Source organism: Spea bombifrons, chromosome 7, assembly GCF_027358695.1.
Source record: "Spea bombifrons isolate aSpeBom1 chromosome 7, aSpeBom1.2.pri, whole genome shotgun sequence".
NCBI lineage: Eukaryota > Metazoa > Chordata > Amphibia > Anura > Pelobatidae > Spea > Spea bombifrons.
In genome coordinates this window covers 43,581,678-43,651,752 of record NC_071093.1, presented here as the reverse complement: position 1 = coordinate 43,651,752, position 70,075 = coordinate 43,581,678, and the positions used below count along the sequence as shown (strand labels likewise).

Here is a 70,075-nt window from a genome sequence, read left to right as displayed (position 1 = left end):
GAAGGCATCGCACTACCTCTACCTACCAGGACAAAAAAGTCCAGATCCACTGCTGGGGTGCAGGGCTCATACGAAGTGCAAAGCCTGTGATCCAAAAATCAAAATCAAATCCTCGCTGTGCTCAAAGAAATCGTGATGTGGAAGCCCAATAAATAAATAAATAAGGTGCTCAGCCATCCTTCTTTGGCCAAAATCAAAAAAATGTGTCCGCTGTCAAGCCCATAAAGGTCAAGTAAAGGGAAGTGCTCCAGTAACGAGGCCTTCAGTGCGTCATCGTGTTTCACATCCACAGGTGGAAAGAGCAGACCATGGAAAGCAACCCAGCATACTACAAGCTGGGGCTCAAATACATACCTCAGGCTCCATGCTAACTCAGCCCTAAGGCCAGAGGATCTAGCTTTTCCCCCTCCTGCCCTCAGGATACCACACTTGATCTTGGCCAAAGACAGCTTTTTTTTTCTTCAATCTCTTTTTACACTTCTTATTTTACACCAAGAAAGCTCAGGACCCCAGCTTTCTTTAATATTCACCTAAGTCAGAAAGCTGTGTGCAATGGGTCCCTTCAAGCCCTGCTAGCCTTTAATCACCCCAGCCAGGAAAATGCAGCCTACCTGAACAGTTACTAGGCCCAGCTTTACCACAGGTGCCCAGGCAGAAAGCATGGATGAAGAGCTGAACACAGCAATCCCTCAGAGGGCCCTACTGGTATCAATGAGCTCAACCCAAGCTCCAGAAACCATAAACATGCAGCACAGCCTCTCTAAACTTCATCCTTACTAGGAGTCATCAGCCAGAGGTGATGAATCCAGTTTTCATCTTGAGGCTTGGGGTAGTACGAGAAACGACATTATATAAGTTATGGTGGGTAAAAGTGATGGAAAATCCTTCCACAAAAATTTAGGGGTATGTAGAAGTATTATTAAACACTCATCTACAGACACCAGACAAGCCAGAAGGCTTGTTTTTCTCTCAGAAATCTCATGGTGCTGCCACAACCACAAGGGATTCTGGGTAGGCATATGCAAAGTGTGATAATTGTTAACCTTATTGCATGTGAAACAGCTGTCCATGAGCGGGGATCTGGCTATTGCACCTCCTCTTACCCAAGTTTTGTCTAAAGGCTGTCCTGTACAGCGGGCAATTACTTTCAATGGTTCCATGTATAAAGTGGATATAGAGGCAAAAGGTGATAATTGTTGACCTTATTTGCATGCGCCTACCCAGAATCCCTTGTGGTTGTGGCAGCACCATGAGATTTTTAATGGAAAAACAAACCTTCTGGCTTGTCTGCTGTCTGTAGATGAGTGTTTAATAATACTTCTACTACCCCCTTAAATTTAAGTGGAAGGGGTTTCCATCACCTTTACCCACCATAACTTATGTAATGGTATTTTATGGTTTCAAATGAAAGCACGTGCCTGGATCCCTCCACCTGAAATAAATAAATAAATAATAAAATTAAAAAAATAACTAAAAAGATGTATAATCCGTGTGGGTTCAGCCAACTTGGAAGACAGAACTTAATCAAACACTTAATATGGTAAAAATGGCTTAAAAAAGAACAAAAGCATTCAGTATTTATGTTTAGGGTACTGACAGAGTGATATATATCATCCTAAAAATAGGAGAAATTACTGGTTTTTTTTCATTTTTAGGTGGAATTCAGTGTATTAAATCAGAGCCATTTAACTAGTTTTGCTACAATGTGACATGTGAGTAAGTCGCATAAAATGAGCGTGTTGATTTATGGTTTAGTAATCACCGCGTTGGAAACAAATCGTTGCGGGATTAGGTGCGAGTGAACGCAGTTACCGTATATGCGACAGATCATTATACATTAACGAGCCGCAACAAATTAGCTTTCTTATTCAAATTTCTAAAACATGCACCTTTCACCACCGCTATCCTGCTCAGTTACAGCTTTCTAAGAGGTATGGAGCTGATTACGTTACTGGATAAAGCCATTATTTATTATTTGTTTTGTGTTTTAATGTTCCTTTTAAAGAACTGTCAGATGTTTCATGCTTGGTTTAAAGAATCAGTAATTAAAATACGCTTTTTTTTATTTGTTTTTTTTGTTTACTTTTTTTACACTTTTTTTTTTTTAACTTACAGGGGAACTTTTTTATTTTATTTTTTTTTCATCTTGTTCCTTGTGCTGGAAACCCATTATTTTCTTTTGCGGTTTCACCTAATGAGAACTGCACCATCTGATCAATTTTCTGTCCTAACGTCTTTCCCTTCCCCAAACTTTCAAAATGGCTGCCTGAACATTTCAATCAGTGTAACAGCAGCGCACTATGTGACATCAGTCAATCGGAGATATGTGGCAAACAGTGGCAAACCACGCATTGGTCTATTTAATTGCTTGTCCTTATGTTCTCTTCCTTCTCCCTCCTCTGCCTTTGCATACACCGCCTTCGCCAATCACCAACTATCAGGAGCTTAACGATAGGGGAGCGATCACTTAACGGAGATAATTCATTCTGCGGATTCTGGGAACAGAAAGTTGGGATGGCTGCTCTTGTTATAGATGGGTCTCTAATACATATATATGGCATAAGGAGGACTTTGCAGAAAAGGAGACCTAACTAAAATATAAAAGGACCTCTCAGCTATCATAGGCATTGAAGTATTTATGTTTATTGTGCAACTCAGCACAAAAGGGTTTTTTCTTAGCATGAAGGCTATTAAAGGACAAGATGGCAGCTTCCGGCAACTTAGCCTTGTTCAGAGATGTATACATTTTTTTCCAAACCTAGAATGGCTCAAAAGAGAATACATTTTTAGATATTGCTATTCCAATGATTTATCTATTGCTGGCCATTTATGCAATATTATTATTTTCAATTATGCCCCAAAGAGTCAAGTGGCCAATGCCCTCGTACCTATAAATTCCCCATTGAATGACATGACGTGGAGTCATTGTTACCCAACTCCGCTGCCCCAGGTTATTGTGTCACTCCGGCACCTGTAGCAGAACAAAGCGTAGCATTCTGAACATTGCACGGCTCTAAGGCAAATCAGCGGTAGAAACTTGGCAATTCTCCGAATCGGTTTTTTGGATGACGCCATTATTAGAACTGAAGAATTGACTTTAAGCGAAGGCGTCCACCGCATGCCCAACAGCCTCTTCAATCATTTTTTTTTTGGTTTAAGCAACAAAGAAAAAAGAGATGTCAAATCGGCGTGGACCAAAAACACTAAATCTTTTTTAATAAATTTGCTAATTTGCACCTTTTTAACACACCATTTTTAACCAAATAACTTTTTTAATTGTAAAAATAAACATGCATATCTTAAGTTTTTTTTGTATAATTTTTTTGTATTTTTTTTTCTTTAAAATTCATGGAATTTATTATTTTTGCTTCATATAGCTAGAAAACAAAATTCATTTTTTGAAGAAAAAAAAAAAATTGTGGTTCTCACATTGACTTAAACAAAGAATTGTACCTGACCCAATGAAATGAGTATTATAAATGAATGCTTAATAAATAAATAAATAAATCAATCAATCAATCAATCAATCAATCAATCAATCAAAAAATCAGATTTAAAATTGTTTCAAAAACTCCACTGAGAGGTGAAACTTCTGCTTGTATCACGGTACTAAGCACAATGTGCAATTAGCTTTCTTCTTACTCGGTCTTCGAATAAATCTTCTGAATATCAATTAGGAGTTTACATGCGGACGACAACACACCCCACAATATGTGTTAACTCTTGGACCATTAGCCTACTTTAGCGTGGCTTTAAGGTGGCTTTGACTGATTTGTGGTTTCCTAAATCCTAAATGCAGCAGTTTAATCCAACTGGTCTATGCACGCCGGGCTTATTTTGGTCGTTAGAAAAGCCCCTGGCTATTACTGTTCTACTAATTTAGCTCTGGCTCTGAACTTCATGACCACTGGAAAGACCACATTTCAAGATCCTGCTAAATCCTGTATCAAAAACACCTGAAGCTAAGTTACTAAATTGCCCAAAAGAGTTGCTGTCCTATCCTGGATGAATGGGACCATTTGTGGTATGGATCTAATATTAATTTAATGAACTAGTTAATTAATTAACTCCTTCGGCTCTCATCCCTCCTCTCCCAGAATAGTGGACCTTGTAGAAGGTGCCTAAGATGTAATCATATGAATTGGTTGTTTTTATACTTCGTAACATTTTGTTCTGCGTATACATTTATCAACAGCTAATTATTTACATTCAACATGGACATAGAAATGTACTAGAATTACCAAAATGACTTAACATGACAATAAAGTGATAAAGATGTTTTACATTTAACATTTACATGACATTGATATTTAGCACAACTAGGGTGTGTAAGAGACTCATTCCATGACCAAGACAATGAACGAAAGTAGTTGTCATTACTCCTTTCATTACATAACCTATGGTGGGTAAAAGTGGCGGAAAATCCTTCCTCTTAAAGAAGTATTATTAAACGCTCATCTACAGACACCAGACAAGCCAGAAGGGTTGTTTTTCCCTCAGAAATCTCATGGTGCACAGGGGATTCTGGGTAGGCGCATGCAAATAAGGTCAACAATAATCACCTTTTGCCTCTATATCCACTTTATTCATGGATCCCTTGAAAGTAATCGCCCGCTGTACAGGACAGCCTTTAGACAAAACTCAGGAAAGAGATACAGTAGCCAGATCACTGCACATGGACAGCTGCGTTTTTTTTCTGTGGGGGACCGCCCTGATACCACCAGAAGGCCTGGGCCCAGCAGCCCCCCTTGAACTTCAGTGGGGGACCACCCAGATCCCACCAGAAGCCAAGGCCCACCAATCCCTCTTGAGCTTCTGTGGGGGGCTGGCTGGATGCTGCCAAAAAGTCAGGGCCCAGCAGTTCTCCCTTGAACTTCTGTGGGGGACCACCCAGATCCTACCAGAAGGCTAGAGCCCAGCAGAGACTTCTCATGGCTTACTTTGTCAAATAACAATAATGCCTGGCTGTTTCAGCCTTAACAAGACTCATCAGTACAAGGTCATACAACGGACCCAATACTTGAGGTTTGGGGAGTACGAGAAATACCATTACATAAGTTATGGTGAGTAAAGGTGATGGAAAATCCTTCCTCTAAATTTATGTGTATGTAGAAGCATTATTAAACACTCATCTACAGACACCAGAAGGCTTGTTTTTCCCTTTAGAAATCCTATGGTGCTGCCGCAACCACAAGGGATTCTGGGTAGGAGCATGCAAATAAGGTCAACAATAAACAGCTGTCCATGAGCGGTGATCTGGTTACTGCACCTCTTTCCCAAGTTTTGACTAAAGGCTGTCCTGTACAGCGAGGATTTACTTTCAAGGGATCCGTGTATAAAGTGGATATAGAGGCAAAAGGTGATCACTGTTTTCCTTTTTTTGCATGCACCTACCCAGAATCCCTTGAGGCTGTGGCAGCACCATAAGATTTCTGAGGGAAAAACGAACCATCTGGCTGGTTTGTGTAACAGCTCTGCTTGAGTGAATAGGAATTAATTAAGAGACAAAGTCATAGGCTCAGGAAACGGATGTTTGGGCTCAGGAAACGGATGTTTGGGGCTCAGGGCTTTAGATCATAACCCAAGTTTCTTTGTTTCAGGTCGAGATCAGTGCTGGAGGGGACAGAGGGGGGGACCTAAGGGCCGGCATTAGTGTAGAATTTAAACTGAGTTACTGCTAGCTCTGGTGGCACTCACCCTAGCCAGTGGTGCGCCCACCACGCAGGGGATGTTACTTTAGTGGTAGTGTCAGGGACCCCAGCCAGCCATCAAGATCGCATCGGTTATCATGCTTAGTTTAAGCTAACAAGTTTAATAAGTTCCGTCACATAATTAGCGGATCACGTTGTTGAAAAACTTCTCTATACCTCTGGCTCATTATTGTAATACAGTTGGATGATCTTATTGGCATTGCGCCTGTCATGTGGACTTCATTTGTCAGGGATTTGAATAATCTACGAGAACTCAGGTTCTGCCAGGTATATACGTCTGGCAGATGTAAAGCATGCCACACACACCCATATAAGAGATTCCAAAACAACTTCCAACCAGGATACGGGCATGCCTCCAACTCAATGGCTAAAGAAGGCAATTAAGGATAACTGAAATGTTTGTCATTGTAATTAAAGAGGAAATCATCTCATTATGGAGCAAACGCTTCTTGGGATTCTCTTGAGATGGCAGCATCTGTTTTATATTCTTTATTATGACCAAGAAGATGTGGACAGTCCACATACCTGCTGAAGTGCGCCATATAAACCTTGTCCATATGATAAATAGTCTGGAAGACCAATCGCAGATAACAGACTCATACATACAGTTAGTTAAGTTGAAAAAACCCGTATGGCTCATCATGTCCAACCATTCCACAAACCCATATTAGTTGATCCAGAAGAAGGCAAAACCAAAAACTCCCAACCGAGACATTAATGTCTTCTCAAAGGGAAAACAAATCCTTTCTTGAAGCCAAAGGTGTTGGACTCCCATCTTATCTACTAATCTTATCTACTTTTACTCGTGGAACTCATAGCCTAGACAAACGTGCTTTTAATGTCCAGGGGCACTCCTAGCTTAAGAGCCCGAAGCAAAAATAGTAATAGAGCATCGTCTGTAATGTACTGAAGAGAATAATTACACGTGATGTAAGAATGTAAGAGTTGTGTATAACTATCAAGCTGCCCATTAAGCCAGCTGCCTAATCTGCCATTAAAGGTGCCAGAGGTGGCTATTGTATTTCCATTGGTTAAAAAAGTCTATAAGAAGATTCACTGGCAAGTTTATGGTAAGAGGGGCTGGCAAAAGTGTTCCAGTTGGTTGCAGAACTATCTCAGAGAAATGGAAAGTCAAGTGACTGTCCCGATTGTTCTATATTTCTAAAACGAGAGAGTCCAAGTGATTATGGTTGGTGTTGCTACGTAAGATGACTAAGCAGTTGACCGGTTCTAAACTAGTTTACTGTTTAATAAACTGGTTTGGGAAGTAAGATTCATAGATCTACAACTCACAAGCAAATGCACCCAGTACACCCGGGGCAAGATTAAGCCAGAAAAGCGGACCAACCATTTAACCCTTGCCAGGTGTAATCTATTCATAGGTACCTTATTCTATATGTGTATGAATAGTGCACCCCCCATAACTTCTCCATACATTGCGAACCAAATCATAAAAGTAACTTACACTGAATAATGTTCTAAAATGTATCTACGAAATGTAATTGACACCTTTGGCAAACAAATGCAATTTATATATATATATATATATTTAATAATATAAATTATTATTATTATTTCATATATTTCATTGTTAATGAAATATTGTGTTTCTAGTACGGTTGAATACCCAAACATTTCCCAAATGCAACTTGTGGAACTCCAACTTTAAAGCATATCAGCCGTCTGGATATGAGATTACTCTTTATTTTGCAATGCTGGTCTAGCTAAGTGAGTTACCATTTGTTTGCGTCGTCTCTCCTATGACCAGTTCAGGATTGCTCTAATGGGGTGATTTGTTTTGAATGGACATCCTCGGCAACGTCCTTCTGGTTATGGATGTTCAAGATGACCAAATCATGGCAGGCTCTGTCTGGCTTAAGAAGCAGGCATTTGTGCCAAACTGATTTACCCCCCAGAATCCCCTAAAAGATGCTGCAAAGATTCACCGCTAGATGGCTAAAGCCTGCACTTGACCTTTGATCTTATAAACACGGATATAACATGATTTAAGATTACGTCCCCATTCCATTTGTTTTAGACCCTACTTTTTCGATGTAGCATGTATATATGTTTAAACTTAAGTGTTGCTGAAGATATTTTGCAAATACCTCCATTACTATTTGTAACTAAGTACAAAAAAATAGTTTGAATAGTTTAAAAAAAAATATATTCTATTTTTTTAAACTATTCTTGCGTCTGTTCCTTATCCTAAGGCAAGATCATCTCCGAAGACAGCAGATAAGTTAAATTTCTTGATGCCACCCAAGCCTGCAGGCCAACGCTTTATGTTCTGAGAATGAGCTGTTAGGGATTTCACCAAAACCACGATCCATTCTGTAACATTTCATCTGCTGTGTTCTCTTGAACAAAAATAAGCACCGCATTAACATAGCCAGAAATAATGTATCCCCTGAAAACAGATTTAGGAATTTAAAGTCACTGTGGGATATGCATACGGCTATCCCGAGGAGCAGCAATAGGCAACCTGGAATTGGCAGTTGGGCAGTCTCTGCCACCATCATGTATTTAACTTTTTCGATTCACTCTTTAAAAAGCTCTGGAAAAAGTGTAAAAGACAGTTAAGGGGCGAAGCTGATCTTTTTTCTTCCACCAGTTTAGAACATACCAAGGTTGCCAGCCGGTACCTCTCCAGCTAACGTGTTGCAACAACTTCAGAGATGTCTCCTCCATTGTACTAAAACAAAGCATTTGAAGGCAGATTAGAACAATTCGCCCAATCTAGTCTGCTGGATCTAGTCTTTTTTGGGAAAATTCTGATTACGAAACAGCAACCTGTTGGCTATCCTAGATTTATAGATATCCATACTAAGCCTATTGTACTGCAATAGAGGGAATGATGTGAAACCTGAAGAGGTATCTGATGTTACGTGGAAGACAAAATAATTTAGTTTAAAAGGAACGTGGTAGCCGATCTTGTTGTAAAGAATTATAAGTTAAAAAGTTTCGTAACATTATTTGAGTTAATTAATTAAATGAGGGATGTGCAATTTTATCACAAAAACAAAAGAACCCTGATAGGTCAAGCAATGGGAAGATCTGGAAGTAGAGCCACGGTGAGGCGGGTGTACAGGATGCAGTGCACCCAGGTGCTCTGAGTAGCCCGGACAATAGAGGAAGAAACAGACTAAGAAAGAAGACAGGAGTACAAGAAGAGATATAAGAAGAAGCAAAGTGGTGGCAAAGGAGACAGGAGAAGCAAGGGAGACATTGAGAGAGTCAGAATGTAAGCGAGAAAGTAGATAAGAGTGAGAGAGCATGACAGAGTGAATGAGAGTGGGAGAAGGGATGAGAAAGAGTGAGAGAGTGTGAGAGCATGATAGAGTGAAAGTGTGAGTAAAAGTGAATGAGAGTGAAAAAGCCACAAAATGTAAAGGAAAATGATGATGATGGTGTTGGGATGGGAGTTATAATGCACCACTGTCAATGACTGGCTCAGTATATATTGATAGAAGTCACTCTGTACCACCACCAGTGTCTGGCTCATTATATATTGATGGGAGTTATAATGTACCACTGTCATCCTCAGTATATATTGATGGGAGATATGCTGTAGTACCCTCAGTGTCTGGCTTACTATTTAATGATGAGAGATATGGTTTACCATCCTCAGTGTCTGGCTTGCTATTTAATGATGAGAGCTGTGCTGTATCGCTGCCATTGTTAGTTATGCAGTACAACCATCTGTGTCTGACTCAATATATAGTAATAGGATTTATGCTGTACCACATACATTATATCAGGCTCCAGCGATGCATTGCCCCCATTACCTCCGCTCTCTCCTTGTCAGAGTCTGCACTGCCTTAAAAGGCATATCCATGTGCTTAGTGTCTTAAAGGTGCACGTAACCTTAATAGAGACTATGGGTCCTGTGCTGAGTCAGCTGAGCCTCCATATTGTAAATGGGCCAGTTGACGTGATCAAAGATCTCCCCTGTAACCAGATAATTGAGCAGCGGGATACTGGGGAGCCTGAACACTCAACAGCATGATCTGCCCCTGCCCGATTTGGCTGCCATCTCCTCATTTTACTGCCGCCATCCTGAACCTGCTGCCATAGGGCTTTTTGTAAAGTCAGAGCGCCGGATGTCACTGACACATTCAGTGTAATGCGGCTTGAGGAGGGAACTATGTTACTGATAACCCGTTGGGACACAAAAAATTTCATTTACAAGCTGTTTGGGCACACAGATGCCACTGACAAGCTGTTTGGAGGCAAAGATGGTGCTGACAAGCTGTTTGGGTACAAAGATGGTATTGAAAAGCTGTTTGGGAACAAAGATGGCACAGACAAACTGTTTGGAGACGAAGATGGCCCTGACAAGCTATTTTGAAGGCAAATATGGCACTGACAAGTTGTTTGGACACAAATGTGACACATTCAAGCTGCTTGGGGACAGATATGGTACAGACAACCTGTTTGGACACAAGAAATGTCATTTACAAGCTGTTTGGGGACACAAATGGCACTGACAAGCTGGTCGGGGATCAATATGGCACCGACAAACTGTTTGGAGGTAAAGATAGCGCTTACCAGCTGTTTGGGCACAAATGTGGCATTATAAACTCTTTGGGGACAAAGATGGCCCTGACAAGCTGTTAAAGCACAAAGATGGCACCAACAAACTGTTGGGCAAAAATGTGGCACAGAGAAGCTGCATGAGGACAAAGATGGTGCTACCAAGCTGCTTGGAGGCAAATATGGCAAAGACAAGCTGTTTGAAGAGAAAGATGACACCAATATGCTGTTTGGGGGCAAAGATGCCACATACAACCTTGAATCCTTTATTAGTTTTAAAAAATAAAGTAGTATAACATTTAGTTGTTATAGATTATTTAAATAACAATGGAGAAGGTGTGAAGAAACATTCACACCCTTTCATGCATTTGAGCCAGTGTACCAGAAGTATAACATTCTACCATAATCCACATAACAAGCACGCAAGTCACATATCAGAATGGCAGAAAGGGGATTAATGTTTGGAGAATGTGGCCAAGCGAGAGCGTAGTATAACTGTCATAGTACCAAAATACAATAACTCTAAGCTTATTGTGTGTGAGATACATTGATATCTAAAAACACATTGCCTTAAAGCATGGGCGTTACTGCCTAAAGCGCAAGTTAATCCACTGGCATGAGTTCATTTCTATACTACATTCATCTCAGTATCACTTGCATTATCTCAGTATATATACCGTATTGGCTCGGATATAGGCCGCCCCCGTATATAGGCCGCACCCTAAAAGTTTGGTGCTTTTTTAAAGAAAAAGTTTTTTTCTTTAAAAAAGCACCAAAAAAACATGCTGCCACTCTGTCCCCCCCCCCGAGATATGCTACCACTGTCCTCCCTCCCCGAGATACGCTGCCACTGTCCTCCCTCCCCGAGATATACTGCCACTGTCCTCCCTCCCCGAGATATGCTACCACTGTCCTCCCTCCCCGAGATATGCTACCACTGTCCTCCCTCCCCGAGATATGCTACCACTGTCCTCCCTCCCCAAGATATGCTACCACTGTCCTCCTCTGCCCCTCCCCGGACTAACCGGAGCAGACTGCCGGGTGTCTTGCGGGGCCGGCGGGGGACATCTACGCAATACAACTTCCGGTGCGCATGTCCTGGGCGTCGGGCGCTAGACCCCGAATATAGGCCGCACCCCCACTTAAAAGACTTAAAGTCGGGGAAAAAAGTGCGGCCTATATTCGAGCTACGGTATATATATATATATATATATGTATATATATATATATATATATATATATATATATATATATATATAAATATATAGTTAATACTGATTTTTTAATGTTTTTTTTAACAAATATTGTCCAGACTTTGGGAGAACTCAAAAACAAGGGTTATTGTGGAGCAAAACTTAAAAGGCAAAGAAATAGAAGGGGCAGAAAACCCAGAGGGAACAACAGAGAGCAGGAACAAAACAGTAGAGGCCACAACCAAAACAGGAGGTTGTTGAGTGTCTTTCATTTAAATTTACCCCTAACATTTTATATATTTTTTATATAAGAGAAACATTTCAGAATTCCTTAAATGTTTTATTGAAGAATGGGGAATCAAAATTATTATTTTTTTATTGTTTTTCAATGATGAGACACAAAAGTATTTTGTTGTGGCAACAACAAAGCACCTTAACCTCAGGATTGTCGTGACAATAGAAAGTAAGAGGAAGAAGTTTTGTTTCTACAAAGAAAAGAAGAAAAGAACAACATTACAGCTTTAACATTTAGAAATAATCCCTCACTTGTCACGTTGCCAGTGATCAATTGTTTAGGGGCAAAAAGCCTTTTTCCTGAAACCCTAAGGAGGAAATTCCTTATTTATTGGTAATTATCCAAAAACAAGATTTATGTAGAGATATGACTGGATAAGGCAAGGAGTTTTTGCACCCCCTCCCCCAAACCCCCATAATTAAGAAACACACACATACTAACATGTAAACATACTCTAACACTCAATCACTATACACTCACTATACCTTACATATACATACACATACTATCTCCCTCCTCTCTCCTACACCACTCACACCGCACACTAACACACACTGCTCCCAGTAAACATTCATGCATGCTAATACCATGAGTGCACGCATGCTAACACCATATACTAACAAATGCATTCTCTAACATCAAATAACATATACTCACGCTAACACATACACACGCACACACACTAGTACCATACACTAACACACACCATACTAATGCCAACAGCATACACTAACACACAATCTAAAACCATACAGTAAAGCACACATGCTAACATACATGATAACACTGTGCGCTTACACATGCTAACACCATACACGTACACACACACATTCACTCTAACGCTACACACTTAAATATACATACATACATACACATACTTTCTCCCATCATCAGTGCACCTGACACAGCTTACATAGCACTCCCTCCCCTCTTGTCCTACTACTGCAGAGTCATGTAACACATGCGTGACTTTGTTGGGTGCCTCTGTTATCAAAGAATCTTGGGGCCGTGCACCTGCCTTAGTGCACTCGTACTAAATTGAGAGTTTCAGCATTCCAAATTGTATTGCACAACTTTGTACTTATATGCTGATCGATAGATACATATATCTAAATAATTTACATATGCCCAACATGTCAGATGGCCAGACAGGGACACTGGCTGACATTGCCCCATGCTCACCCAATCTGCAGCTCCATCCAATCAGGTACTACAGTGTGCGGCCACCAGCTGGATTTGCCCAGGCACACACTGCGGGAATATAAAAACGTAGACTGTGGCCTCTCATATCCAGCCACACCGATGTGATTGGCAGCTGCTGACATCGTCCGCACCAGTCCGGACCCGGCACCAGAGGCATGGCCGTCAACCTTACCCAAAGATGCTTTGTGTCACTCAATTGCAGAATGTTGCTTTGTGGCCATGTGGGAGCTGCAATGGAGGGCTGCGGTGCTTAGTTTAATAATATTAACTTTAGTTTTTTAGGGGGCGAGTTATATATGTTTAATATACAAATAATGAGTTTGAGAAGCTTCCCTGTATCTGGTTATCTTGGAATTGATACATTCCGTGCAGATTAAACACTTCATTACATACACTATGGAAAGTTATATCAGTTCCCTCTTGGCTGTATATATTTCCGTTAACACGCCATTGAATTTAGTCATTGCTCGAGGTGCAGTGCATGCTTTCTACTTGATCTTTACTTCTGTATAAACCGGTATTTCCAGTAAAGCATGCATATCATTTCCCTGCTATTAATATACAGTGATAAATAAATTGTTTTATAAATGCTGCTATTAGATGGGCACTTAATGCGAGATGATCCCTGTGTATAATGATAACAATGAATATGTATCAACATGTATAGTCAATTAATCATACTTTTATGCAGAGATGCTTCCAACGAACAATGCATTAAACGGGATACTGTGATTATAACCTTAGTGCCGTTTCTAATTTATGCCAGGTACATACTTTTGGGAGGGTTTAATCTCCACTAGGGCCATCTAAAGGAATATGAACATATTGTGCTGTTTTATTTTTTAACAATTTGGCATCTGGTCAACCTGCCCCCATGTCCTAATTGGCGCATCTTTGAGATTGGCCAATTCAATTTACCCAATCAAATCATATATTTTGATGGGATACTAGACAATCAAAATATTTAAATCCAATCAGGAGAGAGGAGGTCACTGCAAGCACCGTCCTTTTGCTCTCAAGTGAATTGAAGGTAATATGGGAGCACTGGAGGGTTGGGAGTGGACGTCACCGCCAGTGCCTCCATATTGCCCCAGTTGGTGCTTTCTGTGACATCCTCTTCAACATTTGGAGGATCGAGGAGGATGTCACCATAAGCGCCGCCATTTTGGGGGAAGTTCCTGAAAAGAGAAGACAGAAGATGCAGAAGTAGTTGGCAGAAGCATTAGTGGTCGGCAGAAAAGGTATGGAGACATTCAGAGAGCATGAGAGTGAGAACATGAGAGCGTGTGAATGAATGTGAGCCCATTAATTTGGGGTGAAAATTCAGAGCTCTTTGCATCATTTTCATTCAAAGTTGAAAACCACATACTGGTAAATTCACAAATTTAGATTAGAGCTCCATTTGAATGCAGGAGCATATCCAAGGGGCATATAAATACCTTGATTTGAAATCGCGCACATATCTTTACTTGAACTGCATGTTTTGTGTTTTGGAAATATATAGGTTACAAAATAACATTAGTGCATAGCTTTTTGTCTGCTTGAAAGTAAGGGAAAAATGCATCACTAGAAATGATTTAAAACAATTATTTCCTTCTAGGTTCCCCCTGAAAAAACATAGTGTGCTGTTTTCTTTTTTGAAGTCGATCACATTTGGGACATCTTAGTTTTTTTACTTAAAATTTTGGCATCTGGCCATCCTGCCTCTATGTCCTTCTTGGAACATCTTTGAAGTTGGCCAATTGAATTTACCCCATCAAATCATATATTTTGATACTATACAATCCAAGTATTTCAATCCAATTGGGGAGAGATTATTACTGCAATCGCTGTCATTTTGCCCTCTAGTGAATTGAGGGTAATATGGGGGCACTGGAGGGTCGGGAGAGGGTGTCATATTGCCCTCAGTTGGTGCTTTCTGTGACATCCTCTTCCTAGTTTGGAGCATCGGGGACAATGTCACTGTAAATGCCACCATTTTGGGGGAACTTCCTGAAAAGAGAAGATAGGAGATGCGGAAGAAGATGTGGAAGTACTCACCAGAGTCATAAGTGGTCAGCAGAGAAGGTATGGAAACATTTAGAGAGCGTGAAAGAGAGTGAGAACATGAGAGAGTGTGAATGAATGTGGGCCCAAGAATTTTGGATGGCCTCCTTTTCGGTAATGTTGCAATTCATACAATCCGAATTCACATGTCCAGTAAACAGGACATCATAACTATGAGTGCATCACATAACAATTTGGATTTACAGAAACAAAAGACAATGGGGTCCTAAAGCAAATTTATAATCTACAATCAGGGCCGAGGGTGAAGACCAACAGACGCCAAATTATGTAAGTGAGACTGACAGCTGGATAGGAGAGGCTGCAAATCACGTCTGTATGCTCATGCGGCATGCGGCTGGGCATATCCAGCTGGTGGCCGCACACTAAACAAATTATTACATGACACAACGATTATTATTTGGGATGGAGAGAGTGAGACTACATATGAAAACCACATACTGGTAAGTTCACAAATCTAGGAGCATGCCCAAAGGGGCATAGAAAGACATTGATTTGAAATTTCACACATATCTTTACTTGCACTGCATGCTTTGGAAATATTTTAGGTTACAAAATAAAATTACTGCATAGCTTTTTTTCCTGCTAGAAAGTAAGAAAAAAAAAATAAATGCGTCACTAGAAATGATTTAAAACAATTATTACCTTCTAGGCTCCCCGTCTTTAACCGTAAGATGTGTGCTTTTTTTTTTTTTTACCAACGGATCAGGTTTGTTGCACATTGGGGGATCTAAGGGAGCTTGTAGGGTCACCCCTCAAAAAATAAACACAATTGTAAAAAATATATATATTTAATGATAAATAAAAGTATGATTTCTATTAAATAAAAATAAATAAATAAATAAATAAATGAAAAGGATTTTGTATACAGTTTTTAGGAATTTAGGAGTGAATCTCAATCAAATCCATTGTGTTTAGCATAATAAATTGAGGTCCTCCAGGGACACCAACACGCCACAATATCAAGTATCCTCTAATTTACATAAAATTACACAATTAACGTTGTGCATCAGTGAGCAATGTCTTTGTGTATTATCCTGAAAGCACGTTGCAATTGTCACCCATTGTAGAATGTCACTGATGGATTATCTAATTAAATATAATAAATAAATAAATAAAATATATATATATATATATATATATATATATTATATAAATATACATATATTTATAGGACATGATAACGGTGGAAGGTAGGGGTATATATATGTGTATACAGAGTAATAATTTTATTTTTATATTTAGTGTGGGTGGAGCTCTATTTTTTTAAGCGGATTGTTAGGAGAAACACCATTAAAAATTCTGCCTAAATTGGTTAAATGTAATATTACCCTGTTATTTTTATTATTATTATTTGTATTATTATTATTTATTATTTTATATAGCGCCATCATATTCCACAGCGCTATACAATTGGGTCCCTAAACCACCAAAACGATTGGGCAATGCCTGGTTGAATTACTGCAGACTGTGAACCAATCCCTGATTGCGTAAATAAAAAAGAATACCCCGGTGGAGCAGAAGAAGCTGAACGGCTTGATTTGTACAAAACTTTATTTGTATCTCATTGGTATACAAACATATCAATGATAGCTTGTGGGTATAAACGGTTAACACAATAACATAAACCACAATTAACGCTAATCGCAGGAAGGACACTCTATTTCCATCACGTTGATAATTATATGATCGCCTCGCTCTGCATCTCATAGTTCAATTATAACCTCGTGTGACAATTAAATGCCTTGATGCCTGAATATGTACGAATTCAGTCACTCCGTGTATTCAACCCTTTTCTAAGTAAACACAGCATGAACATACCCGGGAACTCTCGTAACCATGGTTCTCGAGGTTTTTGCCCCAATCTCAGGGTGAAGGGGCGGATTCTCAGGGGTCACCCATTGTAGAATGTCACTGATGGATTATCTTATTAAGTATAATATATATATATATTAGTATTTTACTTGGGGCATTTTAACACTTTTTATTTAACCATTTTAGTGCCAGTCTGTCCTAAAAATTTCATTTTTTTCATTTTTAACAAACCCATTTAATCCGAACACAGTATTTCAGTATTTTTTTTTCTGGGTACGTAAAATGACTGAAACAACTTGTGATTTGTATTTAGAAACGCCCCCCGAGTACAGGAATACCCCGTATACATGTGTAGGGCATGTCTCTTTGGCACTGCGGGTCCAGGTCTCATCTGAGACACGCAGACGCCCCATATTTCATTTTAACCCCCTAAAACTATATATGTTCAAATAAACTGGAACATGCGCATTACATTTTTTTCACCAAGAGCTTCAGACCACTTGTATTGGCCACCACTGGCTCGATCTCTCCCAAGTTCTGCTGTTGCAGAGGGAAAGTTCCAGATCTTCTCACTGTCTGAAAAAGAAGCAAGAAAGTGCCACCTCTGTTTATATACCTGCTTGATACACAGTTGTAAACATGACCAATGAATGAGAGGGACACAAACCATTCCTACATAGGCCAGCAGTCATATCCCCCTTACCCATTGGTTTAGGGGGGCCCATAACGGTGCTTGATTGCGTAAGAGGGCGATCAGCCCCATGCTTTTGTAGCCAGGGAATAGCCATCCCCCTAGACCTGGGCCTGGATATGTCACAGCTGATGGGTTGTTGCCATAGCAACACAAAAAATGCTTCTTGAGATGAAAATAATCAAGGTTCCTATGATTAGCGTGCTAAATAGCTCAATCAACTCATTGCCAAGGTGAAACAGCACGTTCAATAAATTTCTATAATAAATATAATAGGAAGAAGCAATGCAGTCGCATGTGGAATTACATTAAATGTATAAACAATATACCGTATTGGCTCGGATATAGGCCGCCCCCGTATATAGACCGCACCCTAAAAGTTTGGTGCTTTTTTAAAGAAAAAGTTTTTTTCTTTAAAAAAGCACCAAAAAAACATGCTGCCACTCTGTCCCCCCCCGCCCCCCCGAGATATGCTGCCACTGTCCTCCCTCCCCGAGATATGCTACCACTGCCCCCCCCGAGATATGCTGCCACATTATATTTTAATAATATATATATATACCGTATTGGCTCGGATATAGGCCGCCCCCGTATATAGGCCGCACCCTAAAAGTTTGGAGCTTTTTTAAAGAAAAAGTTTTTTTCTTTAAAAAAAGCACCAAAAAACATCCTGCCACTCTGTCCCCCCCGAGATATGCTGCCACTCTGTCCTCCCCCCCTCCCCGAGATACGCTGCCACTCTGTCCTCCCCTCCTCCCCGAGATACGCTGCCACTCTGTCCTCCCCCCCTCCCCGAGATATGCTGCCACTCTGTCCCCCCCCGAGATACGCTGCCACTCTGTCCTCCCCGCGATATGCTGCCACTCTGCCCCCCCCCGACTTACCAGAGCAGACTCCCGGGTGTCTTACGGGGCCGGAGGGGGACATCTATGCACATCGTGTATACAACTCCCGGTACCGGCACTCAGCGGAAGTGCCCGCACCGGAAGTTGTATACGCGTATTGCGTAGATGTCTTCCGCCGGCCCTGCAAGACACCCGGGAGTCTGCTCTGGTAAGTCGGGGGGGTTAGAATGCATCGTGCGCACGTGCGAACGTCCGTGCGATGCGCTTAGACAACCTCCCGTGCCGGTACTCCCCCCCGTGGGAAGTGCTGGCACGGGAGGCTGTCTGAGCGTATCAGACAGTAGGATACAGGTCCCCTGCACCGCTGCGGGGGATCTGTATCCTAACCCCGCTGCCTGCCCGGCGCCCGGGACTGCATGTCCCGGGCGTCGGGCGCTAGACCCCGAATATAGGCCGCACCCCCACTTTAAAGACTTAAAGTGGGGGAAAAAAGTGCGGCCTATATTCGGGCCAGTACGGTATATATTATTATTTTTTTTTTTGTATGCCCAGGTAAAAACTTGAAATAATAGGTATGAGCCCCTTTGAGTGTAACTCTACGAAACAAGATGAAGACAGATCATAAACTTTAAACTACGATATACGAGAAAAGACCAGGATGGATGTTCTATTTTATGGTTCTGTATAATGTGCTTTATATAAACTGATGTGTTGATAATTAGAATATTTTATACAACATTTAAAACAAATAATAATAATCATGTTGCAATATTTTAATGCCCCTGGTTGTTACAAATACATAATTAATTCATGTCAAGACAGGAATATGAATTTATAAATTTCAAAATTGGAACAAAAATGGTTTTTTTGATATTACGGTACATTTTTTATTTCACCCAAAATGGTCGACATTTCGCACAGGCCCGTTACACCGACTCATCTGGTTCTAGCTAGGTACAGAAGAATACTTTAGGCCATAGTGTGCACTTCAGTGTCACCTGTGTCCTTGTGCATGCAAGGAATGTGGTGACACAGAGCTGCCGCTCAGTGGGTTGGGTTTTTTGACTTCTGTCCAAAATAGCTGCCAGCATAAATCACTGCTTACCTTGAATGTAAATTCAGGCTATAAGTACCAGCTAACCTGCATACATCATACCTTTATTCTTATTTTGGTTCCTAAGGACAGAAGAACAGGTGTAAAAAACTGACACCTGCAGTAAGTGTTTTTTAAATTATTTTTATTTAACGCAGTTCAGTCAGATTTAGCCTGGCATAAACATTTACCAAATCAAAGTATTACTAACTAACTATATTTTCTTAGTTATTTATTTAAAAAAATATGTATATATTATTTATTTTAATATTTTACCAACAAAAATAAAGTCAAATTTCTAGCATGCGGGAAAAAAAAACTTGCTTAATGTAAATATTGATTGCAGGTAAATAGAGTATTTTCTTATTTGTTTAATGGAGCCTTCTTTTTGCAAAATATAATTTATTTTTTTTGGATATGTACGATATATATTTTTTTAAATGGATGCAAGATTCTGCGTTATTTTGCAAATTCGAGATGAATTTAAAAAAAAAAGGAAAGCAATGTATTCTAAATAAATAATTGCATTGCTGAAGTCAACGTAGGATTTCCATTGGATTAAAATGTTTTGGTAATTTCAGGATTACTTAAGTATTTTGCTTGAGATTTTGAATCTTTTTCTTTACGCTTTAAGGAATTTAATGTCTTGTCGTGTAGACAATTGGATGCCAACATTTAATATATAAAAAGCATATTCTATGTGTAAATAGACCTATTATATTTATATATATATATATATATGTATATATATATATATATATATATATATATATATATATATATATATATATATATATATATATATATTAGAGTAGAGGTTGTAGCCGTATTAGTCCAGTGGTGTCAATATCAAATAACAGATGGAATCTTGTGATAATACTTTTTTATATATAATATAAATATATAATATTATATATAATATAAATGATAATTTTTTATCATTCCAAAATTCTGTTAGTCCAATAAAAAAGGTATTATGACAAGATACTTATTCCATCTGTTATTTGATATATATATATATATATATATATATATATATATATACTGGTATTTTATACAATTAAATTAATGCTGTTTGATGATTAACATAACTGGAAATATATTCACTATAAATATAAATTCAGTTTAAAATTTTAATCACCTTTTTTTTATAACAGAGAAGGAACCAAAGCCTCTGCCGGACAACTAAGTGTCTGGAGCGATGGGGAGGACAGAGACATTGTCTCTCCTGCTGATAGCAGGGTTCCTGGTTTCAGGTAAGGTTTTTTTAATGGTACACACGACCAGCTTAGGGTTATCATCAGCAAACCATTTTTGCCGTTTAATATAGTGGAACCCGTACGTAAGTATGGCTGCGGTTAAAAAGGGGCACACATATGTTGCTTATGGTCCATCATGGGTTATTTTGTTGATTGTAGAGGTGATTGGCTGCACCAGGCATCATTTGTCACAAATTTCACTACAAAGATTTGATAGAATCCAAGAAATATGGATTTATTTTATGAGAATGGATCAAAATAGATGATTTGTAGCGGATTTCTTCATAATAGGCTTACTTTGCAAAGTGTATGCTGATGTGTTGTGAAACGCGTTACTCAAAAACGAAAAAACAAAAAAAATGTCAAAGTATTTTGTGTCTAATTTTCTAGGACCCCCCATCACTTTACTGACACTCCTGGTAGAAAAAGAAAGGGGTCCTCAAACTCATGTTAATCACAATTAATCAAATGCCTAAAACTAAAAAACTGTGGATAGAAGGGTAGGCACCAACATTGTTCATGGTGGACATTTACTGGGGTCTGTGGCGGACAATTAATTTAATGCTGTTCTATGGACCTTCACACACCTTGCCACAGACACTGGTGCCTTTGTACGCACACTTTACCTATTCCTGTATGGATATCACAGTATTATTAAACAAATACTGTCTGGGTCTAAGCCTATGATTTCTGAAAGTACATTTCTTTGAAATATTTGGGTTCCTATGTCATTAATTAATTACCATTAATTTTCTGTAATTCTGTAATGTTGTTTAACTAACAGACGCCAAAGTACATATAAATGTATTATTTTAATCGCCTGTTTTAGATATTAACTCCTTTTATATATATATATCTTTTAAGGTCCCCTAGTGGATGCGCAGTCAGTAAGTATGATCTTATACTTCATTTCTTAAGACACATTCCCTCTCTTTATTCTCTTTTCAAAGAATGCTTTATGAGGCCTCCAAAGTATTATTTGTTCAAATTGTCACATTCTGTAAATTGCTTGTATGTTTTTAGCTACTTAAAAATAATAAGAAAAAATAAATATTCTCGATATGCCTGAGGCTGAAATTATTGACGCCAAACTAAAGGAATTTTCTTCCACCCAACCCAAATATGCAAGAACACATTCTTTTTTTTTATTATCTTGAATCATATGAATGTTACCCGGTTCTAGTTGACTCTGGTCCAGTTTTCAAATATGATTTCGGGCTGACCGGGACCGATGGGATAAACTAAAGGGCTTATTATATCTGTAGACCCTATGGATGAAAGCGACGGAGACAGTAGTTCTAATACTCCGTAGAATAGTGTATTATCTAGAAAAAAGGCTCCTGGTGTAGATGTTACTCCTGGAATGATAAAAAAGAGATACCTTTCTATAAGCCAAGCCATTATTTTCTAATTTGCAACTATTTCTGGTGGGATCTAATACATTTGCACCATATTAATTACCTTTGTTTTAGATATCAATGGTTCTTCCATCCTAATACAATTAGAGATACATTATTCCATTATTCCAACGAATAAAAAAAAAAAGATATTAACCCTTTGTTCTAAATGTAGGTACATTCTGGCAAAAGAAACTATTTAAAAAAAAATAAAAAAAAAAATAGATGTACCCCCTTAGAGAAGACATACCACCGTTTGATGATAGCCCACACTAAAATGATAGTATTTAGAAATATATATAAAAAAAACTTTCAAAATGTAAGTAAAACAACATTTCACCTATACATTTGCTGTGTTTCATTCGGCACAGAATACAAAGTCGAACAAGGTAGCCAGCGTAATGTATGGGTGAAATTGTAAGCACTATACATTTTATATAACATCTATAATATACTAAGTTACTGGTAGATGCTAGCATGTCTAGCTGGCAAGATGAATTATATATTTTTTGTTTTATATATATTTTTTTTAGGACGTTACAACAATTGGTTTGACCACTACTTTTGCCACAACAACAGAAGCATCGTTGGTAGTCACAGCAATTTCTGTGAGTGCTATTTTAATTTTTAATTTAATTTATTTGTTGATTAGTTCTGTAGCTATTCAATATTCTTTTAAATGCTTGCCCAACCTGAACGTATTTCTTTGTTGGTAACTAGGCTCTTACTGGCTACCTAGTATAGAAATGAATAACAATTGGATGAATACTTGCAAAAACATAATATTCAGGGATATACTGTTTAAGTAATGGGAAAAAACAACTTCTTGATCCAAGGAGAGATCTGACGGCCATTCTGGGGTCAAGAAGGATCCCCCCCCCCCACCGAGTTTGTGAAGAGCCACAACTGGGTTTTTTTTACCTTCTTTTGGATCAACAGTAAGAAATAAACAGATATCGGAAAGGCTGAACTTGATGGACATCTAACTATGTAACTATGTAACACAAGGTTCTACATTGTTTTTCTAGCATTGTGTTGGAAGAAATAGCGGAACCCCTATTTTGCTATCCCATTCTGTCATATATTGTTTAGCTCCAAAATCCCAAGACATTACATATAATCAGTGAACCGATGGAGAAATGAATAAAATACACTATATACATAAAACATAAAAATAAAGTGAGGTTAAGTGTAAATCTGGAAACTAAAGAAGAAAAAAAAATTCAAGTGTCATTACTTACTACCTCATAAACCGACAACTACGACTCCAGTTTCTTTGGGAGAAAAATAAGATCATGTTGGGATTAAAGGGTCAACGTTGGTGATCCCACTTTTGCCACCACTTTTGCGTGAAACGGGAATTTGTCCAGATACCATCAGTTTTTTTGTTCTAAATTGTCTCGCCAAACTAAATTGCAATAGATTGTGGGATAAAAACATTAACATGATATAAATTATTGTAAGTTATTTCTGATTTTGCATTTGTAATTCTTCATCTGAAACAATACCTTTTTTTTTTATTCCAGTGCAAGTCCTTCGCAGGAAATGGTAAATATCCTTCGTAATGAATATCTGTCTATTTAACTAAGATTTCCCAATCTTAAAAATGAATCACTTCTGTCAGACCCACCATAGATATAGCTCTATATTATATCTATTATTATATATATAGATATAGCTCTATATTATATAGATTATATATATATAGTTATAGCTCTATATTATATAGATTATTATTATATATATAGATATAGCTCTATATTATATAGATTATTATATATAGCTATAGCTCTATATTATATATATATTATATATATAGATATAGCTCTATATTATATAGATTATTATATAGAGATATAGATCTTTATTATATAGATTATTATATATAGATATAGCTCTATATTATATAGATTATTATATAGAGATATAGATCTTTATTATATAGATTATTATATATAGATATAGCTCTATATTATATAGATTATTATTATATATATAGATATAGCTCTATATTATATATATTATTATATATAGTTATAGCTCTATATTATATAGATTATTATATATATAGATACAGCTCTTTATTATATAGATTATTATATATGGATATAGCTCTATATTATATATATTATATATATTATATATATATATATAGCTATAGCTCTATATTATATAGATTATTATTATATAGAGATATAGATCTTTATTATATAGATTATTCTATATAGATATAGCTCTATATTATATAGATTATTATATATATATAGATATAGTTCTATATTATATAGATTATTATATATAGATATAGCTCTATATTATATATATTATTATATATATAGCTATAGCTCTATATTATATAGATTATTATATAGAAATATAGATCTTTATTACTTAGATTATTATATATAGATATAGCTCTATATTATATAGATTATTACATATAGATATAGCTCTATATTATATTGATTATTATATATATAGATATAGCTCTATATTATATAGATTATTATATATAGATATAGCTCTATATTATATATATATTATTATATATATAGATATAGCTCTATATTATATAGATTATTATATAGAAATATAGATCTTTATTACTTAGATTATTATATATAGATATAGCTCTATATTATATAGATTATTATATATAGATATAGCTCTGATTGTAAATATTTTTTTACAGCTGGTCAGTCCTGCTCTTCATTGCCTGGCATGTAAGTACAACATGGACCATTAAAAACATGCAAAAGGTATTTAAAGGAAAAGTATATGTTGTAAGAGTTTTATCAAATCTCTACTGTGAATTGGTCCATTCAGGGTTACCTAATCATTATCATTATCAATAATGGAATGGGTGGCAGAATAATTGTTGCCTTTCAACAATGACAGGGTCCATAAAACTTTACTGAAGGTACAAAAGTAACTCTGTTTAAGCAATAACCATTGGGGGATAATCCAATGAATAATAATAACCAGTGGGGAATAATCTAATGAAGAATAACCATTGGGGAATAATCTAATGAATAATAACCATTGGGGGATAATCTAATGAATAATAACCATTGGGGATAATCTAATGAATAATAACCATTGGGGGATAATCTAATGAATAATAACCATTGGGGATAATCTAATGAATAATAATTAATTAATTAAATCTTTCTGATTAATTAGAATTCCAACCTGTTAATTAGAATTCTACGCATGAGTACATTGGTGCGCTGAGTGAGTGGTCACATTTTTAGTTTTGTTAAATCCATGCAGTGGTTAATTTTTTTCTTTCTTTTTTCTTTAAATTTCAGCATCGATTTGAACCGAATTTTGAAAACCGATAACAATTTAAATGCTTGCGCTTACTCGTTGTTACAGTATGCTTGCGCAGATGTAAGTAAAACAATAAAGGGCTTTATCTCCCACACGGTACGGTAGTTCCCCTGGACCGATTATTATTTTCTTTAACTTAATTATTTGTTACACTTTTAACTAATTTGCCAATAAGAGCTGCGTTGGGATTCCGCCTGTTAATCGTGATGTAAAAGAGGGTGATTTTTGGATGGAACTGTGATAAGCGCTTTGAATAAGCCACACTTTTACAATATATTTGGAACTTTAGATGTTTTGTTCCTAAATACATCAGGAGAGAGGTATCTTTCAAAGTAGAAAAAAATATTATGACAAAAGGTCATAAAAATCTAAAAGTAAAAGGTCAGAGACTTAGATGTAATGTAGGGAAGGTTTAAGTTACTGAGAGGGTTTTAGATAGGTGGAACAGCCTCCCAGCAGAAGTGGTAGAGGTTAATACAGTGAGGGGATTTAAATTTGCATGTGATAGGCATACGGCTTCTGAATCTAAGACGAGACCAACGACTGATTAAGGGTTGAGTGTTTACAGCTGGAGAAACGGGCAGACTAGATGGGGGCCGAATGGGGCCGATCTGCTTTGCAAGTTTCTGTTGCCGCCATTCGAGATACTTACCATTACTTTTGTTTCTTTCTAATCTTAGGTGGAAGCAGTCAAACCAGAAACCATTGTGTCCATCTTGAAATGCTACATCACAAATCCTGACGCTGTAATTACCCAAGACGCCTTGTCGCTGTTCATCTCCAAGATACCTCTGGACACACTCAAGGTTGTGCTGAATGAAATTGGCGCCCAGGTAAACAGAACACAACCCTCTCTTATTCACAGATATAAAAACAGTTTGTTCGGCCTAGTCCCGGGTAAGCCAATGAAGGCTTGAATTTGAGTGAAACCTATATACTATGTACAAAATATATTCAAGAATGGAAGCCAAAACAATGTCCTGATGTATGCAGTATTCACTAATATATGGAACAGGATACAATTTTGGCTTTCCAAGTTGCCAGTGGACCCCACCCAACCAAAATACGGAATCTAACCATGGTCTTGGCTTTAAAACCAGTTTAATATCGAATGGTATGTACGAGAGCTTGTATTTTTCTATTTCGTAGGTCCAGGCATCCAACATAACTCCCAGCGCCAAGGGGTATGTATTAAATGCAGTTTGGGAGAGCCTCAGGAGCAGTTCCTCTCAACTGGCCCCGGGCTTCTTAGCTTCCTGGTTCCAGGAACGATTATACCCTTTCCTTCCTGCTATCAACGTTGACATCTTGGACTGTATGACCCAGCTTCCCCTGACATGTGATGGATTCGAAGCAGTGTAAGTTTGATACTTTGTAACTGCTTGACTCTGAACAATATCGATGGACTATAGAATGGTAGTCAAACTCCCTGCCTGTTCTCCGTTCCTCAGGGTCGAAGCTTTGGACATGGTTTATGTAAACTTTGACAACCACACCAGACAAGAGATTGGAAACTGGATTTCACGATTTATCCGGGCCAACTGTGAGTCGCGTGTGTGTCGTTGTGTGTGGGAAAACACTCTAAGGTCACCTGGGTAACTAAATGACTTCTAAATGTTGTTCCCTATTTCTTCAGCCTGCAGAAAGTCCTCTGTATCTGAATGGATTACAACCTACTTCAGACGATTCAAAAATGACGTGAACTACGTAGTTTATCAAACAGCCTGGCACGATATAGATTTGGTAAGTGCCAAAGACCGGTCAATGTGTTCATGTACGGTGCTCTTAACGGAAAAGAAACCATTTTCAATGGAGTTAGAGGAAAAGATGTATTCAAGTTCACTTCATGTTTAATATGACTGTTATCAACATGCGTGTCTACGTGTTATCTCCGCAGAGCTCAGCGTTGGACGTGGCCACGTCCTTCCAAGTGGCTGACTATGTCATCGGCTCCAATGCGTTCAGCAGTGTACAAAGTTCATCAGCTATTATTGAGTTCCTGAATAAAAAGGACATTTTTTACATTGTGGACTTTCTGGACAGCTTCTCGCAGTTGTCTGGGTCCTCCTCTGCCTCCTATCAGCAAGACGTGCTCTTCTCCCTGCTGCAAATCACACTTTTCAAGCTAAACAAAACCGATGAATTAGAGTGCAAGCCATGGCTGGACGAAATCTTCCAAGTAAAGATTAAGTTCCTTTTGAGAGCTATTAACGAGAGCGCCCTCCAACTCATCCCCAACGTGGACTGCAATGACTTCCACAACATGTAAGTAATGATGGAACTCGCGTGACGCACGGTCTCTCTCTTAACCTTAAATTCATATAAATGATAGAAAACATTTAACAGAATCAAATTATTAATCCAAAGGTTCATGCGTTCAAAAATAAATTAAAATAATCAGGCTTAATCTGTGTTCATTAAAGATATTTCTTCTTGGCGGTTGACTTGACAAAAACATCCAATCTACGCCATGATTTAGTAATAAGATCATTTACTTAAATATATGTATTAAATATGGAAATGGGGGGAAAAATATTTTTCAAACGTAAGAGGTGTAATGTATAATTTACATTTTTCTTTGTAGATTCGGAGGTGTGGATCTTGTGTATGACGACTTAAGTGCAGAGAGCCGACTGGCTGTATTTAAGTTTAAGCAGGAATTTTTGAAGAAGGAAGTTCTAAAAGCAGGTATGGAGAATTCTAAAATACTAGTCCTTGTGCCGAGTTCCTTCATTGGGATCAGAACTAACATCTGTTGCCCTACATGGCCTATATGTGCTCATCTAATGACCTTCATGTAATGTTATTCTTTTTTAAATTTCCTTTCTTTCCCTTTGTCACCTTGTTACTTTTTGTTAATAAAAACAATCAGTTAAACATATGTCTCTAAACATGTTAGAGCTTCTTATGTGAAGGTTCAACAATATCTCCAGAGTAATATGTGGTCATTATATATATATATATAAAGGTGTGGTAAAGTGGTAGATGGAAGGTATATCAGACCAGCCTTGGTCAATAGTAGCCGGCTTTAACTCCTTCAATCCCCTATGGACGTACTGGGACGTCCAAAAAACACCTCTCAAGAATCCCATATGGACGTACCGGTACGTCCAGCCCTTCTTGAAGCATCAGGGACACATCCCTGCCGCTGCACGGGAGATCAGGCTGTCGTTTGCTGACGTAACCTGGAAGTTCATCGGAGCACAGGATATCCCCTGCAGGGATATCTTGCCCTCCGATGAGGAACAGAGACGCTGCAGTGGGATCGGTGCAGGGGGATCGCGGGGAGGGGAGCGAGAAACCATGTCTCTCACTCCCCCTCCCGTCCTGAAACAGAAAATTAGAAAAAAAAAGTTATTCATTTAAAAAATAATTCATTAAAATAAATCATTAAAATAATAATATAAATAATAATAATAAAGATAATAATGTGAGCTAAGTGATGTCATTGTGACATCACTGGCATGTTCAGGAGGTCCATAAGAGGACCTCTAACCATTTTTGTTTAAAAAATATATATATAAAAAATAAAAATACAAAAAAAATAATATATATATATATATATATATATATATATATATATATAAAAGATAATAATCATAAAAAATTTAAAAACCTTACATCCCATTGCCCTAGCATAAGATCTACCCAGTATAACCCTCCTGCCCCCGTTCACAACCCCCAAACCTGTTAAGCCATAGGCATAAAAATTATACAAAAAATGTACACCTTATGTACCCTGGTACTGGGAAAAGTATGGAAAATCTATATAAATTAAGTATTTCTGAAATCAGGACACCTGAATTGATAAACTTGGAGGGGATTTTCCATCACTTTACCTAATTTTGTGAGGTTTCAGAGGGAACATTTTTTAAAAAATAGGTGTTTTTTTCTCATTTTCGCTAGTTTTTACTAAATTTCTCATACTAAATTTTCAGCTAATCATCCAACTATGGTATCAAAAGAAAGCTCTAGCTCTCCTTGAAAAAACAATATGTAGTTTACACGGGTACACTATTCACAGGAAAAGAGAATAATCGGTGAACCGACAAAAATGGCAAAATTGCTCTGGGACTTGAGGTACCGAAAACCCCTGGGATTGAAGGGGTTAAAATATGTGCCGGGGGGGGGGAGATATTGTTTGTTTACAAACTGCACTACTGGCAGTTTGCAAAACCTGGTAAGGGTCCCTGGGGCGGAGCATCTGGAAGAGCAGGGTGGGCCAGCGCCCCAACAGCACTAATTGCTGTTTTGATCCAGTCCAGAGCCTGCGTTCTGGACAGGAGCTCCACAGGTGTGGGGTAAGTAACAGCTCACCTGTGGCTGATTAATTAGCAGGCAGAGGGTAAAAGGGATTTAGCCTGATACAGGAAGAGAGGCCATTGTTATGCCAGCTGGGAGAGCTCATGAACTGAGTGAGGAGTGGTTTCTCTCTGCAAAGCCGTTTTGATGGTAACTTGTGACTTGTTAAAAGGTGAATGTTTGGCAAAAAAGCAAAAGCAAAGACTGTTATTCTGTGCTGCTTATAACTGCTGCTGTTTATTCCTGCAAAATAAACATTGAAACTGAGCTGGAAGTGTCCTGGGCTTCTGGGCTTCATTTACCCTAGAAGACTGCGGTTACAACCAGGATCCTTGACAAAAAGCCCAAGGAAAAGGGAGGCGTGTCACAATATATATATGTGTGTATATATATATATATAAAACCACCCTCCACAAGTTTCGGGTCACTGAGCTGTATTCATGGAAAACAAGGATATTTCTGGCTGTAACATAATTGCAAAAGGGTTTTCTAACCATCAATTATCCCTTTAAACTTAAACTTGGATCAGAGAATACAATGGAACCCAGGAGTGATGGGAGTGATAAAGGGTCTCTGTACGCCTACGAAGAGATTCCATTCAAAATCAGCCGTTTCTAGCTACAGTAGTCATTTACAACATTAACCCCGTCTGCGCTGGATTTCTCATTCATTTCATGTTGTTTTAATGGACACACTTCACATTTCTGTCAAAAACAAATTTTCGAAGTGACCCAAATGCTTGAACGGTAGTGTGTACGTCACTGTATGTATTCGTATGCCTAACTTTGTGTCCTCATACGTGAACATCGAATATGTCATATTACAGGATCGGGATGTACCTATGGCTTATCCAACCAGCAGTGGCTTAAGGCTAGTTTTGGACCTTTTATCAGCTATCTTACCTACAGTGAAATACTCTATCTGAATCCTTCCTTCGATGGAGTAAGTATTGGCTACAACACATGGATCCTCAATGGAGAATGTTATATCCCACCCAATGAAATATTTTGTAGGGTTTTATAATCCCAGTTATTATCCTTCTTCCTCTTTATTCCTCCCAGCCATCCGTTGATCGTTTTTTTTAATCTCTCCTTTTTTTTTTTAAAGTTTGATGCCCTATCACTTTTAACCGTGAACCAGACACTGGAGCTTATTATACACTCAAAGTTCCTGGTCACCGTAGAAAGCTATGCAGAGTTAGAGTTCCGAGTCGCTGCCTTTGTCGAATACATCCGGATTAAAGGATTCGTGGAGTTGCGAGAATTCTTGATACAATTTAGAAGTTTACTTATTCAGGTAAGAGACATAAAGATAATAAAATTGGTTTTATAGCATTTTATCACCAATATTATATCTCAGACATGTCTTCCAATAGTTCTGATTTCAATGGTATCTTTGTTTTCCCATTGACAGTACAATATAGTTTCCATCGCCAATGAACGTGTCAGCTGTTCACTCTTCGAGGTTATCTGGGAAATATTGATCAGCCAGTACCCTCAATTTACCCTCGATGACTGGCACAAATGGTTCAATGAATACCTGCCCATCTTCCTACCGTGCATTAAGAAGAAACATCTTGATGGACTATCCATTGGAGTGGTTAAAGATTGCGCAAGATTACAAACAGTGTAAGTACATATATTGATACTAACAATGTAACACCTTTACGTAATCATAATTCATAACATGAGTTTTGGGGATTTTATATCATTTTTTTATGGGTTTTGTTTCTTGAAACAAATGATTGTCTTTACCAGGGAAAATATGTTAAAAAAAAAAATGGTTTGAATAAGTGATCATTTTTTGCTCCATTTGAAACCAAAAATCACTGTTTTTTTATAATCTTTTTGTTTTTTGTTTAGCGTTCAAGGTTTTGATTCTAGCTTTGACTACCTGAGCGTAAGCACCAAGAATGACATCACTTTATGGATATCAGATTTTCTCAGGGTCACACGTAAGTCTTATTTTGTTTTTGTTTTTTAACTTTTTGCTGTAATTGTGCCATTTCCTATTCGGTATAATGCAGATAATGGAAAGGAAATGAAGGGATGACCCACTTGTCCTAAAAGTATTTTCATTCATACATATATGAAAGATATAACAGAGTAATTTAAATATAAGTTAAAATGTTGCCAATCCATTGAGTTTATTACACCTCTCTTCTCATGTTTTTTTTTTTTTGTTTTTTGTTTTTTACAGAATGTAATAGTTCTGATTGGCTGAACATAAACTTCAGACGATTTAAGACATTCGTCAACATTTCCGTCATAATTGAAATTAATAAAGAATTTGATCTGGTAAGAGAATTTTTTACTACTTTGGGTACAACCTAATCATTCTTTGTGTAGATTGGGTAGAGTTGGCCAACCAAGTTTTAGACAACCATCTCTTTTCTTAGGACCCATTTTTGGTAAACAATTATGTTCCTCCTCTGGTAGGAATGATTTGTATTACAGCAGATAACACTTGCTTACGACGGTCTGTTTTATCACATTACAGCTTGAGTCCCTCGAGGAATTCAGCGCCAGCCAAATTGGAGAGATTGTGGTCTACGAAGAGTCCGCTCGGACTAACGTTGAAGTCATTGAATCCATCTTTGATGTCCTTGTGAATGTCTCGGCAGAGAAAGTAGAAGAAAACTTGGGCTTTTTCTGGGATAGGCTGAATGTAGTCTACGCAGAGGTAACATGAAATAATAATGAATGAACTGATTTACAATGCACTATGACATCATTTTCCTGCACAATTATAACAGACATTGCGGTTGTTCCAGCATTATCTGTACAATAAAAATAAGTCGTGAAAAATTGATATAATGGAGATAAACTCTACCTTTTATTTTCTTAAATATTTTAGGAAATGCCAAAAACTGCATCAAGTAAATAAATGGTAATATATATATAATATATATATATATATCACCCATATTAATGGAATGGTACTGATTTTAAAAAAAAATAGGGTCGGTGAGAAATTAATAAGATGTATGCATTAGAAAATTAAAAAACTAAACCAAGCAACGCGGATACTACCTTTTGATAGGTAAAAAGAAGACTTTTAAAGGTTCATAATAGGAGAAGGAGAAGGTCTCTCACAGAGGTAAGACATGGCTCTGAGACCACTAAGCTAAACAGGTGTCGCATGGGGCTGGTGCAAGCATAAAAAAAAATATTAATTGATAATACTTTTAGCAAGCACTTAATTCTTCTGCCAACTTGGCATGGGCTTCAAAATTCCCTTTCTTTCAGCAAGAGTGTTGCAGGAACAAGATTTAGCTCAAAATACCGAGCTTGGTGTAATTAAATGACATCAATCATGATTGCCACCAACCCATTCCCATTGGACCAGCCTTGTTTTCCATACCAATTTGTTCCCCTAGAATCTTCTTGAATTCTGCACAGCAGCCACCAATTCGGCACCCTGTTTAGCTTAATCTCCCCATGTCTTCCACCCCAATGGCTGTAGACAAGTAGACCCACCACCCACGTTACTTATGTTGTCAACCATGGCAGAGGATCCTAATTGTCCTCCTACTGTTGACATTAAGTTGATTTGGGGTCTAAGACAATGCCAAATAACTGGTACACCTCTACCAACCGGACATGGTGTGTGATTGATCTGAAATGCAATTTTATTGGTAAGACCCAAACAGGGAGATTTTTCTAGGTACCTTCATCAGGATTACAAGAAAAGAGATGACCACTACCATAGGTTTAAGAAAACACAAGGTCTCTCTTTGGTGATTAACGTTTTACCATGGTAACTAACGACTAATTCTGGTTTTAGCCTTACCCGTCAAATCAACAATCAAAATACGTTGCTTTCTTTCAATTAGAACTTTGTGTGTCCATCAAAAGAATGAATTTGAACGTTATATGTTGACCCTGCACTCTCTGGAAGTAAAGGAAACTGTTTTCACCTATCTAATGCATGCCTTATCATTTGCTTAAATGCCAATTTATACATAATGGGGGCTTTCTATTGCGGAAAAACCACATCGCCTTAAAAATCACTATTCTGATTTTCTTAACGTTGCCTAAAACAATTGAAAATGACAAATGAGTATCTATTTCCATTCTCTGATTTTTAGATAAACTATAAATAAGCAATCTCTATTGATTAACATCACCTAACTAATTGTACGTTTGTCCAGTGGTGCTTTATTGTGCGGGAAAAATCCCTGAATTTTATTAAACCATAACTCCAACTAATAAACTGATTCTTAAAGACTATTATAGAATGCCACAATTACTAAATACCATTAATTACCAAAAATAACATCTTCAATTAACCCTGTTTCCGGTTCTATTCCTTGGTATGAAACTTCATATGTTTTTGTAATTAATATATTAATCAACAGCAACCTCTTCCAGCATATCATTGCACTAAGGGTTAAACGTAGTCTTAAAATGCAGTGGTTTCCTTGGATCTTTAGACAAAAATATATAAATAAAAAGAAATGTATAATTCAATTTTACAATCATAGCGCAAACGTATTATGGCTAATATTAGATTATTTTAAAAGCGTAAAAATGATTAAAGTAATAGAATAAAATACAGAGGTCTTTCCTAGTGCACAATAAAATACAATTCGATAGTTCACATAATCCAACCAAATTATGATTTTTATTTTTTTTTAATAAAATCGAGTGATTGCGATATGTCTTGTACTGGATCGTATTTCGTTTCGATGTCTTTTGATATAATTGCTTTATGTAAAAAAAAAAAATTCCAATTAAATTCATTCTTTGAACCATTTTTTTACTAAATAAGTCAAGGAACTAAATTTTCGATCTTTAAGAGCTCACATTTAAAATAGACTGAAAATATATATATTTTGGTGTTCGACAGCAGTTACACTGAATAGTGCTGGATTTGCAAATTGTGAACGCTCTTAACTTTAACTTTAGCCACCAAAGACTGTCGAGCGTTGGCTCATCGCTCTCAAAAAGACATTTCCCGGAAGGGGGAGAGCTATGGGTATCTTTTAACATTGGCTAAAATATTTATGTTGTTTTTTATTAGACAATAACCTTCACAGAAGAGGTGAAGTACACAATGTTGGAACGGACCACCGTAGAACTGCAGGAATCTTACTTATCCTTTACGGCAGAAAAGTACACCCTTTGGTTTGAAGAAAGACTCGAACTTGTGATCAGCACCATCAATTACAGTATTTTATCTCAAATACCTCTTGAAATTGGCTGTTCGCAATTCAAAGCTGTGTAAGTCGCATGTGATACAAAAATGTGCATTCTCGTACACCCCAGATTAACCAAACAGATTTAAATTATCTATGCGGATTATGCCCTTAAATGCTGGTTTCAAATGCTCAGAAATTTAATTGTAAATCCATGCTATAGATTAAATTAAATTGAATTGTCATGCCCTCCATAAACAGATACAGAGGCTACAATTCTCATCTTCACCAGCGTCTTCTAAGGAGTCGGCGGACAGAATGGTGGACAATGCTCCTTTTTAATGTAAACCTTTTATTTCTTATGCCACAGGGTTACTTCTGTCAATAAAAAATACGACGATGTCGTGGAAGGAAACAAGGAAGGCATCTTTGACTATTTCCAAAGCTACCTAAAAAAAGGTAAAGTTTATCTACTACTCAACATTTACTCAAGATAATAGTTTCTTTTTTTTTTAAGTCATTATTATTATTATTATTATTTTTAATAATCATAAGGAATAAAATTGTTTTTTTTTTTTTGTTACTAGGCACATGTAAATATGAACAAGAGACCTCCAAGACTTTTATTTTAAATTTCCTCGCAAGTTTTTCATACTTTGCTTCCTTTGAAGAAATTATTACTTACAATGCCAAATTTGATATTGTAAGTATACACTTTAGCAGTATCTATAAGTAGACGTATATAAGTAAACATACGTCAAACTGCAGCCGCTTATATATTTTTCTTCACAATTACATAAGCGTAAATTTCAGAGATGACCCAACATTCTGTGTGATCTGTCCTTTCCTTAGTTTGAAGAAGGAGTGTTCAGCATTCTGACGGAGACTCAAATCGGTGACGCCATGGTGGTTGCCAATATCTTCCAAAGCGTGGAGAGCTCTACCAAGCTCTTTGCGTTCTTCAAAACCATCTCTTATGAGAAAGTTGACGCGTGCTTCATCCAGTTCACCAAGAAAGCCATTGAGGTATGTTTGGTTCTTACCATCAGCTTAACGTATAGAATCCTGATTATGTTACCAATACATGAAATTCTGAATACCAAAGTTTGAATAAAATAATGCGGCAAATCTTTATTTGGGCTTTGTAGAAAAACATCGAGATTGAAAATGTCGAAGTGGGACGTTATTTACTGAGCAGTTACTTGACTATCGTGCAAAGTCAAATCAGGACCTACACGGACGTGCAGCTGGTGCAACTCTTCCAAACAAGACTGTTCCTGCTGATTCGGTTCTTTACTCGGGAAACAATCTCTCTCATCGTTGTCCAAAACTGCAACAGTCTGGTCGCTGTGTAAGTCCCTTCAAATAATGGTACTAAATCACCAAGGGCTTTTTGGCTACAGGATCAATGAGCTTTCATCCATCTCATGACCCGTCTCTTCTGCTGACCCTAGGACCCCAATGCCCTAGTGCCTCTTCTTCATACACACTTGCTATCTGGTGGCATAGTTGTGGCTGCCTATGATCGATACACATGCCTTTAAAATGTTTTTTTTTAAGAAGATGGAAATATAGACGATGAGGTATTGCAGCATGTCACATTCTTAGGAGCTAGTGGAGATGGAGATGGAGATGACAACTACACCTTTACATTGTGACCTAGCTCTAGAGTATAACTTACTATCTGCAACGTCTTTTATTATAGTGTGAACCAGCTGGACAAAAGTTTCAATGCCCTGTCCCCAGAAACGATTCAAATCATTGCCGACTGGATTATCAGCATTCTGAAGAACGCTAACTTCAATGGTAAAGCTACGCCATTTTCTTTTTAGGTAGCAAATGCGTAACTAGTGTTTCTATAATGTTAAACAATCCAGTACTGATACCGGTAAGAAAAAGCTTAACATTAAAGCCTAATACAGCCGTTCAAAAAATATTTGTACTATATAAGTGGTCAAAATTTTATCTCACTATATGTAGATAGATTGTATTTGAAGATTTTCAAGACGCTTTAAGGTTTTCCCTTTTTTTACATTGAAATGTCTCTCATTTATCTGATTTCAAAGAATGTTACTGGTCTCCTTTATTCAACGCGCAGGGAGTTCTAGGACAGCAGCTGGCTTATGCATTTTGGTAATCTAAAGGCAGTGTGTAAAATCACATTTAATATAAAACGATATACTAAAAGTGTGATACTTACCTTTACAGGGTGTTTGGCAAGTACTAAAAGTTTGCCTAGAAGGCTCCCATGCACAAAGGCTTCATAGGTTTTAGGATAGACTTTTGGGTGTTGGGGGTGATTCACTATCACGGGTCGTATGTTTTCATATAATTTCTTTTTTTTTTCTTACCTTTTTCAGGCTGCCAGGTGGATTCACAGATCACTTGGGTTGAAATCACCTTCAAACGTTTCTTTAAGTTTGTTAAACTGGATGATATTGTGCTTGTTTACCAAAGGTTTGACCCTGTAAGTGCCTCCATATAACTGACCTACCATTTTCTACTTCTTCTGATGTACAACTTCAAGATTCTAAACTTACAGCCTAATTATAGCGTCCTCAGTCAAAATGCCAAAAATTGGTTGACTACAAATCACATCTTCTCTAACAGAATGAGAAATTGAGATATATATCTATATACCGGTGTGTGTGTGTGTGTATGTATGTATGTATATATATATATATATATATGTATATATATATATATATATTGATTTAATGCCCTTTGTAACTCCATTATGCACAATCTATAGTGAGATATGTGCTTTTTGGTGCCTTCATTTGAGTGTTGATGGAAATGTAACTTCGGAACTTTTTATGCCCCTGCTTAACCAACTTCTGCCGAAAGGCCGACTACTGGTCAATGTCATTTTCAGGACTTTCAGCTTTACTTTGTATCTGATTTTGTAATAAAACTTTGTTTTCGTTATCTCCCAGCTTCAAGTCATTGGAAGTACCAGCATCTCCCAGAAAGCTGACTATATTGTGAGATTTAATGCTTTGAACAACGTTACAATAATAGAAACAGTGTTGGAAACATTAAAGGGGGAAACTTCAACTGTCTCCGTCTCTACAATCATCGAGTTCCTGGAGTCATTTAACATCGCATATGGGGAGGTAAATTGACCTTCTTGCCCAGCGGGACCTGCGCAAATCCACACTTTATCATTGCTCTATCTATAGCCTGTTTGTAAGGTAACACCAAGTGTTCTGTTTTTGCAGCTAAGCATCCAGAGCATGTCCGTGGAAGTAAGAGAGACGGTTATGACCTTCCTTTTCACCTACTGGACATCTAACTTCAATCTGCTAAAGGACGAAGAGATTAGAAAGTTTGAGGTGCTCTTCAAGTACTTCTTAGCTGGCATTAAAATTGAAACAGTGAAGCTTATCTCTTTGGAAATGAACTGCAATTACTTCCAAATCACGTGAGTACCTGATAAATAATATATCTTATAGATTAGCTAGTGCAGTGCTGGAGACAATGAGGCTTAAAGGTCCTCAAACAAGCCAGGAATGTTTTTTTTAGCCATGCCTGAAAACAATTTATTTTTACGAATTTTTGTTTGTAATCTCTGTGGTCTCATCACAACATCCAAAAACTATTTGTGGCTGCCAAGTCATGGAGTTGTGAAGTTTTTATGATCCGACGTACTGCCGACGTGCCATGGGCACATCAAAGTTGTGAAACTCTGTTGGTGATAGGTGGAAAGCGAGATCTCAGATACACATGGGCTCAGGATCCCCAAGCTGTCTTGTACCTCTTATGACTAAGGGCCAAATGTTCAACCATGCATACCTTACAGTTACACCGATGGCCAGGGCCCTCTCAAAAACAATATAAGTGAAAACAAGAATTGCTGCCCCTGGAATCCAATCTTAAAATGCATTTTTCCCCCTTTAGATTCCAAGCTTTCAGCAGCGTTTTCGACTTTTTACCTGAAGGGGTCAGGAAAGCCTTGTTTGACATCATCATTGCCTATCTAAATCGCCATTCTGGAGGCTCCTCAGGTATGCCAGTCTTTGCAGTTGGCTGCTCATCTGAGCGAGGGTCCTGTTCGGTTATCTTACAGCTTAGTACTGGTGGACGACATAAAGGAAGAGCATTCACAGGACCTTCATCAGGAGCTCGGAACCTTGGGGCTGGTGCTTAGTTTAGACCAAGAACATTAAATTGGCTTTCTTAGTCGTTTGGAAAACACATTAATATTGGGGGGCGTCTACAAGATTATACACAATGCTTTGGTTCATTAACACCTTTCATTTCTTCCTCTTCCCCTATATAGGACAAGTCTGCGGTACCTTATACAGCAACAGCAAAACCTACCTGACCTCAATTTATTTCAAGTTTGTGTATTATGCGTCCTTCTACGAACTGGAGGCCTTCTATGACAAATTTAACGCGGTATGTCCTGCAGTGAATGAAATCAAGCTTCTCTGAATGCTACCAATTGAATCCTTAACCTTCTAGTAACTCAGTTCACTTTAGAATCTTCTGGCCTTCAGAAGCCATGATGTTCTTGCTTCTGGAAAGCACCAGGTTATTGACTGCATAAGCCAGCCATTATTGTATTTGACTCTCTCTTTCTTCTTCCAGTATGAAGTGTTGGACCTCTTCTCTGGCACACAGTTGGGCAACCTTCTTATCAACAGTTCAGCTATCCGAGAGCAAAAAAAAGCAGTACAGATCCTTGTAGAACTGGACAAACGTGGTGCTACAGAAGTAATTGCATTTATAGGTGAAGTTAGCAAGGTTGCAGAAGAGGTAGGTTGCCTAATGATTCTTTTTTTGGGGGGCCAAGGTGGTAGGGGTAGTGGTTTTCCCACTGGGCATGAGAACAAGCTAACCTTCTTTATTCCGCTCCCTCTTCTTTTTAGAAAGGAATTACTAGTCTTCCAGATGCAAACATCGAATCTCTGATACTCGATACGGTCTTGACCAAAATACCCGAAAATAACTACATAGCCTATTTTGAAACGCAACTCAAGATTTTACTCGCAAGCATTTCTGTTGACAAAATCAAAGACCTTCCTACAGACGTTGACTGCGATTCTCAAGCCTCCGCGTAAGCCTCTCGGTTTTATCTTATATACTATATAAAGTACTTATATACTATACATAATATACGTCTTTCACATATTAGTCCATATTAAATAGTCCATTTAGTTACAAAGAATGTGTCTCGTTTTACTCAGCTGAAGCTACAAAAGAAAATATAAGCTTGAGAGCTGCCTATACCAATAAAATGATCTTCTTTATCTTCGGTACAGGGTTCGTGGTTTCGGGAACGTGTTTGACCGTCTCTCTGAAGAGAAGCGCGTAGCCGTGCATGAACATATTAAGAAGTTCCTCACAGCAAAGAAAGATTCCCAAGGTATGATCTAGAAAGCGTGCTTCAAAGCAACATTACACAAAGCTATAGCGATAAATATTAATCTGCTGGAAAGATTAGTAGAAACCAAACATTTCAAAAACGGCAATAAATGTACTTCTTTAAGTGCAGGGAAGTTGTAAAGCGTGATCAGCGATGTGTAAGTGACCTCATAGCCGGAAATCCAGCGTTACCTACCTTTTTTGGCAGGGAAATAGCAGACGGTGCATAGGCTTAATGACAATATTTTTGTTGTTTTATTGAAATTTTCTTTTTTTATTTATTTATTTATTTTTTTTTATTTTTTTTTACAGGCAACTCATGTCACTCGGATACGAGCAGCGCTGAATGGATTGTGAACAACTACGGAGAATTCAGAGAGTATGCCACTCTGGAAGAGTTCCAGCAACTTAACGCCAACTTTAGCGTGGTAAATACTCACTAAATCCACTGCGGTTTAATTGTTCCCTGATAACCCTTAACCTGCACCAGACTAGTATATAGTAACCCAAAGGAGATCTCTGAAATTCTGTCTCAGCATCTGGAACACCGTTCTCAATTCATTCTTGGTGAACAGTAGTCCATCTGATCTCACTTGAACGTTCCACTTTCCAACCTCACCCCCAATCCCTTTAACGAAAAAGCACCCTTTTGGAATCTTACTTAATTGAAGTCCAAGGTCTCCTTATCTTCAAACCTGGGAACTCTAACATTTAGGCTCACTGGATATCATATCAGAAACTCGGCCGGGTAACGATAACTCTGTTGTTCGTTCATTCATTCATTCATTCATTCATTCATTCATTCATTCATTCACTTATTCCTTCTTTTATTGTTTTAGGTTTCTGCCCTATCAGAATGCACGGGTTCTCAGATTGCAGATTTTGTTATTAGCTCTGGAGGCCTAAACAGCGAGGAAACTATCACCACTGTGTTTGAAAATCTGGAATCCACCGTAGAAGTCTACGCCTTTTATGAAAAGTTGAACGAAGTTGCTGCTGTAAGATTTCTAACCTCATTCTTTCATTTTTCATCGTGTATTTGGCGTCTTTTGTCGAAGGTTATATATATATATATGAAGCTTACAAGCTTGAATTCTCGTAGACCCCCCAATGACTTCTTATATCATCCATACATCCACCAACCTTTCCTGGTGTTACGCAGCCTATGCTATTATATGAGTGTTTCCTGCCAGATTCATCCTTTCAACACCCCAAATAAGTAATCAAAAGTGTTCACACCCCATAGTTCAGTTGATATTTTGTCTTCAAAATAGTGCACGATGAGGCGTGTGTAATATTTCTTTACATTTCATTACAGACTGAATTGAGAGAGAGCCTGCAAGTCGAACTGATTTTGGAAAATACTTTTGAGATAATTTCAACGGACTTTAAAGTTTTCAAGGAAGAACAATGGGTAGAGTGGTTCCAAGTGGTCCTACAGAATGTCTTATTTGCTGTAAAGGAAACCGAGCTACAGACAATTCCCCTTCCTCTTCCCTGCAATAGTTATCAGCAAATGTACGTAGCCTTCTGAAAATGCACAGCTAATTGTGATGGAAACTGGGCGTTATCTGCACTTTACTGGGCAATTATTAGCCAATCAGCTGCCAAGCTAAACTAATCTTCAATCACAGGGTGATGGATAAGTGGAACAACCTCCTAAAATAAGTGGTAGAGGGTAATACAGTGAGGGTATTAAACATGCATGGGATAGGCATACGGCTCCTGAATCTAAGACGAGACCAACGACTGGTTTGAGTCTTCACAGCAGGAGAAACGAGCGACTAGACGGGGGCCGAACGGGGCCGATCTGCCGACAGGTTCTATGTTTCAAAGAATTTGTTTCTTCGAAACATAAGCACCTGATATTAAATCCCTATTCTGTTTCTCCGTTTTGCAGAGTAAAAGGTTTTGAAAATGTTTTTGAAAATATGAAAGAACAAACCAAGGAGATTGTCTATGAAAAGTTTATTAAGAAGCAGTTTGAATCCGCACCAACGCTCGCAGGTATGCCGCATCACCAGAGACATTTCAAAGATGAACTGGCTGTAAAGATTAGTAGAAAGTAGACAAATAAAAAACACAAAAAAATTGTATTTTGATAAACCCCAGAAAATGTATAAAGTTTATAAAATACTTGCTTTGATGAGGCAGATGATAATATCAATCAAAATTTAGCCGAAATCCAATGGACAACAATTCAAAGCTAATTGCAACTCATAAAACACATTAGATCTTAAAAAATAATTAGACTTTGAGAAAACGCAAGATAATTTTTTTTTAAATTATTTAAATTATTTTCCAGACAATAAAAACATTTTTAACCAATACGGCCATTTTTTCCCTGAAACCTGAATAATCTGTGATTCTTTTAGGTCAAATCAGTTGACAAACAACGAGAATAATGTGAATGATAGTAATTTTGTTGGGAATTCACTGATATTATAAAACAAAAAAACAAAACTTTTTTTTTTACAGGCGTTATCTGTGGAGACAAATCACAGAGAACTCAAGAATGGATAGATATCAATTTTGGATCATTTTCGCAATTTGCTTTGTTCACCGATATTTTGAAGTGGAACCAGAACTTTGCTGTGGTGAGTGTTGGCGCCTCTGCTTAAAGGTTTCAAATGACCTGAATTAAATTTGGGCACTCGTAACATTTTGTCTCCTTCTTCCAGACGGAGGTCATCTCCACTTTGAGTGTTGAGCAGCTCGCCGAAGTAGCCTTGCAGCCCGAGACCATCAGCAACGAAGAGGTTGCTTGTCAGATTGTGGGGAGACTGCAGCAGTTCGCAATTAATGATGTCTACCTGTTCTTGGATCAGTTCAACTCACTTTTCATCAAGGTACGCATCCCTGAATCTTTTGTGCCCAGTTCAGATTGCAGGAAAAATAGGCTTTTGATAGTAGATATGAACTTATTGGGCCACCAATGCCAATGTATAAAGCGCTGGGGGGTTATATTACTGTATACAGCGCTGGGGGTTATGTTACTGTATACAGCGCTGGGGGGTTATATTACTGTATACAGCGCTGGGGGGGTTATATTACTGTATACAGCGCTGGGGGGTTATATTACTGTATACAGCGCTGGGGGGTTATATTACTGTATACAGCGCTGGGGGGTTATATTACTGTATACAGCGCTGGGGGGTTATATTACTGTATACAGCGCTGGGGGGTTATATTACTGTATACAGCTCTGGGGGTTATATTACTGTATACAGCGCTGGGGGGTTATTAATGTATACAGCGCTGGGGGGTTATATTACTGTATACAGCTCTGGGGGTTATATTACTGTATACAGCTCTGGGGGGTTATATTACTGTATACAGCGCTGGGGGGTTATTACTGGATACAGCGCTGGGGGGTTATATTACTGTATACAGTGCTGGGGGTTATATTACTGTATACAGCGCTGGGGGGTTATATTACTGTATACAGCGCTGGGGGGTTATATTACTGTATACAGCGCTGGGGGTAATGTTTAAGGGGAAAATATTTTCCCATGTGACCTTCCCTTTAAGGGCTTTAAATATAAAGCAATTTTTCTAATTAAATCATGATATGCGTGGGTAAAATAATTTAACATGCTTGCATTTACTTTTCGCAGCTGAACATTTCAGACTTACCAAGCGAAGTTATTCGACTGAAGTTTCTCTCTGCGTCTATTGAACTGATTGAAAATGATTTGTCTACCTACTCAGCAAGCAATTGGGAGACATTGTTTTCCACCAGGCTCAGACCATTCCTTAAGAGTATCAATTCTGAGTTATTGGATGTCCTCCTTAGTAAGATGAAAGTTAATGACTACCCCATACTGTAAGTGCACCTGCTCCTATTACTAGATATAAGGAATCTTATTGCGTGGTACATTGTGCTGAAATTTCCAAAATATTACGTTTTTCAGTAGAATTTGACGGCAAATAAGAACATTCAGCCCATCTAGTTTGCTCATTGTATGCAAATGGAAAGCCTTAGATTCTAAACTCGGTTGACACAGAGATATAATTAGGGTTGGTGGGGTATTCCATTAGAGTTCCGATCCTGAGACCGTGTATATATATATATATATATATATATATATATATATATAACTATTAACCCTGTAATGATTGTTAGGATTCCCACGGTGTCAAAAGCCACTGACAGAAGCCTAGGTTGCTCTACAGGAAAGGTTCCATAAGGAACAGGATACAATTAGTACATGTTATCCAAGTACATAACATTTCATAGGTGGTCCTTTTCATGCTTGACCCTTCCATGCTTAATACTGTGTTTGTTCTTCTCTCTTATATAGTATCAAATATCTGGATGAAGTATATGACAGCTTGTCACCTGACACCAGAGAAAGCATGTACGGAAGCCTGAGGAGATACCTCACCCGTGAATCTGAGAACACAGGTATGTTAAAAACGTTGTCTGTTTTATGATAATTGTATTGTGACCTTCAAATATGGACCTAAACTCCTTTTCCATCTCTGACCTTTGCAGATGGCGCTGCCTCAGTCGGCGGAGAAAACGGCAATAAACTGGTCACGAGCTTATTTGGCAGATTTTTAAATTATGCTTCATTATCTGACATTATGGAACTCACACCCGACTTTGATGGGGTAGGTCAAGCAAGTATCTTTTGGGATTATAAGAAAACATAACAATTTATATTATTTTCTTATGTGCTAGGTATAAAAAATTTCGTTATCATGGCCTATATTCTTCCAGTTATAGAGGCTTCATGAAATTGCTACATTGTACCTATATATATATATATTATATAGTGTAATAAAATTAAGTAAATCCTTAATTTAAGAAATATGTCTACAATATATTTTAGCAGCAATTTCCCCAGCTTAATCAACATCATGACATGTCAGCAAAGGGATTAGCGAAGAAATAAGCTTTTTTAGCTGCTTTAAATCCTGTGTCTTCCTTTGGAAAAAGCCTTGAGGTGACGTATTTTATGTGTTTCCAGTTGGGAGCCATCGATTCCTTGTCTGCTGAACAAGTGGGAGACCTTGCCTTCAGCGGAGACGTTCTCAACAATGAATCAAGTGCAGGCGTCCTTGTGAATTCTTTGGACAGACGGCCTTTCAACCAGATGGACTCTTTCCTGACCAGTTTCGAGGCCAACGCCGAGCAGGTAGGACTTTGCTTTTAGAAACCGTAACTGATGAGGTGAAAAACTGTGTTCCATCAAGACTCACTCCATAGAAAGAACAGTGCAACGTAATATGGAGCCCACCTAACGACACGGTCGGATTTACATTTTGGGCGCTCCTTTGGTTGAACAATCCCCACTAGGATATAAAATACACAGAGAGAGAGAGATTTAAGATCATTATCAAAACTGGATGAGATCTGACTGTGGACATAGCTATACCTGATTGTTTTTAGTAACTAATGTCTGCTTTTTCATGACCAACAGAGAGGCATGGTGTCGGTGGCGAACACGAACATCAGGAGTTCAATGCTGAACGTCATCTACGGAAAGCTTTCCAGTCATTTCCACAGCTTCACAATAGAGCAGTGGAGGGATGTTTTCTTGTTTAAACTTAGATTCTTCCTGGGAAGCATTACCGAAAGCCAGATTGACCTCCTCCCGGGAAACATCGATTGTGACGTTTTCCAAATCATGTGAGTATATTTCTTTTTTCAAAATAAAAAGTGTTTCCGTTTCTAATTCGTTCATGTGTATGGTGTATAGGTTTATGGTGATGCCTTCAAATATGAAGTTCTTATCACAAAAAAGTAAACTCAAGGACAACTCTTGACTTCAAAATCTCTCCCTTGTAGCGTTTCTGCCCTGGACAGGCATTACCAGGACCTGTCACCCGGTGCTCGTCAAGCCTTCTACCAGAAAGCAAAGGCATACCTCCTAGCTAAGAAACAAGGCACTGGTAAGAGAAAAAACCCAGCAAGCGTGCAGTGCTTCTTTCGAGATGCTGGTGGTGATTCTTATCAGTTATGTCTAGAAAGAGGCAGCTTTTTATTTGTTTTCATGGAGTTTTTGGGTTATCGTTGTTTTTGCCGGATTCCACGAAAGCCATGCTAGGAACTTACTAAAGTCATATTTTTAGCTGGAGGATGGATCTACCTATCAAAAAAAAATCATCATTCTAACGGCTTATTTTTATGGGTTTTATTTGTCTTTCAGAATCAGCCTGTGGTGCAAAAACTTCAGGCAGCGTTGGATGGCTCCTGGCCAACCTGGGTTCATTCCGCGCCCTGGCCTCTTATCAAGACATCATTTCACTTAAACCAGACTTTATGTTTGTAAGTAAAGATATGTATATATATATGTTCTCTGGATCTCTTAAAAAGCAAAACACTTAATAAGTTAAGGTGATTGAGGCGCTTGAAACATGATGAACTTCTAGGAAAAACATCAAAATGTGTGATGTTAGAGATAAGCAGATTAATAAATATGGGGTGTGGTAAAACATTAACCAATCATCGCTCTCATCATATGTCTATCCCGTGCATCCTTCCTGTATTAACCTCTACCACCTTTGATGGGAGGCTGTTCAACTTATTTACCACCCTCTCAATAAAGTTAAATCTGATCTGGGACACTTGATCCCACTAACAGAAATTTTCCTGAGGCGTTCTGGCGGCTGAGGGAAAGCCCATGTGGTCTGCGTGTAATTTGCATGTCTTTTGGGACACAGCGGAGATTTACATTGTCCTCTTTTGTTGCCAGACGGATGCAGTGTTGATCCTCAATGAAAAACAGTTGGCCTCCTATTCGGTTGAGAGCGATGCCTTAAGAGATAAGGACAAAATTGCAAAGGTGTTTACTGGAGTGAGCAACCTTGATCTTGGGGCTTTCTTAGATGCCTTCAACCTGGCCGCTGAAGAGGTAAAAGTTCCTTAATATGTATATAATTATTCAAAACCTTTTACTTCTTTCTTCTCCTTAAATACTGGTCATTGGTTCCACATTGCTTATAATGTGTTAGCTAATTCTACAGGGTTTTTTTTTACTTTTTTTTTAAATAGTACAACGTTCCTGATGGAATTGTATTTGCCACATCGCAACAAGGTAACAAAATGGGTACAACAAGTGACTACAAATGGTGTTGTTTCCCTGTTTCAGAAACAGCTCACTCAGCTGCCTAGTTCCGAGGTCAGAAAGTTCTTTATCGGAGAAGTCTTCTGCCAGCTCGGTCGACGGTTCTCCTTGTTCACAACGGCAGACTTCACCAACTGGCTTCAAGTCAAGCTTAAACTTTTCACCAGTGGACTCAACGCCAAGACCCTTGGCTTCATACCGGTTGATATATCCTGCGACTCCCTTGCTGCCATGTAAGAAAATTTAATATTTTAACTTCTGAGGAAAAGAACGCCCTGGCTTCATCTGCCTTTATATTGACCGTATTATTTTGAAATGATGATTGACTGTGCTTACCTTCTCTACAGCATCCAAGTCTTAAGTAACGTTCAGAATCTAGAATTCTCAGAAGACATTTATACGTTCCTGCAATCAGTTCTGGAATCACAGCTTAAAAACTCAGGTACATATAAGATTCCCTACAAAAAGCTAAGGCTCCAATACATAGAGGACACGGTATGAAAGTATAAATAGAATTTATAGTAACTTGGAGAAATAAGAAAAGAAAATAAGAAAGGTTTTTCTTTTCATCCCCATCCAATGTTTGTCTTCTTTCGCCAAGAGCTTCTCTGTTTGTTCCATAATGTGTGTATGTATGTTTGTGTGTGTGTATATATGTATATATATATATACATATCCTTCATTATAACATTGTTTCCTAGGTTCCGCTTGTACCAGCGCTGAATTGAGCGATAGAGAGTGGCTGCTGAAATACTTCGGAAAGTTTAGTACCTATGCTAAGTGGAGTGAAATTGTTGCCCTGCACCCTACTTTCCAAGGGGTAAGTCGCCAAGAAACAAACAATGAGGTTAATTAAATGAAGCCAGCTGTGACTCACCCGACAGATGACCTCCATACACATTGTTGCATTTTCTTTTCTACAGCTAAATACGGCTGATCTGCTAACTGACACCCAATTGGCCAGCGCATCCGTCTCGACTTTCATCATCAGCAATGTGACCGCCATTAATGATTTGTTCCTCAGCATTTCGGGCGACTCCGATTTCCTCTTAAACTTCCTTGGATCGCTGGGAGACTTTGTCCTGAAGGTTAGAGGATTTCTATGCTTATAAGAAGTGTATGCGTAGTGCAAGAATACAGTTTTAGGGTTCCATAAGGGAAGTCAATGCTGGCTCATAAGATCTATGCTTTGTAAGATACAAAGTTATGTCCAGCTTTATGTAAAACAATATCTACCTTGAGACACTGAGGCTTAGGTGGCCATAGACTCTAAAAAGCCAAACCTCTCTTGTCTGGTGTAACGAGGGACCGTCAACTCTAGTACCTGGGAAGATCCATATTTCGTCCATTGGTCATATCCAAATGACCATCTTGACCATCCAGAAGGAAAAATAGGAGGCCAGTTTTCTGTCACTGATTGGCTGCGTCAAGTAGCCAATCAGCTGCATGAATCATTGGACCATGAAGGAAGCAGGGAGCTGCAGATAACTTTCTCCCGCTTATTATGTCTTACTAAGGCATTTTAACTTGTGATTTTCCTTTTGCAACATTTACCAGTTCAGAGAATTCTATATTCTATGAATTTATATAATGTCAATACTCTCTTTTCTTAGGATTCTTCTTTACTGGCAAATACAAAAGTGAGAGATGCCATCCTAATGAACACCGCGGAAATTGTATTCGTCGATTTTAACACATATTCTCTGGCAAAAGTGCAAAACTGGATGACTACAATAAGCTTTTTACTTCCTGGAATTAATGCTACCATGCTGGATTTCATCAGTCTGGACTTGCCCTGTGCTTATTACCAAGTTGTGTAAGTATTAATAAAACTGCTAACAGTAACAAATGTTTCATTTGAACACGTGTACCCTCTAAACAAAGGATTATTCCAGATTATGATGAAGACGTTAGCTAAAGCTCCAAAATATGTGTGTGTACATATATATTTGTTAAAAATCAAGGTTATGCAGTTGGGAGGGGGGATAATAATAATAATAATAATTATATATATATATATATATATATATATATATATATATATAGTGTGTGTGTGTGTTATATAGAATATTTAGCAAAATAATATAGGTTCCAACTTTTTCCCCTGGTGGTTGAATGGGGAATTACAGTCTAGGAAGGAAAGCTTCTGAAACAGAGCAGCCAATTGGCATGTTTTATGTTAACTTGATTTCTGCATTAGCTTCAATGTCAGCAGCTTAAAAAAACCTCAGTCACCTTCATCTATATATATATATTCTCATTTCAGCATTCACGCTCTGGACAAGGTATTCCCCAGTCTTACATCAAATAAGAAGAACGAGGTGGCCAACTTTGCCAAAAAATACCTGGCTCACCAACAACGAGAGAATGGTAAGTCGAGTACCCCAATTATGAAACAGAATTACCTAAATAGGCAGAGATAACTTATGAGAGATTACCCTAATCAACGAGTCACAGAATTATTTGAGAGAGATATGTGGCCAGTAAGGTATATCGTCATAGTTTAGCTCAGCCTTAGACTCATATATTTTGTTCATTAATAGTCATAGCCATATTAATGTTGTATCTTTTTTTTATTTGTCAGATAACATATGCCTACCCGCATCTGGCGAGGTCATTGAATGGATCAACAACTTACTAGGTCGATTCTGCAGAGTATTAACAGTTAGTGACATTCAGACGTTTTACCCAGATTTGGATACAGTAAGTTATACAAGGGTCTGCGTCTTATCATAACGGCCTGTTGGAATGCGGAAAAACCTACCAGAAGATTGACTATTTAACATTAATCTTTCATATTTTCATATAACACCATTGACCCCCCCCCTAGAAAAAAAATAATGCTGGAGAAATCAAGAATTATAATGTACGTCACTTGAATTGGCTAAATAGTTGTATACGATTGTCCATGGGATGATATTTAACAGGTTCTGACTGGGGTTAGGTTTTACCAAATATTCTCACTTTCATCATCGTGATTTGGGTTAAACACCTCCGCCTTTGGTTCAGTTTGGCTTGAAAACCTAGCATGCTGAAAGCATAATGAAATTGTGAAACCCTTAATATTCTACAGCACATAGACCTCTGTATCCTGATCCTACCAAAGCTGCTGTATGGACAGTATGCACAATGGCTTCATAGTAAGAGCACAAAAACTGTGAACTTTGAACAGAATTCAGCTTCATTTAAAATTTGAGTTTTTAATCTGGCTCATACAGTCACACTTTTACAATCAGCAATGCATATTAGGGCTTGCTGGACCTATTAAAGGCCTCACCCTTCCTCCGTGAGATAAAAACTCAAAATTAACACCAAAAAAAAGACCATCCCCGTGTCCTGTTCTTTGTATCAACCCCTGAAATATATATTATACTATGGGTTCCCCTTAATTGGGTTTTTGAGCCCGTTTTATTTAGTTAAAGGATATCATGATTCTGTGACACTATGAACCTGCTACATATATCATCAATAAACCTTCCCAGTTTAGATGATCATCATATTCTAGATATTCCTTTTGATTCTTTTGACTTGAACATTAATGCAATCGGGGATGGTCTTAAAAACACACGATTCTCTATGATCCTCTATGATCTGATGGACCCATTTAACAATCTCTTCAATGCTATGAAGATGTTTCTGTATGCTGTAGAAAATTAACGGTGACATCTCAATTACCTTATGTTCTTTGACCCACTGAGCAACCAGTCGGGTGAGCCATTTCATCTTCAAATTCACCTGCACAAAAATGCAGATTTCTCAGATAATCTAGAAAAAAAAAATGGTAAACCACATTAAGTCACATTTCTGTGCCGGAAGAAACGTTTAGTTTGATCAGTAGCAATATATTGTCTTACTTCATTAAGCTTTCAATCACTATCTGGTTTTCCCAATCAACAACATCTCGTTCTTAGCCTTGGGGGGGGGGTATTTTCAAAGCGACGTTAAGGTGGAGAGACTTTTCGAGTAAAATCCTTTACGGTTATTCCATGGAAATGGTAGTTCACTAATCATGGAAGAATACAAGAATTTGCAGCTATCTTTCCAAGCCTTTCATTGTTTAGTAAATATCGACCTTTAGACTAATTCGAGGACTTCTCCATGCTTTTCTGATGAACGTCCTGCGTCCTGACATCTGATGTTTCTGCTACCAGAACGATTAAAATAAAATGTATTTCTCCACAAACCTAACAGTCATTTTGTCGAGAGAGAGAGAGAGATGTCAATTTAGTCGATGGTGCTGGAAATTATTATTGTTCATACATTCCCCCTCATGTTCTTCAAACGTTAACATTTCAGCCATTCATTCTATGTATACCCACATGATAGGAATTATGTAACATTTAATACATATTTTTACTTGATTTTCCTGAATGTAACTTAAAAAAGGCTTTCTGTACGGCTGTTTGCTAACCTGTATGCCCTGTTACAAACTGCTACTGCACCCGAGATTTTTACCTTATCTGTAAAGCTGTCTAACTTCTTACAATAAATGCTCATTGAAAAAAAAAAAACTAAAAAAAAATGCCTGGTCTTCTTTCCTGGTTTTGTTAGATGTTCCGTTTGCTTTTTTTCCCGTGCGAATGTATATGTGTCTAATAGTACTAACCATTGTTGCTACTGGTTAAACTAAACTGTGAGAAAAAGATTAGGGTTCATAACTAACAAATAATTCTGCAAATCACAATAGAGATTTGGGGATGGAGATTATTCACTTCGATACAAAGGGTAGGTTTTTTTTTTGTTTTTTTTTTTTGTTTTTTTTTGTTTTATTTTTTACCATTTATATGTTCCCATTGTGAAAAAAACATGGTAACCAAAGGACAAGGTTAACTAGATGCTACCTACTCCTCTATTAAGGAAATCTTTGGAAGATATATATATATATACTCTTACAACCTGAAGCCCCTCATAGACCTGACTAGGATGTTAGAGATATCAAAGTGTGGATATAGGCGCTAAAATATTACAATTATTGGGACAGTTAGAAGAGAAGATGAAGGTCCATACTCACTAGATTCCTCAAGATCTCTGAATTGAGGACCCCCATAAGAATAAAAGTTGGCTTATAGCAAGGCGCCTGATTTGTCGCTGTACTTGAGATGCGCGGTTGGCCTTGCCCATGCTGCCATTAAAGAGAAGTGTAGCCCATAACTAGAACTAGGAATTATTGGACCTGTTGATGAGAATGTGATGAGATAAAGTCTCTTTATATCGCCTCGCCCTATGCCACCACTTCTCGTTCTACCCCCTGCACAGTCTGAGCGCTACTGCCCCTAGTGGTCTACAAGGGAAGCAGGTTAGCTCACTAATGCCACAAATCTTTTAAACCTGCTCCATTGTATGTTTAGCCTTCTAAAGGAAGTAGATAAATAGATACAAGTAGTATCACAGTTAAAGATCATCCTATTCCCCCATTAAACCAAGGGAAAAGAGAAGCATGTGGTTCATCTTAACACTTGTGCTTGTAACATTTATGTCCCTATACCTAGGTGTCCAATAATAATAAAAATACTCTAAAAGAATTAAAGAGCACATATTTCTAATGTACTTAGACACATAATTGGTAGAACAGACACTCTACATCCCATTTGGACACTGTAGTAGGGGCATGACTACAATTCCTACCATCCTATACCCAAAAAAGGCAACACAGTTATAAATAGGGCTTTTTGCAAAATCTCTGTACTCATTTATGGGGAACACCTCAGGGGGGGGAGAGGATTTCAGGGTAGAATGTGAAAATGTTGGCTTCAGAGTGAGTTAATGGGGCATCTGGAATACACATGTTAAGAGCTAATGTCCCTAAAAGACCAGGATTTCTAGTAAAAGGCAACAAATCACTAAAAGCCCAAGACACACCAAATATATGTATATACAATATATATATATATATATATATATATATATATATATATAAGTATATTAAACAATAGGCATGAATCTCTCGTGCTCAATGTTAACATCGCAGTGAAATGCCCTTGTAGTCAGTGTGGAGTGTTGACGACACAAGCGTGTGTAAGAATGACAGAATGCATGAGTCTGATGCACATGAAGCATTCAAACATTTTTTACTAGCAAATAAAATAATTCATTAGAGAGACAACAGGGTGTCTACAACATAGAAATGCTCAATGGGTGTTATCCCACTGCTGAATAAACTCATCCACAGTTGGTAATCCAATATGGCAGATGTCACCATCTTGTACCGCATCCTTAAGGAGGCTGTTGGTGGCAAATGAGAGTGGCTCAGTATTAATCCCGCCCACACTGGCCATAGATAACTATAATTTTCTCATTGCTCCAACCAATACGCATCTATGGACCACTTGCGTAGCCTCCTGCTACCTAGGAAATAAGCTCAGTCCAGGCCTTGTGTTACTTGACATGATATGAACAAACATTTTCATGCCAAAATCAAACTGCTTAAGATAACATAAAAATAAAATGTAAACACTCCTTTGGATGACCTTTGCATTCGCCAACAATTTTTCTGACTAAGGCAGAGTAAATTGCATTATTTTGTCTTTTTTAATAAAACTAATGCATGGAAACCCGTGTTGTTGTCCAAGACACAAGACACAAGCTAGCCTCCTTCCAATGACTCTAAATTGTTATCTAACTATACATTAATTACTACGCATTATTATCCCTTCCCACTTATAGCACCAACCAATGAAAACCAACAGATTTTATGTAAAGAAGGGCCGGCTCGGTATAGCCAGGATCTATAAAAGTAGGCCTTACCAGGCCTGATGTTATATCATAGGCAGAAAGGCACATTCTCTCAAACACCAAGTGCTTTGCAGAAAAGAGCCAGGAGAAGCATATGTAAAATAGACTAAAAAAATGGGGGAGTATGGAACAAAAATACAATCACTAGGTGAAATGGATGGAGTACTAGAGTCTACAAGACCCATTATAACAACTGTTTCTAAACAGCAAAAAAACTAAATTCCACGTGTGCAATAAATAAAATTAAAATGTCAGCAGCTGCCAGCGACGCTCCTCCTCAAAGTGTTTACAAAGACGAACGATTAACCATGAAGCGCGTATGCACAGGGAGAAAATAAAATACAATAATAGTGCAATATGTAAACACTGAAAATAAATTTTATATGGTGTCTAATCTCTCAACGCGTTTCGCCGATGTTTCGTCCTTTAGGAGAAAATTCAAGAAAACAAGGAAAATTGCAATTTTTTAGACTATCCCTGTGCACCATTTCCGGTTCATTTGTTTTTACAGATTTTAGAAGCTATTAAATAGAACATTCCACTGAATCCTTTGATGAGCCTGTTTTATCCAGCCCGCTTGTGAGTGGAATAGGCACCATATTAAATTTCTTTTCAGTGTTTACATATTGCACTATTATTGTATTTTATTTTCTCCCTATGTATATGCGCTCCATGGTTTATCGTTTAACAACTGTTTCTAGCCAGAGATTTCTGCCCCGGGCAGACCGGGACAAGAGAGGCAGGTCAAGGAGGGCAACAGTCCTCCTGCCACAAGACCAGCCTCTTGGCTGATCCCATTGTCTGCTGTGCAGCCACTCAATGTGGAGATCTCCCTACTGGTCCATATCCAATATGGAGGACGGTGCAGAGTCAGCATGCATTACAAGGTGCTGTATGCCTTGAAGACACGGTGCTCCAGGAAATAATGTCTGCAGAGAGGACGGTGGCAACATTGGGCCAAAGGCCAGGGCAGCTCCAACATAAATATGTTGCAGAAACCATTAATTTGTGAGAGTAAACCCAATGACCAGATGTACTCAGATGTATTTCTTAGGACAGACTCCTCTGGAGCTCTCCCTTTTCTGTCCTGTATATGAGATAGATGGGGAATGGCTCACCTTAGGAGGTTGGGTTGCTCAAATCTAGGGGTTGGACAAGCATCTAATGGAGTTGGATGAGGCTAAACACTGCTACCCCCATCCAGTTAACGGGGGGCTTGGTGTTCAGTCTAACCCATTATACACACCTGTTAAACACATTGAAACACTAATTTAATTATAAATGGATCAAAATGGATCAATTTCCCCCTGAATTTCTCCTTGAATCGGCCATTCCACCCATTGAATGGGATTTCGATTGTTCCCACGATCAGCCCCTGTGCGGCTCAATGATGGAAGGCAGGCGGAACATAATAGAATAAAATAGAGCTGCCGCTTCCCCACAATGAGCCTCCCAGTGTTTTTTTCTGTCCGGTCTGGCCTGAAGAACTTAAAAGATTTTTGCGCGAGGGGGCAGAAGCAGAGATTTACCTAGGGACCATCATTATTTTGAAAAAGAAAACATATAGCACCTGAAAACAAACCAACCTAAAAACCAAATGTTTATTTCAATATCTGCTAATATTGGTAATCATGTTATACCCACAGAACTGTTTTCCTAAATGAAGAATTTTTTTTGCTATCAGGTGGTTCTAATAAGTAATGTTTGTTTTTTTTTTGTTTATTTTAGTTTTTGCTTCTGGATTTGTTCGGGCCTGTTGGGGTGGCTGACCTGACTGTTCAGTCAGCGCTAAACAGCCCATTACGTACCACGCAGATACTGGTTCTTCTGGAAAAGACCGAGTACAGCGACATTGTGGAATACCTGATCCAGTTTAATATCGCCATCCAACAGGTAACATGTACATTCTACAGCTGGAATACTACACTAGACCTGAAAGGCTATTGATAAAGGTGTTAACTTTCCAGCAGTGATGGTAATAATGTTGGGGGGGTGGATTAAGGATGCATGGGGAAGGTGTAATTTTACCCCGGAGATAAAGGAAGACTGAGGACAAAATACAATAATCAATTACGGGCAGAAAATATACCCCCTCTTATAAGCTGACAAATTCTTTTTAACCCGCATATGTGTTCATGTAATATGGTTTTGGTGATACGCTGTTACTATAATGGCGTTTATTGTTGTTATTTCACGATTGTGTTTGTTGTAGGCGAACCTGACCGTTCTCCCAAATGACATCGTCCGGGACTCTCTGTTAGCGCTATTTCTAGGAAGACTGAAACCCCACTTTGCCCACTTTCCACCAGAGTTGTGGGGAGAATGGTTTGAAAATTATCTGCCTTTGTTCCTTCCTGGCATTAACAAAACCCAGCTTTCATGGCTGGTAGCCAACATATCCTGCTCCTCCTACCAGTCCGTGTACGTATCTCACAATACCATCTAGGAAGCAGAGTAACTTCGTTTAAGGTAAACGATGACATCATATTAACACATCCTGTCCTCTTTCAGACTAAAAGGGTTTAACCAGGCTTACGTGAACATGCAACCCGCCACCAAAGTCAATGTATACAATATCTATATTAAGCCATTCTTAAAGAAGAAAGCTCTTGAAGCAGGTAAGATGGTGATACATCCAAGAGGGCGACACATTCTACAGTTCTCTAAAACATGAGCCGATCAGTAAGTTCTTTGGCTTTGTATTACAGGAGTATGTCATTTCACCAGTCACATGCAATGGACAAAGGACAACTTGGGAAGCTTTATAAACCAAGCAACAATCCAGGATCTGATTGAATTTAATGTGAATTTTAGCAAGGTATCTGTTTAGCTGTAAATGTTATTCCTCTTCCACATGATAATTCTGTATAGTGTATGCTAGATGGCTTTTGGGGCTCTAATTAGAGCCCCCAGTTCCTTAGGTAGTCATTGCCAGGCCTGGACTAGCCATCTGACACACCTGGCAAATGCCTGGCGTGCCAGTGGCTGATAGAGCCCCATACTTACAGCCGCCAGCCGGAGACACACAGCCAGACACGGCGAGACTATCAGTGTCTCCCCAACATTATGTTTTAGAACATAGGCACAGCCCTCTAGTCATCCAGGAAATGTCAAATGCTCCATGATTAAAGAAATAAAGGGTTAACTATGATAATATTTACTGAAACATAATAATTGCTAAAACATTAAATGCAGATGATTATACTATAAAACAGGTAGTTTTTTTTCGTTTGGCATGGAAATGATCATTAATGGGAAAATGTTGGAGAAATCTATGACTAATTTCCCCCAATCGCATTCATCATTTAATTTTGTTGAATTTGGCTCTGATATTACAGAGATTCTCTGTAATTGGTTTCAATGGGGAAAAAAATAAAATACCAATTTTATTTACAGGTGAAAAGAAATATCACTCTTACAACCCAAGAATTAGCAGATTTCACCTTGATTTCCGACAGCCTGTGCGACGAAGCATTGAGTGGCATTGTGTTCAGCAAGGTCAGACTCCTAGAGTCTTACAAGGACATCAATCGGTATCTAGAATCCATTCGTAAGGATGTAAGACCGGTAAGATATATAACAGTTCTCTGCTATAAAGTCCCAACTATTTCTGACATTATAGATACATTTATTGGGCTCTTTGTAGCAACCCTTATATGAAGTACATCAAACCAATGTAATAACTGGCCAGGCATTGCTTCGAGACCAGCTTTGTGATGTGATGCTCCACCAAGTTGCACATCATTTATGACCATGGATTAACCACTCCTCGTCTATACTCCTGATAAAAACGAATTATTTTTAATTAAGGCAGTCTTTATCCTTAGATGTCTTATGAAAATCTGGCCTTGACCGTTTATTTGTCTCTTCTAGATTCCATACTTGACCTCAAACATTTCATGGTGTGATGATCAAAAGGCTCTAGATCAGCTCAGTGTGCAAACACAGCAAGACCTTCTCAGCAGTGTTTTATTCCTCCTGAACGAAGAATGGAGTCTGAACAACATGCCAGAGTGGATACAGATATTCAGAGCCCTACTTGAGGACTTCACTGTTGCCCTTAATGAAACTCATATTTCAGCTTTACCCCGTAACATATCATGTGAAAGCTACCAAGCAGTGTAAGTAGATCAAGGTCTCCATTCAACCTGCCATAGGTTCCAACTTCTATCCTAGACATCTAAAGCTTGGGTCCAATTGGTCTCATTTTGGAACATAAAAAAATATGTGTATGAATTATTTACAACATTGTATAAATTAGTTTTCAGAAAAACTGTGAACTCAACAACAAAACATTCAAAAATGAGTTGATTCAAGGCCTCCAGTTGTCTTTAAAGGACATTATGATCATTAAGGTCTGAAGAACTTGACTAATTGAGATATCGGTCCATGAAAGCTGTGTACATTAGACATTTGCAGTCATAGATCACATATCAGGTGATCTCATGTAATCTTGGGGTGCAATTTTTTTAAGAAAAAGATTTAAACTAAAACCTTTTGTAAACATTGCCACATCTTACGCTCTCTTCGTTCAAACAGAATGGAATCGTTGGACCGTGTCTACCTCGAGCTCAGTGATTCCGAAGCGGAATCTGCTTATGTCTATGGAAAGATGTTCCTTACAGAACAGCTCGGGTCCACAGGTAAAATAATAACAATGATTGGCCATATCTGTCTATTTTATTAAATAGAAATTAAGAGCATAGACAATCTAGATTTAAAATACCGTGGTCCACCACTAGCAGTTGTAGCTTTTGTGTAGGAGTCCAAAAAAACACCATGACGATATTTCCTTTTGCCCCTTAGGATCTGCCTGCACATTCAATACAAATAACACTGAAGAATGGATTACAATCAATTTTGGTGGCTTTATAACCAAAGCCAACATCTCCGATCTCCTAATTTTATATCCAAACCTCAATATAGTAAGTACGGTAGCCAGCACTGAAAAGTGAGATCACCCTTATCTTATCCTCACTCGTGGTCATGAAATAACTTTCCCTTCTTTTTCCAGACTGATCTTTTCGGCATGCTAACACCGGAAGAAATGGCGGGGGTGCTAATTAAAGAAGACGTCCTTAATAATTATTTCCTTATAACAAAGATTTTAAGCCTTGTTGAGCCGCGTGACATAACAGAATATGTCAATGCCATTACGCTGAAAGCAACAGAGGTACATTCATAAAAAAATCACAATCCTTTTATATATTGTTTTATTGTTTTGCTGTTTTTAACATAATTTAAGCCCTTCAAACTTCCCTTTTGAAACGCCCAAAACTCTTGGACATTGTGCTGTTGGATTCGATGTTAATACCTATTTGTTGTGCTCTATAGGCAAATCTTTCAGAAGTAACAATAACAGCCATGAAGGAGACTTTGTTGGCTGTAACGCTACAAAAACTCAGTGCAACCTTCTCTTCTTATCAAGCGCAAAACTGGACAGTCTTGTTTGAGAGATATTTAGTCCTCTTGCTTCCTAACTTCAACTCAACGCTCCTAGAACTCCTTCCAGTCAACGTCAACTGTTTGTCGTTCCAGGAAATGTAAGAGTCATTAAATATATATTGTAAATGATGAGATTCTGCCATTTTGTAATCTATTTATGATGGTTTTTTTTTTTTATTAAACAGAGTGAAAGGATTTAACAACATTTACCCACTGTTGCCAAAAGTAACCAAGGAAGACATCTACAAGTACTTCATCAAGAGATATATGAGTGGACAGATGGCAGGTATGTTCCAACAGGACTAACATTTAGAAGACATAGAAATGTAAAGATTACATTTGATTTCATAAAGTAAAATAAATCATTATCTATTTAATGTTAGTTTTTTTCCCTAATAAAAACTGCTTTGTTTTATACACAGATATTGTTTGCGACACAAAAGATTTCAGAACTTGGATCAATCTTAACTTTGGAAACTTTATCACGCAATCATCATCTGGAGAGCTTGCGCTCTTCAATAAAAACCTCACAAAGGTGAGAATTGTGGATCAAGTGATTTCAATCCAAATTAATGTCAAAAAAAAAAAAAAGGAATATTCCTCTGTTTCAGGAATATATCTCACCAACTGTGGTTTCTTTCTTTTCAGATGGAGAATCCAAGTGGACTTTCCGCAGCTGAATTGGCCGATTTTACATTTGTTGCCGATTCGCTTGGAAATACGACATTGTCTTTAATTCTTCTCAATCAAATCAAGGAATTTCAGAACTATGAAATCCTCCTGGAATATCTTATTAACATCAAAAGCTCAATTTGCCAAGTATGTAATGAACACAATAGACCAATGATCTCTCGCCCACCATAAGATCATAAATATAGTGTCACGTGTCCATATTCCCAAAGGCATTTACAATATTAATTTAAAAGACTCATCAATTGAATATGTAAATTAAAAATGTGATATTTTTGATAAAACATACTGACTCTTTCCTATTTTTTTTTCTTTATTAAGACCACAGACCCATCTTCAAACGTGTCCTCATGCGATCAACTCAAACCACTTACTACACTGAGCGTCAACACTCAGCAGGAGCTTCTTACCAATACGTTCATCGTTCTCAATCAAGAATGGAGTTTACTCAACGTATCCGAGTGGCTACAAGTTTTCGACATTCTACTTGTCAACTTCTTTCAAGTACTTAATGAAAGACACATGTCTCAGCTGCCACTGACTGTCTCTTGTGACCATTACCAAGCGATGTGAGTATAATATTGCAGAATCCATTGAAAAGCATAGGCTATTTCGATGTTTATTCATTCATTTTTTTTCGACACAACAATTATTCTAAACCATAATTGTCCACCCTATGTAAATTCTTTGCATACTCCAGAAATGATCAATGTAACAGTGAACCCTAGTAAAAGTAATTATTGCAATGTTTGGTCGATAATGCCCCATTGGGAATGTGTGAAAATGTAACTGTTTCTTTTAAAACTAATAACGTAACGGGACAATCTACTGACCCAATCAGCCAGATCAAATACTCAACTCTTCTTATTCTAATTATGTATCCACGTTATGCTGATAAACCCATATTTTTAATTCATAGAATTATGAAGCTCAGTGATATCTACTCCAAACTTACTTACAATGAAACCACCGCTATTTACCTCTACATCAAAGTATACCTGACTCAACAAAATAATATCACAGGTAACTTTAAAATATATATTTTTTTATTTTAATATTAAAGGAAAAACACAAATTGTGCTATTGCTAACCATAAATTGCTCATTTCCCTGCTGTTTGAGAATGTGAGAAATTGTAGATATTTTTTATATAGATGTGAAAATCTTTATTAAATTATATTTAATAAATCTGTATTAAATTATATGTTTTATAATCTTGCAATTTAGTGTGCGTCTTAAATATCTTCCTACCTGTGGTTTGGCATTTTTTTTACAGCAGATGTTTTATAATTGTATAAAATATTTTCACAAAACCTCGGTAACGCCTTTTTAGCTTAATCCTTGTTTATTTAAAATAAAAATACAAATAGGACTAGAGTATTAGGGGAAAATGTAAAGGGACAATCTGGCCATCATGTAGTGTAATGTATGTAATAGAGAGTAGCCCCATTCATTTTAATTGCATGTATAGCATTTTCAATAAAATGTTATTATTAATAAAGTCTCTTTATTACAAAAAATACTTGTTTATAAAGTCTCATATATTTTACCATTTAGGATCCGCATGTGCAGATAACATTAACGCTACCAAAGAGTGGATTCGTTTAAATCTGGGTTCATTTTCTACGAGTGCTACCATCTCTGAACTCGTAGAGCTCTATCCGAGCCTTGATGTAGTAAGTACGCAATGAGAATTTGTTTCTTATCAAGCCAGACTTATATCATGTTCAATAATGAAGCTGTCCCTTTGCCACCAGGGTGTCCTTCTACATGTTTTAACTCCCAGAGATGCAGCCGTGCTCATAATGAAACCAGATGTCCTTTCCAACAGCACTTTGCTAGAATACATACTGAGCTACCTGAATGTTCAGGAGATATCCCTGTATGTTACTGCTATAATGAAAGTCGCCTCCGAGGTACCGTTACGTTTTTATTCAATATTTTGTAATTATCTGCCAAACAGGAAAAGACGCGATGTGATCATTACTGTGTTGACATATGATATTTGTGTTTATCTTTTTTTATCTTGCAAAATATAGGAGATTATTGGTCATACTTTTAGGCAAAATACTAATCTGTGCCAATAAAGCATATTTTGAATTTTCCTATTGTATTAGGCAAATATATCAATATCTCAAATTAATAACGTGAAGGAGACGTTGTTGGAGTCCATCCTCGTCAAAATTAATGCCAACGTTTCTGAGTATGAAACTGAAGACTGGAGAATATTGTTCCAACAGTATTTAGTTCTGTTGCTTCCAGCTTTCAACCGTCCTCTACTTCATCTACTACCGACTAATATAACGTGTTCAGCATACCAGGAAATGTAAGTACAAAGGGATGATGGGAGGCTGTATTTTAAAGGTATCAGAAACATGACTTCATAGAGTCATAAAAAAGATCCACTCAAAAATGGCGGCTATGGACCAAGCTCATACAAACATGGCCCTCTTTGTTTCTTCAGAGTAAAAGGGTTCAGCCTGTCATATGAATCGCTTTCAAATCAAACCAGAGATGTCATCTATCAGGACTACATCAAGAGGTACCTGGATGAACAGTCACAATCAAAAGGTGTGTGTCCTACATCACTACAAACCGAGCTGTACCCAGATAACGTTAGTTACTGGTAAAGAGTGTTTGCGTGTGTGATTTCAGGTGTTGCTTGTGATGCCGACAACTTAAGAACATGGTTAGAGGTGAACATCGGGAGATTCCTTCAACAGACATCCATCCAAGATCTCATTCAGTTCAACAATAATTTTGGGAAGGTGAGGTTCTGTCTTAGAATGACTTAAACACGATGAAGCTTTGTGTGTTGGCTTTTCAAATCTCGGTGTCAATGCAGCCCACATGGAGAACCCAGACTTAATATCCCGTACGGGCCACAGTAACTCATTTCTGAATGTGGATCCTGTCAGTTAACGACTATGGGTGGCATTCGTAAATTGCCAAAACAGAATCATTTTTTTACAAAAATCTAATTTAAGGGGTTAGGTTGTATGCTGCTATTAAATTAACAGAAATCTTAAAAGTTTAGGAGTAATTTCTTCCATAAACTGATTTCCATTCTGTGACCTTTAGGTGGAAAACCCAGCTCTTCTCACTTCAACAGAACTGGCTGACGTTACATTCTTGGCAGAGTTTTTACAAAACACAACTTTGATCAGTGCTCTACTGAATCGGATCAGAGACTTTGAAGATTGTACAACACTCTTGGGCTACCTTTTCAGAATCCAAGACACGATTTGTCAAGTAAGAACAAGTTGTTGGCTATAATAACAAATCATTCACATGATTTAGATGTAAAGATTAAAAGGCACCCTTAACATTACTGATTAATTCTTAGTATGTAGTTTCTTGAATATGTATTCAGAATATTGTAAAAATCCAAAATAAAAAATCTCAGCAAGGGACAGAGAAGGAAAAAGACACAAAAGTTGTATTGGTTAAAAATCAAGGATTTTTAAAAGGAATATAACTTATTTATTTTATTTTACAAAACATATTTTTTTCTTTTATATTAATTAGTCATTCAGGGAACATCATGAGTTGTGGCTCATCTAATCCAGAATTTCATTTCCATGAGAATAGTATCATTGGACAAAAAAAAGAAACATTTCAATTAGTAGAAATGAGAGAGGGTAAAGAGAGATTTGAAAAAAAAAAAAAATCTGTTTTTATATTATATTTTTATATTAAGGTTTTTCATGTGTTTGCATATTTAGGTTTTTGCTTCACTTTAAATTAATTCATGTTTTGAAATCCATGTTTTTAGAGCCCACAGTCTAATCCTAGTGAACCTTCGTGCAATGAGCCTCAAGAAATGGTTTGGTTTAGTGTCAAGACTCAAGAAACGCTTGTCAGCAATATCTTTGCTTTACTGGCCAAGCAGTGGACGTGTATCGATGGGTCGACATGGCTGCAAATACTCAACATTATCCTTCATAAGTTCTCAGTCCTTCCCAACCAATCACAGATTTCCCAACTACCATTAAATGTATCTTGTCAAGACTATCAAGCCATGTAAGTAATGACACTTGTGTTTCAAACATTATTTATAAGCGTCTTTACATTTATTTTATATCGTATCCATTGTATCGTCAACAGAATCCAAGAGCTGAACAGTACATATGACAGATTTGACAGCTTGGAAAGAGAATCAATTTTTATGTACTGCAAGTCGTTCCTGACACTTCAGTATAAGTTAACAGGTATGGGCAGGGATGGAATAATTAATTACTGTGGAAAATTATTATAATAATTAATATTATATTATAATGTAAACAATATTATTATTATTATTATATATTATTATTATTATTATATATTATTATTATTATTATTATTATATATATTATTATTATTATTATTAATTATTATTATGATATAGATTATTATATATTATTATTATTATATAGATTATTATTATTAATAATTATTATTATTATTATGATATAGATTATGATATATTATTATTATTATTATATATTATTATTATTATTATATATTATTATTATTATATATATTATTATTATTATTATTAATTATTATTATGATATAGATTATTATATATTATTATTATTATTATGATATAGATTATTATATATTATTATTATTATTATATATTATTATTATTAGGATATAGATTATTATATATTATTATTATTATTATTATTATTATTATATTGTAAATGGCTTTAGAGAAAAATAAGTTGAACATAAACAGCACAGGATTGCACTAGCATTAATGTGAATCCTTTTCCACCTCCAGCCCCCTTGAAAAATGGTTTATACAACACATCCCTTCAGTTTTTTTTATATATATATTATATATTTTTATATCTTATTTCTCATGTTGTATCCTTTTGTACACTTTAACAACCAGGCTCACCGTGTACAGCAGACATCAGGGACAGCAAAGAGTGGCTACGAAAAAACTGGGGCTCATTCTACACAAGTGGCACAGTATCTGATCTCATCCAAATAAACCCAGGTTTTGACATAGTAAGGAACGACTCAAACAAATTCATTATTGGTGCTGTCAATAAAGAAATCCAAAAAATAGAACAAATAATTACCAATATAAATATAAATATAAATTAATTGAGCAGATTATTTTACCCAATTTGTGCTTACATTTCTTAACAAAACCTTTGATATCTCCACTGGCGATTTATTCTACTTACCAATCTGATCTAATGTTAAATTTAACATTTATTATTATTATTTTTATTGCTATTTTTAATGTAAACGGATGTATTTTACCTGCTGTAATCATAGTATATATTTGTATTTGTTAGGAGATAGTACTGGAATTACTGATACCGAGCGACATTACTTTACTCTTAACATATCCAAAAGTCTTGTTAAATCAAACATTGCTAAGAAGTATTTTTGGCCAAGTTGAAAAAGAGAATATCACAGAGTATGTGGAAATAATCACAGAAACGGCTGAAAAGGTATGTGAATATGTACATTTAAAACAGAATTCCTTAATTTTATTATAAATTAAATGTTCTTGTTGTTTATGCATTCATATACTGTATATATATATATATATATATATATATAACAATACACAAAAAAGCCGCCGTAGACCAACATATCAAGACACGTAACAAGAAACTAGAGTCCTGCGTGAGATTCACCTGAAATTTCAGGAAAAAAACACTTTATTCATGTAATGTGAATTATTGCATTATATAGGCTTCTTGTTTGCCAACTTTCGAAAAAGATTGAAGGATTTCTACTTTCTCTTTAGGGCAATATATCATTGGATAATTTAACAAAAATGAAAGAGACCCTATTGACTGTCACACTTGAAAAACTCAGTCCCGCCTTTGCGTCTTACCAAACACAAGACTGGAAAATCGTATTCCAAACCGAATTGGTGGTTTTGCTTCCTTACTTTAACGTAAATCATCTTCAGCTTCTGTCAACCGACATCACCTGTTCCTCCTACCAGGAAATGTAAGTTTTAACTCCTTTTGACAGAAGGGACTTTTTCATGGAACACTCTCAACAATTCCTTTATCCAACAAAAGAGTCTTTAAAGACACTAAAAACATTGTAATATTGGATCTAATGATGTTTTCCTTATGTGTTCTTTTTAAACAGTGTGAAAGGGTTTACCTTGGTTTATAAAAGGCTTCCAGCAGACACAAAACAGAATATCTTCAATCATTTTATTAAGATATACTTAATAGAGGAGGCATCTTCTAAAGGTAAATCTTACGGAAAAAAGCAAAATAAGAAGAAGCTTGGTAAAGAACAATTTAAAAATGTGTGTTCTAACATTTCCACATCAATCAAATGTACTTTCTCTCTCTTCTTTTATCAAATCTCTTAGGTTCAGCTTGTGTTTCTGGTACAAACAGCGAAAACGAGTGGATAAAGCTGAATTTGGATGAATTTTATATCTTTGTCACCTTCACTGAACTCATGTCCTTTTATCCAGGATTTGTTGTTGTAAGTCCTTCAAAGCTGCTACTCTTTCCTGATTTTGCATTACGAAGAAATTAATTAAGATGCTTAATACTTCAGCCGCAATGTAGTGTTTAAAAGTTATGGTAATGTTTTCTCTCTATCGTTCAGAGCGATCTTCAACCAAATGTCACAGCTTCCATTGTCATTAAAGAAGATGTACTCCAGAACTCAACATTGCTGTCGTCAATTTTAAGTGGCATAGACCCACAACATATTACTGAGTATGTCAAGGCCATCACCTCTGCTTCAAAAGAGGTAAAAGACGGATGACCTAGCACACAAAGGACATATTCAATTTGTTAGCAACATTCAAAGTTTGTGTATCACTTTCAATGAGCAGAAAGTCAGGGCTGTTTTTACTACCACTAAATGACTAAAGGATGTCTTCTTCTTTCTCTAGGCCAATATACCTGTAGATAATTTAGCAACAATGAATGCGATCTTATTGGACGTCACTCTTGAGAAACTCAGTTCCACATTTGGTTCTTATCAAACGCAAAATTGGACAAATTTGTTTCAATATGAATTGGTGGTCTTGATTCCATACTTCCAAACAGCTCATCTTAAACTTCTACCCATTGACATCAGCTGTTCCTCATACCAGGCAATGTAAGTCTTACAGTATAAGTGACTTTTCAGATACAACGCTGGCGATACAACAAAATACGTCAAACTGATATCAAGCTAGTGATATTGGAATGCCTACCAATAATTTTCTTACATGTTTTTTTTCAACAGCGTCAAAGGATTTAGTTTGGTTTACAAATCACTTTCAGAAAACACCAAAGAAGATATCTTCAATTATTTCATAAAGAGATACTTTAACAACCAGGCATCTTCTCAAGGTAGGCCTTGCGACGAGTAACGCAGAGGCAGAAATGTTCGGCAAAGGACACTTTGGTATCCATAGGTTCTATTGAAGAATATTCCCATCGATCTGATATATTGCTCTTTCCTTCATGTTCATTAGGCTCAGCTTGTGTTCCTGGTACAACCAGCAATAACGAGTGGATAACGCTGAACTTTGCTGAATTTTATGTCTTTGCCACCCTCAGTGAACTGAAGTCCTTCAATCCGGAATTTGATCTCGTAAGTGTAATCATCACTACCAATTCCTGACTCTGTATTAGGATGAAATCGTCTCAAATGGTTCATAGTTAATCCAGTTGCAAACCAAAATACTTTCTTTCTTTCATTTAGAGCGGTCTGTCACCAAATGTTGCAGCTTCCATGCTCATAAAGGAAAATCTCCTCCTGAACACAACTTTCCTGATATCATTCTTACGTGGCATAGATCCGGAAAATGTTACTGAATATGTTAAAGCCATCACTTCTTCTGCAAAAGAGGTAAAAGTCAAATGAGTGCTTCATCTAATATTGTATTGGACAATTTCATTTGATCGTTCTGTGAGTGTATCACATTCAAAGAGGAGAAAGTCAGGGCAGTTTTCTCTTCTTTCTCTTTAGGCCAATTTGTCTGTGGATAATTTAGCAACAATAAATACAATCCTATTGAATTTCACTCTTGAGACGCTCGATTCCACATTTGCTTCTTATCAAACAAAAGACTGGACATACTTGTTCCAATATGAATTGGTGGTCTTGCTTCCGTTCTTCAACACCATTCAACTTCAACGTCTACCAATCAACATCAGCTGCTCCTCATATCAGGAAATGTAAGTGTTACTGTAAAAGTGATTGTTGAGATCGATATGACCTAAAAATGCCGCATTACCAATAGTGATCTCACATAAAATATGGCAAACTCATACTGATATGAAGTTTGTACTATTGGAATACCTGCCAATGATTTCTTTATTCATCAACAGTGTCAAAGGGTTTAGTTTAGTTTATGGATCACTTTCAGAGGACACCAAAGAAGATATCTTCGATGAGTTTATAAAGAGATACTTAGATAAGCAGCTATCTTCTCAAGGTAAGCCTTCTGGCAAAAAATCCCAAGCAAAGGACATCAATTTGGTCTCCTTGGTCATTATTAAAATTTATTTTTGCTTTTTTCTTCAAATTCATTAGGCTCAGCTTGTGTTCCTGGTACAATCAGCAATAACAACTGGATAACGCTGAACTTTGCTGAATTTTATGTCTTTGCCACCCTCAGTGAACTGAATGTCTTTAATCCGGAATTTGATCTCGTAAGTGTCATCATCAGTACTTCTTGTCACCTCTGTATTGAAATGAGATCCGTTCAGATGCTTCTTATTTAATCCGAAAATCATAGCAGCGTTTTTTTCTCTCACGTAGAGCGGTCTGTCGCCAAATGTCACAGCATCCATGCTCATAAAGGAAAACCTTCTCCAGAACACAACTTTCCTGACATCATTCTTACGTGGCATAGATCCAGAAGATATTACTGAATATGTCACAGCCATCGCTTCTAAGGCAATACAGGTAAAGAACACACGAGTGCTTCATCTAGGATGTGTTGGACAATTTCATTTGTTTAACATTGTGCTGTTGGTGAATCATATACAAAGAGAAGAAATGAATGGCTCTTTTCACTACTGGTACATCATTTATGGATGTCTTCAATTTCTTTAGGTCAATATGTCTGTGGAGAGTTTAGCAAGAATCAATACAGTCCTATTGGATGTCACGCTCGAGAAGCTCAATTCAACGTTTGCTTCTTATCAAACGCAAAACTGGACATACTTGTTCCAAAATCAATTCACGATCTTGCTTCCATTCTTCAACGCAGTTCAACTTCAACTTCTACCAATCGACCTCAGCTGCTCCTCATACCAAGCAATGTAAGATATACCATATAAGTGATTGTTCAGATTGATATGGACTAGAGATGCAACATTACCAATACTGGTCCAATGCAAACTATAGCAAACTGATATAGACTGTAATATTAGAATTCCTACCAACATTGTCTCTATGTGTTTTTTCAATAGTCTTGAGGGCTTTAGCTTGGTTTATAAATCACTCCCTGACCACACTAAAGAAGATATCTACAATGATTTCATAAAGAGATACTTAAACATACAAGCATCTTCTCAAGGTAGGTCTTCTGGCAAAAAACAAACGAAAAATTGGTCAGCAAAAGATGCTACCTTGGTGTCTCTAGTTTTCAGTAAATACTTTTCCTATCAATAAAACATATTTTTGCTGTTTCCTTCACATTCAACAGGCTCAGCTTGTGTTTTGGGTACAACGAGCAACGATGAGTGGATAAGACTGAATTTTGCTGAATTTTATGTCTTTGCCACCCTCAGTGAACTGAAGTCATTTAATCCACAATTTGATCTCGTAAGTGCAATAATCGCTGGCATTTCTTGATTTGATAGTGAAATGAAATTTTTTCACAACCTTTACACCTAAGCCAAAATATAAAATTGGAAAACTAAAACTATGTTTCTTTCTTTTATTCAGAACG

At 37.4% G+C, this 70,075-nt stretch overlaps 2 protein-coding genes and 2 long non-coding RNA genes across 4 annotated transcripts; all 4 read left to right on the top strand.

Moving 5' to 3' along the window:
- Positions 1-19,555: 19,555 nt before the first annotated feature.
- On the top strand, positions 19,556-21,684 carry LOC128502115 (uncharacterized). Its single transcript, XR_008355090.1, has 3 exons — positions 19,556-19,569; positions 20,604-20,702; positions 21,570-21,684. It is a non-coding gene; the product is annotated as an uncharacterized LOC128502115 (long non-coding RNA).
- Positions 21,685-22,507: 823 nt separating this feature from the next.
- Positions 22,508-44,684, top strand: LOC128502266 (uncharacterized). The gene is made up of 39 exons (XM_053472026.1): positions 22,508-22,519; positions 22,636-22,710; positions 23,629-23,650; positions 24,795-24,825; positions 25,414-25,495; positions 26,116-26,268; positions 26,585-26,793; positions 26,887-26,978; positions 27,072-27,178; positions 27,333-27,700; positions 28,020-28,123; positions 30,564-30,679; positions 30,845-31,033; positions 31,151-31,365; positions 31,600-31,691; positions 31,937-32,034; positions 32,237-32,419; positions 34,763-34,962; positions 35,248-35,336; positions 35,465-35,580; positions 35,730-35,903; positions 36,026-36,228; positions 36,583-36,683; positions 37,238-37,344; positions 37,814-37,993; positions 38,099-38,301; positions 38,778-38,884; positions 39,160-39,278; positions 39,471-39,638; positions 39,752-39,939; positions 40,145-40,248; positions 40,560-40,675; positions 41,087-41,245; positions 41,566-41,765; positions 42,148-42,254; positions 42,726-42,844; positions 42,929-43,096; positions 43,865-44,073; positions 44,552-44,684. Exons 1-39 carry the CDS (start codon positions 22,508-22,510, stop codon positions 44,682-44,684), a joined length of 5,418 nt encoding a protein of 1,805 aa, XP_053328001.1.
- A 120-nt stretch (positions 44,685-44,804) lies between these two features.
- On the top strand, positions 44,805-51,819 carry LOC128501828 (uncharacterized). The gene is made up of 13 exons (XM_053471462.1): positions 44,805-44,864; positions 45,224-45,391; positions 45,677-45,885; positions 46,045-46,148; positions 46,406-46,524; positions 46,952-47,110; positions 47,348-47,556; positions 47,671-47,765; positions 48,025-48,143; positions 48,247-48,411; positions 48,937-49,139; positions 49,590-49,693; positions 49,908-51,819. The coding sequence occupies exons 1-13, from the start codon at positions 44,838-44,840 to the stop codon at positions 50,057-50,059; spliced, it is 1,833 nt and encodes a 610-aa protein (XP_053327437.1). The 5' UTR covers positions 44,805-44,837; the 3' UTR covers positions 50,060-51,819.
- A 15,057-nt stretch (positions 51,820-66,876) lies between these two features.
- LOC128501807 (uncharacterized) lies at positions 66,877-67,451 on the top strand. The gene is made up of 3 exons (XR_008355061.1): positions 66,877-66,930; positions 67,076-67,284; positions 67,414-67,451. It is a non-coding gene; the product is annotated as an uncharacterized LOC128501807 (long non-coding RNA).
- Positions 67,452-70,075: the final 2,624 nt, after the last annotated feature.

Coding starts and splice junctions, on each gene's coding strand:
- LOC128502266 (XM_053472026.1), top strand. Junction 26,794..26,886: donor TGTGATGGATTCGAAGCAGT/GTAAGTTTGATA, acceptor TCCGTTCCTCAG/GGTCGAAGCTTTGGACATGG. Junction 42,845..42,928: donor GGAACCAGAACTTTGCTGTG/GTGAGTGTTGGC, acceptor TCCTTCTTCCAG/ACGGAGGTCATCTCCACTTT.
- LOC128501828 (XM_053471462.1), top strand. CDS start 44,838: ATGGAACTCACACCCGACTTTGATGGG. Junction 44,865..45,223: donor TCACACCCGACTTTGATGGG/GTAGGTCAAGCA, acceptor ATGTGTTTCCAG/TTGGGAGCCATCGATTCCTT. Junction 47,557..47,670: donor TGCGACTCCCTTGCTGCCAT/GTAAGAAAATTT, acceptor CCTTCTCTACAG/CATCCAAGTCTTAAGTAACG.